Here is a 71,936-nt window from a genome sequence, read left to right as displayed (position 1 = left end):
AGTTTTGGTCGGAGACGATAGCGTTTCTCTCTGCGGGGCCCCGTCACTTCACAAGACATGGGAAACCTCTGTTGGTCTGGAGGAGCTGCAGCAGTTATTTCTGCACAAACGTCCACTGTACATTCACTAGATATTCTCAGAGCTAAACTAACTCTTCTGCAGTGTGGAGTGAGCAGCATGCACGTGAGAGGTGGAGCGAAAGAGTGAGAACGAGCGTGGTGTGTGAGTGAAGGCAAGCAGGCAGAGGAGCAGAGGAGCAGAGTCCAGCGGTCCTGGAGACCAAGGCTACAGTCTCCCCCGCGTCCTCTGACCGCGGCCAACACTGTTTAACAGACGGGCTTCACTAGATACAACCAAGAGGTTTTGGTGCTTCACTGGAGTTTGTGTTGGAGTCTGAGTCTGAACAGCGTAGACACACGCGAGCGCGCATGGTACACCGACCCGCAATGATTTATACATGTAAGAAGTTACAAACAGCCCATTAATGTATACAAATTGATGAAGTCCAAATGTATGTAATGTGCTTCAAACCTGCCTGGCTAAATAAAGGACCCACTATTTCCTGTGCTGGCACTAAACTTTGTCCCTGGATATTAATGGTGAGGTGTGGAATCATCCAATATGGACATGGGGATACAGAAATACACACACATGCATCTGACTATCTCATGTTAAATAAAACCTTCTTTTTCAGTTCTGCTTTCTCTGCTGCAGATGTATTCGTGACAAAGTCGCACACACTCTACTGTGGAAGATGAAATATTGCCGTTTTTGAGATGCCTACTGCAGGAGGTAATAAATGAGTTAAAGATGTTGCTTTCGTTGACAGCGAGCTCTTAATTAAAGCAGTGTGGGATAATGAGAGTTCACCTCCTCTGAAGCATGCACTGCACTAAACTCAGCTGACACAACAGAATATTCACATGCAACCTTAGACCTGGGGGACAAATTGCTCTGGCACCGGCCAGGCAGGGACTGTGCAGGAAGGCGAGCAGCAAATCAATATAGTTTTATAGACCTGAATCATGCCTAAATGTTCCTTCTTAGCTCTGCTACGTTCATCTCTCTGTCTTATGGCTGTTGAGAAGAGGAGAGAGGCGACACTCACACACATCCAGACTACTGTGATGGTTATGATTATGCTTCCATTTAGCTGATGTGAAGTCTTATTTCTGACTGTAAGATCTGGTTTTATAGTTGTTACCGCTCTGCACAGGTTCAGGTTACAAATGTAAAAGGCAAAAAGTGCTTGATGCAAAGTTTGTGCAACAGATTCCAGAAACTCATGACTGCCATCTACGGGTTCAACTGATAATTGAAAAAACAGTAAAGTGAGTATTAAAAGATTAAAAATACACAATAGATAGAAGTGCATTTTATTAAAAAAAGATTGAAAACATGAATGGTGGGTTGAACCAGCAACCCTGTGACAGTGCTGGAAAGTAACTCAGTACATTTAAGTACAATTTTGAGATACTTTCCTTGTCTATTTCAATTTTATGCTACTATACTTCTACCCCACTAAAACTCAGTAGAAGATGTACTTTTTACTGCACTACATTTATTTGACAGCTTTTGTTACAGATTCAGATTATTGATTCATAAATTCTGATGTATTATTATAGATTTTTAAGATACCCAGCAGTATATAAAGTGGTTCAACTTAGCCCCTCCTTTAACAGCTGTAACATTAAAGTGAAGCGTGATGCTCAGTATTAATAATTCTGCATTATTCAGAAATTGGTCATTCTGCATGAGTCCTGTAACTTTTGGTATTTTAAGTCAATTTTGCTGTTAATACGTTCGTACAACTCCAGGACTATTACTGGTAACAGAATGTTTCACACATCAAATCAAATGAACCCTGAATCAACCAAGCATGCAGAATGTATATTTGAAAACACTTGTTTATGATAATAAAATCAGCTTGTGAGGTGAGTTGCAGCCTATTAACCAGCGTGAGCAGTCATGCACCACACACACACGCACACATGGAGGACGGGGGCCCTCAGAAATCCCCGTGGCGCCTCTTGTGTACGCAATGAGCGCTCAACCAGTGCATTCCTGCAGCACGCTGTACTGTAGGTCTGCCCACGCTAACACAGGTTTCAACACAATGACAACAGAATCTAAAGGGACATTCCCGCACTTTCAGCCTCTCGTCGTATCTGCCAGGAGTTTTAAATAGACTCTATTTCAAATGAGACTTTTCAGCCAGGAGGTGTCTTCAGTGTCCCTGAGTGACCGCTCTCTCTGCCTCTGCAAGTAACACACAGCCTGACCTTCCTTTTACCTACACTGACTCAGCATTTGCTGCTTAATGTTAAGTGATTATGCTGCTGGTGACACCCGCTGGGTGTGAGAGGCATTTGTCAAGAATCATTCCAACATCCTCTTAACCACATTTTAAAAGCCTGAAAAGCCTGAGGCCATAAATCCCAACTATCTGGACATGCTGATCAGAGACTAATTGATTCCTTTAATGGGAAAAGGTTCATGATGAGCAATACGTTTTGCCCTATATCTTTACTGTGACGCATAAAGTCCCTTTTAATAGTGTATCCTTAGATCAATACATGGTTTTCATGTTGTAAGGAACACATCTTTGTTATTTTTTTTGCAGTTTTTGCTGTCAAAATTGAGAAAATGTAGCTGTTTTGCTATTTTTCACTTTATAAACTCAGTTTCAGGGATCAAGAGGCAAAGTTAACTGTCAAATAGACTAAAAGGTTTTAAAAATGTTGCTGTCCAGAAACATTCAATGGACTCACCTGAATTCTGTCATGATTGGAAGAATAGGAAATGTAATACGAGCCCATGATCGGAAATAACTGATTTGAAATGTCACCAGAAACCAGTTTTGGCATCCCATCGGAAATAAATAGCAGTATATGATTACAGCCACTAAAACCTGGAGTATTTGGCATATATTACACCTTCGGTTCACCTTACAAGACCCTGTGTTCTGCTTATAATTAGATTTGGTTCATGTCAGGATGAGAGGGTCATTTTGAGCTCAAAAACTCACATGAAGATGTGATACAGGAGGTAAGGTTAATATATGAGGGTCGGGTTTCAGGGACTCAGGCCACAGTGTATGAAATTGATCTGTATTAAGGAAACTGAGGCTATCAATAGGTTTCACATTGTCTGTACTGTGTGGCAGCGTTGAGACAGTCTGTCACTGCTGCATATTCAAATAGGAATTATTTTTAGGGATGACAAGTTATATTATTATTCATGTATAGCTTCTTCAAAAGTGAGAAAAATAAGGATTGCTTTAGTCACAATAGTGGCATGCTTTAGGATGGTTGTAAAAAAAAAAAACATTTATTGCAGGTTTAGAGATCACAATTAGAATTCATGTACACAGTGGATTCTCCAAAATTAGGAAAACAAAGATTTTTTTCCCACTCAAATCCATTCCCTCATCCATTCGGGTCGGTATCTTTACAAAACAGCGTGCGAGACAGTCGAGGAAAGACCAGAAGACACTTGTTTGTTTTGAAAAGTTGACCAAAATCAACTGTGAGATAATGTCTGAACACAGAGACACACTTTCTGCAAAGTCCCCCGCCAACATAAACACATCCTGACCAGACTGCAGTGACCTCTGACCCCGCTGGTGTCTTGGTTTGGTTGATATTACAACACTTATGACTCTCTCACCCTATATAATTACAGACTCTCTCCTGGCCAATAGCTCTTTAATGACATCTCCAATCTCGGAAGAAAAAAGAGCTCTAAACTTCTATTTTGAGATTTACATTCCACCTAATAATATTGAAGGCGGGGGGTGGGGGGGGGGGGGTTGTGAGTAAAGTTTGTCTGACTGGAGCCAGACGCAGGGGCCAGACAGCTTTATTGCATTGTGGGATTACTAGCTGGCTGAAATGAAAGTGTATCGTCACGGCTACCAGCCCCCTGATCCTCACGGCTGCTGAAGGCCCAATGCATGACCTCTAAAGGTAACACAGCCCCGGGGTGATTTTTAGACAAGAAAAAACACGTACCTCAACCAAAATAAGAAATGTGGCATGACATTTGCTCCGCTATCACCGCAGGAGACACCCACACATTCAGCTAATTAGGAAAGAAAAGAGCCCTTACTCTGCAGAATGATGTGAAGTTCAAATCAGGTGAAATTTTGCTTATTTGCAATAAAGCTTCTCTAATAAAACAGTTGTAACAATAAATAATAATAACAAATAACACATGGATTTTTAGGTGTTATCTATTAAACCTTTAATTAACCAGAATATCTCTTGAGACTATTTTAAAAGAGGAACGTGGTCACAACGGCAGCATAGAGAAGTTAAAACACAGTCACACACAGTTAATGAACAACATTCACATCAAATAACACAAAATAAGACCTGAGAGGCATGAGGAACATTACACCTTTAATGTTGTTTAAATGTTTGATATGCAGCAGTGAAGGACATACTCAAAGTCGATAAAAAACAATACCACACTGTGAATATACAACATTATACATTACAAGTAAAACTTCTGCACTGAAAATTGAAAAAGTACATAAGCAAAATGTACTCAATGCAGAAAAATGGCCATTGTAAGTATTATACAATTATATATGGTATTATAGGATGATTATAACTAATGCATTGATGTGCAAGTAGCATTTTACTGTTGTAGTTGGTGGAGGTGGAGCTCATTTTAATCTACTTTATATACTATGGGGTGGTTTGATCTATTATAATGATATTTTGTATCACTTTGTACTTCAGATAAATAAATATAAATGTATTTGACAGCTATAATTACATTTGACCACTGCTGATAGTTTAAAATTAAGATTAAATAGTATGATATGAATCATCATATTCTTTACTATTAGCTCAGTTGGTAGAGCGGGCGCCGATGTAACAAGGCTAACTGTTACACCGCCGAACGGCATGCTGGGTACAGATCGCTCTCCGTCACTCTCTACAATATTAACTGTTACACCGCCGAACGGCATGCTGGGTACAGATCGCTCTCTGTCACTCTCTACAATATTAACTGTTACACCGCCGAACGGCATGCTGGGTACAGATCGCTCTCCGTCACTCTCTACAATAGTAACTGTTACACCGCCGAACGGCATGCTGGGTACAAATCGCTCTCCGTCGCTTGCTACAATATTAACTGTTACACCGCCGAATGGCATGCTGGGTACAGATCGCTCTCCGTCGCTCTCTACAATAGTAACTGTTACACCGCCGAACGGCATGCTGGGTACAGATCGCTCTCCTTCGCTCGCTACAATATTACGCCAAACGGCATGCTGGGTACAGATTGCTCTTCTTCGCTCGCTACAATAGTAACTGTTACACCGCCGAACGGCATGCTGGGTACAGATTGCTCTCTATCGATTTTCTTGTGAGTGTACACAAATGACGCTTATACTCTAGCATTGCTCGGGGATACATCTATGTCACGGCACGTGTATTGCTCAGGAATCAAGGAAACGCAGTGTGAAGTTGTTTGGATGAGCAGTTCTTGAGAACGCTGCACGCAGCAATACCGGAGGCCAAGTAATCAGCCCATTCCCAATAGGCACGTTTTGAACGGGCACTGCTGTGGCTTAAAAGATTAAAAGGTATGTATGAATCTTCCTTCTTATTTTAGAGAGGTCCTTCCAGTTAACACATTCTAAAGTATAAATTACAATGATGAGTTTGAGTCCGTGCAGAAGAAGGGGCGTAGCCAGGACTTTAGATATACTGAGGTCATGAGGTCATGAGCCCAAATCGCTCCAACACAAACATATTTATAACTGAATTGTGTTTGAAGTGGATAATGGTTGCTTTAGGTAGGGGGCGACTGTATAGATAAGTGGATCATCTGCATAGAAATGAATCTTCTAATATTGTTAAAAAAAACAGAAAACTATTATAGTGGTTATTGTGGTACACCTTCTGCAATCTTTAGGACGTAGTTGTCAACATAAACACTTTGTGTGGTGTCTGAAAGATAATGTACAAATACGGCTTGTTTACTATAATTAAATGTGATTCTGATTCCCATATTTTCCACCAGACTGTTAACAAGTGAAGCTGAAGCTGTAAAGACATATCTGAAGCCTGACATCTCAGGGAGAAGTAAAGGTCAAAGATCAGTATGTATATCCTTGTTATCATTCCCACCATCACACTGTCTAACTAATGGTACCAGAGGTCCTCTCCACTGCTGGTCCTTTTCCAAGTAACCGACCCCTGCCCCCTTCATCTGAACAGCAAGCATTAACATGTGATTGGTCAGCGGGGAGTAACCTGGGATCATTACTGTCAATAAACCCGAGTGTGCATGAAGGTTCAATCTGACAGGAGGGAGGAAAGGAGGAAAAAAGTGTAATTCACTGGAAATCCATCTCATCCCGACACCGAGGGGAGAACAGGATGAGGCCTCAGCTGCTTTCATCTAACTATTCAGAAATAAAATTAAATTCAATCAACCTTTATTTTCCCTCCTGCTGGCAGAGACAGTGGAAATGTCCTGTTTTGTCTTCAGTTTTCGGTCTTTCTCTTCTAGCTCTGAAGCCGCAGCAGCCTCCAACTCCTGACCGTCGCTGCGTGAGCGCGGCGCTGGCCAGTGTTAAGTCTCAGTAATTAAGACTTCATGCTGTGCGACTTTAAAAGCTCCTAAATGAGCCTCCCGCAGCCTCCCGCCCCTCCTTGTTCAAACTGATTTATTCGATTTGACATGAGTTGTGCTTCACCTCATCCTCGCCTCTCTCGCAACACACGCCTGTGTTGTGGTGGAACAATGGAGTTCTTCTCCTCCTTTTGTCTCTATTTTCTTTTGTCATCCGTGCTTTTGTATATGATCGTGGCTGTGTTTAATTAAGCCAAAAGTGCCTCTGTTTTAGATGAGGGCATAGACGATTAGGAAGTCAAGTGGTTAATCAGGAAACCCTTATAAGACAAGAGACCAAGTCGAAGACAAATGGATAAATACTGTACTTTTCTCCTTCTTGACTGATCTTTAAGAATGTTTTTCAGTCCATTATACACTTAATGATCTAGTTAGTGTCTTAGTTAAGTTCAGTTTCATTGGTTATGTGACTGTTTCATTACATTTATCCCAAACCACAGATTTATTGAAATATATTGTCAGGTTGTCAGGAACATGTTTAAAAATGCCGTATCCATAGGCTTTGGGACAGAATAAACCTTGATGGGGCCCCAGTGCAAGAATAAGCACTGGGTCCCTATTGATCCCCGTTCCTCCCGTTCTCTGGGCCTTGTGTATGCCTTAGTTAGTGCTTAGTGCGGCACAGCTTTAAGAAGCACAGCTTTATTTAGGAATATGCCTGACAAAACTCCAGCAACACTTGTAGTCTTGGGCTTCATCAGGGTCATTTCATTTTTCATTTATTCAGTTTATTTCTCAGGGACAGTGCATATTCATAAACAGTACTGTCATCATACAACACATTATAAAGAACATTTAAATAAGATGGGTATGGGAGTGCAAAGACATCATACATAAATCATCACACATCTAGTATATGGAAAATATTTCAATTAAATAAAACAATATGAAATACAGTTGCAAAATACATGAAGTGAAACTTTCAAATGCGGCACAAATGCGGCACACAAAAAAGGGAGATGTTTAACAACTTTGCACACCAAGAGGTGTTTTTTCCCTCTCGTGTAGAATATCACAGTAAGTAAGAAAAAGCAAAGTTTTAGGGGGAATATGACATAAAAAATAACAACAACAAAATGGAAACAAAATGATGGCATGCTTCAAGAAAATACAACAAAATGCACAAAATATATAAGTGGAGTCTGTGTTCCTGAAGAAAAACAAGCAGCAGTAACAGACATCATTAACATATCTCAAATAAAACGGGCTACTATAAGTCATGAAATGAACAAGGTTGTACTCATAATGATGTCGGCCTCTATCTGCTTTAGATATGTGAACGCTCTGCCGGCCCCTGCAGTAAATCAGAGCCATAAATCAGATATGTTAAGGCCTCGCTGATGTTGTTGTAACAAAAAAGCACATGTCCTGACTGTAAGCCCGAGCCCTGGTGATACATCATCCAGCCCAACAGCTGAGTGTGACAGGCTCATCTGTCCCAGTCAGGAGAGCTCTCCCCGTTAGATAAAAGACTGAAGAGGGAGGCTGCAGAACAAAGGTAGACAGAGCTAAACAGATGTATAAAACATTATGAAATCCAAACTAGCTGACTGATTCATAATGCGCTGACTTTGCGGGGGCTTAATGTGAGGTGACCTTTTATGGCCACTCATCTGCTCCAAGGACTTGGAACTAATAACAACAGCCTCCGGTGGTGGTCTGCTGGCTGCTGAGCTCTGACACCGAGGCAGGCAGCAGTCACATGACGAGCGCCGTCACGTGCACAAACGCACACAGTTGGTGGTAGCAGAGCGGAGAGCGGACGGCTGGTCCGGCTGTCAGACTGCATCCACACAGCCCAATGTCCAGCTGTTCACAGGAAGCATGCAGGGAGGGGAGTGGTGGGTGTCTGGTCAGCCAGATTAGATGCCGCTTCTTGGGCCTTGTAGTTGTGACTGACAGACACAAGCAGGTGAAGGAGAAGGAGCTTTAACACTAAAAATAACAGAGAACAGCAGACAGACGGACAGAAGTCCCTGAAAGTGATAGATGGTGGAATTCTTATGTCAATATGAAGTCTTTCTTAGCAGCGTGGCTCCGGGGATGCCAGTGCCGGTCGGTCGGTTGGCAGGTCCACCACTTTGGTACAGACTGAAATATCTACTGGATGGATTACCATGAAATTTTGTACATACAGTCATTTTCCCCAGAGGATGAATCCTAATGACTTTGGTGATCACCTAACTCCTCCTCTAGCGCCTCCATGAGGTTGACACCTGTGGTTCAGCGTGAAATATCCTGACAACAATTGGATGGATTGCAAGGAAATTTGCTGCAGATATTCAAGGTCCTTGGTACTGACCACTTTGGTACCGACCACTTTGGTACTGATGACTTTGGTACTGACCACTTTGGTACTGATGACTTTGGTACTGACCACTTTGGTACTGATGGCTTTGGTACTGACCACTTTGGTACTGACGACTTTGGTACTGATGACTTTGGTACTGATGACTTTGGCACTGACCACTTTGGTACTGATGACTTTGATACTGACCACTTTGGTACTGACTTTTCCTCAAGCGCCACCAAGGGTGATTCTAGGATCAGACCTTTCGGAGGGCTCAGCCCCTAACAAGAACGTGACCTGTACAGTCAAAGACGTAGGTTTTTGTTTCAACATTGGGGACGCATCTTGAGCGGGGGGTCTGGGGGTTGTTCCCCAGAAATTTTGAGTGTCAAACACTTCATTTCCTGCATTCTGGTGAATTTGTATGCACCAATTTCTGCAATTTCTGCATCAAGGTATGGCGGAAATGTCTATGTCTTGAGGTCAAAGGTCAAGGGACCCCTTTGAAAATCGCCATGCCAGTTTTCCATCGCTGCTCAAGTGGAGCTAAATTTCCTCTCAGCACCCCTAAAAAAAATCGATCAAACCCTCTGAGACCGCCAGCTGGATCGTCAGCGATCCTGAACATTACTGTCTAAAGGATTCCTTAGGTTTTCTAGTTTCATACCAATACCAATGTCTTCACTAGTTTTAAGATTGAGCCCGCTAAAGCCTCTTATAGACAGTAATGTTCGCTGACGATCCCGCGAGTTGGATTAGAGTTAAATTACTTTTTTGATCTCCTGACTTGTCTTCTAGCACCACCAGCAGGTTGACGTGTTTGTTTCAGATTGAAATGTCTAAGCAACTATTGGATGGATTATCAAACTATTGGATGGATTATCAAACTATTGGATGGATTGTCATGAAATGTGGTACAGGTGTTCATGGTTCCCAGAGGATGAATTATGATAACTTTCATCTATTGACTTCTCCTCTCGTGCCATCAGGTCAAATTTTAAATTTGTCCAATTATGACTAAATATCTGCACTAATGACATTCCCATAGCATACGTTAGCATGCTTACTTGCATTCCACCAGTTTAGCAGCAGCATGTTCACTTTGTCAATATGAGCATGTTAGCATGCTGACGATAGCAATCAACTTAAACCACTGCTGTGCCTAAGTGCAGCCTCTCTGAGCGGCTGGCATGGCTGGAGGCTCTTAGTCATGTTAATTGCAGAATGTAAACTTCCTCCCGGCTCTGCACATATTTCTCCAGCATGTATAGTGTTGCAGGTCCAGTCCAGTCCTAGCTGTATTTCAGCCTGCTCCATTCAATTGTGTGTTGTTGTTTCCTTTTATATACCCTACGGACATTTCCCATGGAACATTGCATTGTTTTGCAGGGATTAAAATTCACTGAAGATTATATCTGCTCCAGCACTGCAGAACAATGCTGGGGGATGTGGGGGTCTCCCTGTCACGGCCCAGTAAGATGGCTGCCCACCCATTCTGATCAGAGCCGGGGGCATGCCATGAGCCCAATTAGAGGCTGATCCATAAGAGAAACTCAGAGCCTTGTATGTTAAACCGTGGAACTGTTTGCCCCTTGCACTCCGACATGTGCAACGTGTTTTTGTCTTTAAAGGTGTGTGTTACAGCAGTGGGCGGCAGAGATGGTCAGTCTGCCAAAAGGAAGAATGATCCGATGGATATTTTCTTCCCGTCCTCACTACCCTATCTGTATGTTTATACCTTATTTATTAGACCCCAGAGAAAAACACTCTATCATCCCAGTTTAATTTCATATTGTGCAATAATGCTGCTCTCAGTGCTTTTCTTTAAACTGTCTCTGGGAAACTTTCTGAGTCAGCAGAGAGAAACGCAGGCTCACGGCGCTTCAGAGCAGGGAGCTTCTCCACGGCGGCAGAGCGAGCTGGGAACACAGAATGTGATCTGTGAATGGCCCTCAGTGCAATCTGGAGTAACAATGTGGCTCATCGATGAAAACCTTCATTGTCTTTACTCTCGGTCTCAGAGGAGTCGCCGCACAAAGAGGGTTTTGTCACGGTGCCCGGCCTCTCGTCATTCATTCTGCTGCTTAAAGGTGATGCTCGGAGGAGGGTTTATAAACAGATAACAGCTATTTCTCTCCTTTGGCTGTTGCTGTGAGATTTTTTATCAGAAATATTTGATAATTCTTTCTGCCTGTGAAAGAAAAAACACAGTAGCATTAATAATTAAGACTGCTTGCATAGGACTGTCATATCTGTGATACACTGCATGATTTAAATGTTGTACAGCACAATGAAAAGCCTCCACTGGCAGAGTGAAACAGAAGTCTGCAAACAGAGCAGAGGCCACAGGCTTTCTCCAGCCTGACTCTACATGTGTTTTTTACAGACCTTGAAAGAGGAATGGTGGGTTTATTTGTCTTTGTTTGCATTGTTTGGACTTTTATGTGTGTTAAGTGAATGACTATGGCTGTTTAAAACACTCCATTTATTTATTCACTTGCTCATTTGTTAAGGATGGTCTTTGTTTGGAAAAAAACAAACAAATATAGCAAATGAAGTATTGAAAAGCAAAGAAAGAAAAACAAAGTTTGGCCTGAGACTGCTCTGCTTTATACCACAATCTCAAAATAAAGTGCTGACAAAACAATGTCAATGATAGGTCATGTTAGTAGCTGTCTGATGGTGTAACACAACGTTCCTCAGCAGAAACAGTTTGACCAGTTTTCATCATGAAATTGTAGAACGTTATTTTCTTGCCACTGTTTGTTTTTTTGGCCACATAGGGGCAGCAGATAGCTGTAAACACAACATTGACATATTATCACCTATTGAGTTGATATGGCGAACTTGTTATGCCAAAAGTTTCCCATTTACACATCCTGCCAATTTGGATTATTGATTATCTTTAATTCTGAATCGTGTGTCTGTTTCTGGTGAATGTAAGTCCAATATTCACTCTACTTTGAGCTTTGTCTTTGGTTTCCATCAGTTCCTGAGAGAAATATGTGGCTCTTTAGCTGCTCAATGCTTCACTATGGTCACCAGTTAGTCACCAACGTGTTCTGCTGTTTAGTGCTGGGCAGGTAATGCACACTTGGTTTTTAAAGCTTTTTTGCTGGAAAACAATGCTGATGAGGAGTTAACCAGACAGGTCGCAGGCCATAAAACCAAAACAATGAGCTGAAAGACACTATAAAGGTAACGTAAAGCTGAGGGGAACTACAGAGTCGGTGTGGGTTTGTCACTATGGGCGACTCCTTTCACATAATCGGTAGTCATTTGATCCATTGTTAAAGCTAGGGTTGGTAATATTGAGAAACTAGCAAGAGTACGTTAGCTTTAACAAGTCATCCACCCAAAACACACAGCCCAGTGTCGACAACTCTTTTCCCATGAAAGTAGCTAGCAGCACTAGCTCCAAAATCGTTCTTGCTAAATCTAAGGAGAAAGTGTTAGCCCGTCCCTTCAGGCCTCCCTCCAAAGCCCCCCCCCCAACATGATCATAATCAATGTAAACAACCAACATGGTTATTGTTAGCTGTCAAGCTAGCAGCTTGTGGAAGACTCCGGTGACGCGCAATGAGTGCACGGGCGGAGTGCACGCAGGTCGACAGGCATATAGCCCATCCAGCCATTTCATTGTAGTGATTGGACAGGTTTATTATTACAGTCCTGCGACAGCCACAGATACAAGATTCTTTTCTCTTGTTTTGTCAGAGCATTTGACTTTTTGGTTGCTATCAGGATGTAAAGGGATTTTCAACAAATATAACAAAAAAAATGTTTTTGAAGAAGATTACCAAACCTATCTTTAATGTAACAGCTTTAAGTCCTGCAATGTGAATTCCATGGCAAGGGGGCAAACTCCATCTGCAAGGAAAGATTGTGTGTGTTTGTCGAAAGCTCAAAAACGAAATGGACTCTGCGGCGAGAACAGACAATCCAATACACTTCCAATGAAATGAATCAAATAAAAATCAAATCAAAACTCTGCTTCTCACTGTTCTCTCCTATAAAGGGACATCACCGACTGCTTGAAAGATTGAAAGGGTTTTATTTTTTCCCCGGCCACAGGTGGCTGCTGCCCTGGAGCCTCACACACTTCACACCGAGCAGAGGGCCAGCGAGACCGCAGGCCATGTGACAACATTTTTGTAGTAACTGCTCCGCACTCTCCCACCCTCTGCAGCATTTCATTATTTCCAAACCCATGAGCTCAAACAATTTGTCTGTTCAGCTCAGTCAGCTGTGGCCTTTGAAGTGAGCTCCCCGGTGCTGCGTTCGTGTTCATTAGCTAACAATCAGTGTTTTTGGAGAGGAGGAGGAGGAGGAGGAGGAGGAGGACGGTGGGAGGTAGGTAGTGGCTACCTCTCTTTCCTTCAGTGTGAATTAATAAATCATGAAAGGTAACAAAAGAAAACAACACTGGCAGGAACATTTTTACAAGAATAGTTTGTAAAGGTTAAAGTTTGATGCAGAAACCTGTCTTGACTTTAACATCGTTGGGTGGGGTCTCAAAGAATGCTGAAAGGACCCGCTGCTGTTTTACGAGGTAACAAAACTAAACACATTTGCTGACGGATTCATTAAGTGTGAAAAAATGCCCCTCGCAGCTATCTGCCAAAAACTTAAGAAAGGAAAAAAGAGCGGTAACCAGAGCCCACCAACATGGCGTTATTTACCCACACTGCCTGCACAAACATGCAGATGGTAGCAGTGATGGATTAGGCCGGGGTTATCCCAGTCAGGCAACACCAGGATAATAGAGGGAGTGCTTTTGGGCCGGGCGACGTGGACGCCCAAGTGATGAAAGTGAAGTCCAAGAAGGGAGATTTCTGTCCAACATGCCACAGAGGATTAAGTATCTGGTTTCTCCTCCTGCTCTTAATCTGGACCAGAGGGGGCGACTGTCACTTTGCTAAACAACACACATTGATAGCGTTCGTGTCACCTCCAAAGCCAGGTTAACACTGGGGATTAAACACGGCCACTTAGAGTGGGAGGGCTTGGATTAGGGATGCCATTGTAAATTCCTTTGTAAATGTCTTGAGGGCATAATTTCAGTGTGATAAATTCATAATATTCAAGGAGACACATCGGACTCTCTGAGGACTGATGGGTGACAGGAGGGAGCTGTGGGTGGTCAGCAGCCGTCCGGTCGATGCAGGTGTGACTTGCTTCACTCTGTGAACCGGTGATGAAGAGGGTGCTGAGTTAGACAGGATGGAGAGCTGTGTGAGATGGGTCAGTTAGTTACTATCACAGGTGTGGACAGTGGAGGAGGCTGAAGGTGACAGAGACTGATGGCCACTGGCCTAAAACACTGAAACATTGTACAACTTGCACAACTTTGGGGGAGAAAAAGCCCCATCGATCTATCCATCTATCTATCTCACACTTCCCATCTGCATGATAACTGACAAATCGTTTATCATTAATCAAAATAGTTGCTAGATATGAGCTTGAAGGTTCCTTCTCGGCCCCGTAAGTAGTAGTTTGACAAAAAACTCCACGGGTGGCCTGGTTAATAAAAAACTAAGAGAAAACACAAACATCCAAACCAGAGTGGGAAAGCCTCACACTCAGAACTCCAATTCATTTATTTCATAATAAATAAATATCTTAATTAAATATAATTAAGATCAATGTTTCAGCAAACTGCCTTCTTCAGGATAAAATACAGCAGTCACTGGTATTTATACCAACTGGGACAAATCAGGGCAATCAACTTCAGAGGCCAATCTAAGGGAGACCTGAGACCAAACACAACTAGCACAAACCAGGACAAACTAATGTCAAAATAGAAGAAGAATCCACAATACAAATGCAAAGAAGAGACACTGATCAATATCAGTTGGTTATCCCCAGTTCAACTCCGACCACAGACCTTTGCTACATGTCATACCCCCCTAGCTCCTGTGTTTCCTGTCTGTATTTCTGCTATCCTAAAAAGGCAAAATGCCAAAATTCCACTCACGAGATATGGCTGAAAGCTTTGGAAGAAATCTAGCAAATGGAAGTTGAGTTAAGATGTTTTTGTCAAACAACTGATGGATTATTACACTAATGGTTTCATCCCTTGTGTAGCTGCCGTTATTATCCTGACTTTAAAATCTTTTTTTGACAGAACAATCTGAGCTCCGGGTCCATTAGTGGCCGTTCATATGATCTTCCTCAGTGTGCCCAGTTCTCATGGGAATTGCTGATGTTACCTTTTTGTTTTCTAGCACGTTTGAAGGACTTCTCGTCCACGTTGCTGCTTAAAAGTGGCGACTGAAAGTTCATTCTTGATCTTTGACCCAGCAGATGACAAAACAGTTGAGTCCATTTAGTAGCTGTCCATTGAGATACAGACGTAGGCAAAGTTGTTGGTAACGTTCCGTTAAAGAGAGAAAAACCCACAATGGTCACTGAAATAACTTGAAACTGACAAAAGTAATAATAAATAAAAAATTCACTGAAAATTAACTAATGAAAATCAGATATTGTTTTTGAATTATGGTTCAGCAGAATCATTTAAAAAACAAACTAATGAAACTGGCCTAGACAAAAATGATGGTAACATTAACTTAATATTTTGTTGCACAACCTTTTGAGGCAATCACTGCAATCAAGTGATTTCTGTAACTCTCAATGAGACTTCTGCACCTGTTGACAGGTATGTTGGCCCACTCCTCGTGAGCAAACTGCTCCAGCTGTCTCAGGTTTGAAGGGTGCCTTCTCCAGACTGCATGTTTCAGCTCCTTCCACAGATGTTCAATAGGATTTAGATCAGGGCTCATAGAAGGCCACTTCAGAATAGTCCAATGTTTTGTTCTTAGCCATTCTTGGGTGTTTTTAGCTGTGTTTTGGGTCATTATCCTGTTTGAGGACCCATGACCTGCAACTGAGACCAAGCTTTCTGACACTGGGCAGCACATTTCGCTCCAGAATGCCTTGATAGTCTTGAGATTTCATTGCACCCTGCACAGATTCAAGACACCCTGTGCCAGATGCAACAAAGCAGCCCCATAACATAACCGAGCCTCCTCCATGTTTCACATTAGGTACAGTGTTCTTTTCTTTGGATGCTTCATCTCTTTGTCTGTGAACATAGAGCTGATGTGACTTGCCAAAAAGCTCCAGTTTTGTCTCATCTGTCTAAAGGACATTCTCCCAGAAGCTTTGTGGCTTGTCAATATGCATTTTGGAAAATTCCAGTCTCGCTTTTTTATGATTTGGTGTCCTCCTGGGTCGTCTTCCATTAAGTCCACTTTGGCTCAAACAGTGACGGATGGTGCGATCTGACACTGATGTACCTTGACCTTGGAGTTCACCTCTAATCTCTTTGGAAGTTGTTCTGGGCTCTTTGGTTACCATTCGTATTATCCGTCTCTTCAATATGTCATCAATTTTCCCCTTGCAGCCACGTCCAGGGAGGTAGGCTACAGTCCCATGAACCTTAAACTTCTGAATAATATGTGCAGCTGTAGTCACAGGAACATCAAGCTGCTTGGAGATGGTCTTATAGCCTTTACCTTTAACATGAAGGTCTATAATGTTCTTTCTAATCTCCTGAGACAACTCTCTCCTTAGCTTTCTGTGGTCCATGTTCAGTGTGGTACACACCATGATGCCAAACAGCACAGTGACTACTTTTCACCCTTTAAATAGGCAGACTGACTGATTACAAGTTTGAAGATACCTGTGATGCTAATTACAGGACACACCTTAGTTTAATATGTCCCTATGGTCACATTATTTTACATCTTTTCTAGGGGTACCATCATTTTTGTCCTGGCCAGTTTCATTAGTTTGTTTTTTAAAATGATTCTGTTGAACCACAATTCAAAAACAATATCTGATTTTCATTAGTTCATTTTCAGTAAATTTTTATTTATTATTACTTTTGTCAGTTTCAAGTTATTTCAGTGACCATTGTGGGTTTTTCTCTCTTTAACGGAACGTTACCAACAACTTTGCCTACGTCTGTATACTCTGACATTTAAGCACCTACAAATCCATCACTGGGAAAAGTCCATCTGCTGAAAAAGATTGTAGGATATGATCGAAAGCTCCAGAACTGCTACAGCATTAAAGGGACCTTGTAGTGAGACTGTTTTGTCAACTACTGTTTCCAAGGTCAAGAATGACATTTCAGTCTCAATAACATTAAATACTTTGCAATTATTGCAAAATGATGTAATGTGGTAACAGGAAACGTAAAAGAGGAACATGACTCACCAACAGACTGACAGTGAGCAAGATATTCTCTTAAAACTACGACCTAAAAAAGAAGTGAAACTAAAAATAATGACATTCATCAAATAGGTATTTCTTGCAGAGGTTCTGTACTATTTTGTTAATTGCTTTTGTAATTTAGTGCTCCCCTGTATCTATCTGTAAAGCTCTCACTGGATGGGCAATCTAAGTATTATACAGCATTAACACAGTATTCATCAATAAACACTTCATAAAGGAAAATACAAATCTCCTCTCTGAAAGCAGAATCCCAGGACACATTTGAGTGCAACAATGATGGCCTTTTATTGCAAACAAAGGAACAAAATACAATCTATCGCTCTCTCATCTGTGATTCCTGTGAGACATCAATCATTCAAACAACAACATACTAAAGAATTGGTCAGAAACTCTGGAGAACAAATATAAAATGCAGTGAAAACAGACTTGCCCTCTACGTTATCATGAGCTCCTCGAACGCACGTAAGATAAACTAATACTCTGAGAAGTACAGACCTCATACAAAAAATACAATTTTTTTTTTCAATAATAATAAAAAAAACAGCCAGCATATTTACAGGACAATAATATCTTCTATGAATCTGGCTTTCCTAAATTCCCAGTGAAACTTGCTCTAGTTGTCTGAGTAACTAACGTGTTACATGTGTCCTTTCCAAGTGTATAAGGCATGACAATCATCCTTATGTCTATTCTGATGTTTTGATAACAGCAAATCTTAAATATCAAGACGGAAGACATATTAACGGACCAGGCAGTCCTCCTCTTTAATGATATTAATATCCTTTATATTAATGCTTGTCATTTTTCAAAGTTTCTGTGCATTGCTCAGCCCGTCTAAGGCACCAACTATTCAGTAGGGGAGTCCAGAACAAACTGTACACGAGCATATAAATCAAACCGCTAATCCTACGCTAACCTATTAGCATTATGTACATGTAGATAAACATTGGTGATGAGAAATAATGAACGTAGTAGGTAGCGAATAACTTAATTTACATGCAACCAGTTGGTGAGCGATCCAAAAGGAGAAAGAACTTTACAAAAACATTCATGACTTCAGCTCACTCTGCTTTAGTCAGACAGTCTTCAGAGAGGAACACAGACTGAAGGATCATGTTTAGAGCAGAGACAGCAGTTTGTGTGGAGCGCCTTTACCAAATGAGAAACAAGTTGACAGCTATGAATCAGCAATATGTATAAGAATGTGTGCATGCAGACACGGATGTGCTATATATGAGCACTTTAGTGGCCAAGTGCGATGAGAGATAAAAAAAAAGAAAAGTTAATTAAAAAGCTGAAGGTCTGAGGCGAGGGCTGCTCTCTGAATGTGGGCTGCAGGGGCAGATGTGCAGCGGATGGGTGCGTGTGTGCGACGATGAGAGTGAGAGCGAGATTAAAGTAGTTTATTCTCAGACATCTGAACCTTTCCACCAAAGCCCTGGCATGGGAACACGTGGGTGGAGAAGGGTTCAAATCAAAAAAAGAGCACCCACAATCTATAAAACCCCAATAAGAAAGGAGACCTCAAAATATACCTCCCCCCCCCGACCTGACTGTAATACACATATATGGTTCCTTCTTCTAAAACGGAGATCTTTCCAAAAAGGGTTCTGTTTTCCCTTTCATGTGAGGCCACTTTGATCCGAGTATCATTCCTGAGGACACAGCAAAGCACTAAGTGGAAAAGTGGAAGGTCAAATCAAGCTATGAGATCATTCATGATGTCAACTCTTTTGTTTCAACTGAACGTCACTGGGTTTGTTGTTTGTAGGAAAAGAAAAAAAGAATCTATATCCCTTTGGGAGGCATTACACAGACAGCTCCAACCTAGATGGTTCTTAAAGCAACTTTTTTCAGTCGTGGATTCAATTTCTAGTTTCCATGATCGCTGTATATCCTCAGAGGAGCTGCCGAGGAGCCAAACCCCAACATTATAGCCTGTTCTGTGATCAGTAGTGATGTCAGCCGCACACAATGTTTCCAACTCTGCTGTGAGGTATTCGCGCGATCCTACTTCAAACACATCCAAACTAAAGCTGAAGGATCAGTTTATGCTTAGGTTGTGCTCCTTTTTCTGCACTCTGCTTTGCTTATTCACCGTTAGGAACGGCCGCGGAGCGTCGAGTGGGAGCAGTGAAACTGTTGGTGGTTTATGGAGCCACATAACGTCAGATGATGACAGCTGTGATAGTCACATCTGGTATTTATAACTCATTGCTTTGATCCCACGTTTAAAATAAAAACTATAATGACCAATTGGTGTTTGTGTGCAGACAGAAATCAGAGGATATAGAGGAGGGAGAATGGGAAAGACAGCGATGCAGCCTGTTATCATGGCTAAGTGGAGAGGGCCGAAGCCTGGGAGGCTTCCTTTGAACTTCACTGACAACTGTAATAACGGAGTTGTGCTTTTTCACTGCTAGAAAGTGACTGGATTAACACATTTCAACAATAATAATAAGGTATTTGGTTAAAGTTAGAATTCTTAAGCTTTTCATGAAATTAAACTCAATTTTAGCACCATTTATGTTGCAGTAATTCTCTCTATATGGTTTTAGAGGGATTCAGAGGAAACAATGCATGCATGTAATCCAGCGCAGGGCGGCTTTTATTGTGAAGCACCCACAGGAAATGGAAAGTATTTGTCACTGCAGCTAGCGTTTACCAGGATCGTTCATCAAAAAGGCGCCTACAAAACAAGACAAGTGTAAATTTCTACTTTTTTTTTGTCAGCGGACCATTTTTCTTAATTTTGTACAAGATTCCCCAGATGCTCCTCTTGTGAAGTAGCTGCTCAAAGAGTGTTTGCTGCAGTATTAAACCACAGGTGTCGCCTAATCAACCAGGACTGAAATCTTAAATACTACAACTTAAGAACAGAGACATCTGTAAAATAAATTAGCTGAACTGAAGCTTCCACAGGGAGTGACCTCTCTCTCTGTCAGGTGACAGGCTCGCCATTTCATGAATAATTTACAGAAGATACCGTGACTTCACAAAAGCCACTGAAGAACTTAACGCGAGGTTTAAAAGGGTTATTCTTTGTAATATACTAGCGTCAGTCAGTTTGCTTCTCCCTCAGAACAATGCCTGTGTAATTCTCCCTTTTAATCATGTGACTAACAAACATTCCCTTTAACTTGATGATACCGTTTGCTTTTAAAAAACTCATGCAATATAATTTGCTTTAAATACTGGTTGAAGCCATGATAAACATTTCAACAGTATGAAAACGCTGTAAGCAATCAAAAGACCACTTTGAAAATGCCACAGAAGTTGTGAGGTTTTAGGGAAGCAGAGCTCAGTCTGTCGGGGATATAAATACTTCACTAACAAGGGTCTGAACACCCGACCTGTGACCTGTGACCTGTGACCTGCGCTAAAGACAGGTGCAAACACAAACAAGCAGAATACAAAACCTCATTCACAACAGTTGAAACTTCACTGTATGCCAAAGCCTCTTAAGATAATATCACCGAGGCGTTCCAGCTTATTTGTAGCTCCTTGAAATGCTACAGAAGTGTAATACAATCCACATACACGTCCTTAAGGTCAGTGGTTACAATCAAGGCAGAGCATTATTGTTCAAAGAGCTCATTGTGAGACTAGGCTGAGAAACTGGATTCATCCTTTTACTGAAATGACACCTTTAACGATATTTATATCTGTCACTGTTCAATCATTCTCAGTCAGTCGTTGAATTTGTCTGTTTGTTCCTTCGCTCCTCTCCTCAAACATACCACTCCCTGCGTGAGATCACAGATCCGTCCATGTGGGACACATAGTCGCTGTCTGTACCATTGTCGTAGCAGTCCTCCGGGAGGTAGGGGGAGCCGTTGTTCCCTATGGGGCTGTGCACAGGAGGCCCGCAGGGGTGCATGTTTTGGGTGTTGTAGTGATCTGGGTAGTAGTTTCCCTCCTTGAGGCCCCTGTGGGCTTCCCCCCTGTCAGCCCAGTCATCCCTATCCTTGTGGTCAGGGGTGTAGTCGGGGTAAATGATGTCTCCACCCAGTTTGGGTTTCAGCTCCTGGCTGCCTTTGCTCGTCTTGTCCCCGTAGACCTCCTGCAGCTCATGCGGCTGCAGCACGTCCAGCTGAGACTCCTTCTGCATGTCGGAGGGTCCCAGGTACTGTTTGGTGTAGTAGTCTCCTCTGAAGGTCCTGCGCTGTCGCATGAAGCAGGCCCCGCCAAGGATCAGCAAGAGAAGGAGGAATAAAACTCCACCTACAGCCCCGCCGACTATAGTACCCAGGCTGCTGTCGGTTAAGGAGGCCAGGGTCGGGGAGGTGAACTGGGCTCTCCGCTGGTCCACAGCGGTGCCGGTTCCGGAGGTGCCGTGGAGCAGGGATGCGGTGGTGCTGGGGGCGGCCGTGGTGGGGGGAGGATCTGCAGAGCGAACATGTGATGAAAAGATTTAAACAGAGAGGAAGGACAGCAGATGGTGTGAGGAGTCATAAAAATAAAGTGGAAAAAGGCCTCGACTTTATGTTCTGTAACGACTGGCAAAGCAAGTGTGAATGTTTTTTAGATTAATTTATAGCAACACGGTGCAGTGTTGGAACAGAGACATGCCTCTCCTGAGACGAAAGAATCTGCTGAAAGCTGTGCTGTAGAGCAAAAAGGAGGAAATGAGAGGGGCAGAAAGAGGTTAAGTGCTAAATGTCATTGTGTGTGTGTGTGTGTGTGTGTGTGTGTGTGTGTGTGTGTGCATGAGAGAAAGACAGAGAGGGATAGGAGGACAGAGGACATGCACTCATGAGCATCTGAGTGAGCGTGATTGGCCCTGCTGTGGGGAAGTCATGTGAGAAGATGAAACGCTGTGTGATCGATGTGAGGTTCCTGCATCTGATTTGTCCTCCGGTGGCCGGCGTTTGTGATAGCAGCCAGAGTCGGAGAGGGAAGGGCTGTGTGGAGCTCAAGGTCAGGATAAGTGTCTCCATTTTGACCTCCAGCCTCTGGGGCTAAGAGCAGCCTGATACCACTCGTTGATCTCTGCACAGGCACATCAAAGGCCCGACTACAAAGCAATGCAACTCGCACTAATAGAGGTCTGCATCTCCAGGAGGTTTTTAGGTACCAGTTATCAAAACCGGATTCCCTGTAGAGCTGTAATGATTTCCACAATTTGTGTAACTGAGTAAGAGTCTAATTACCTGCAATTATATACTGTGTGTGAGCATGAAGGGAGGGGGTAAAGTAAAAGCATGACAGAGGATAATGGAGACGGATCAAGGTCAGCGAACTGATAAACTGTCTCCTTCGTCAGTCGCTATCAATCCCACCCTGTAGCGCCACATTTTAAACTCACGGAGGGTTACGAGCATCTGCAACCATGTAGCTGATCATCTGAGAGACAAGCAGCCAAAAACCACAAGGCTGCACAGACAACTGGGAATGTGAACCAGTCACACCGAACAGCCTCGGAGGGGGAGGGCATAGAACTGAGCTCGACCTGGCTATCTCCACAGGGGATGGAAGTGAGAGGCCGCATGCCCGAGTCTTAATATTTGACAAGAGAAGCAAGATAATTGCTCAGTGCGAGCCCGTCCTGGACAGGATGTCAGCTGTGCTTTCGTTTGGAGCAGGACTCCAAAGCAGGCCTGTACACAGATGGAGCCTGACAGCCCCTTTTTGGGGCTTCTCCAGCTCCTTCCTCTCGACAGTGAGAAACCAAAAGGATGGTGTGTGTTAGCGGAGGACGCGTCCAAAAGCAGAAGTTGCTTTGTTTGGAAAAGGATTAAACGGAGCAGAGGAGAAATGAAAACAAAGCGAGATGCAGAGTTCTCAGGATCCACGCCCCGACTTTACAATAATGAAGTAGCAAACCGTGGAGAGACAGGAAGCAGACGGGAGTACTTTGGTACCCTGTGAGTTTTCTGATTTATGTCAATGAATCAACAGCAGTTTTTAGTAATCCAAATGCAGGGAAACCCCTTCCGTTGATGAGGGGAAGTCCCCTCTCTCAGTTTTAATGGGTGAAATCACATTTCATTCAGAACAGCTTTAAGAGTACAATATACTGCTGAATAACAAATCCTATGGAGTACACACACATACTTCTGTGTACTTCAAAACTGTGAACACAATTCATTATGCCCCGCTGTGAAACCTGACCTTAAACCAAACAAAGAGAAGGGCTACATGGGTATGTACTTTGCTGAACCAGCAGGGGTAAACACCCTCTTCCTTATCTGACAAATCTAATGTTGCCAAAACCACAACACTGGAAACATTTGGGACTGATACTCTTTATCTGCACTCCGTGCTCCTCTGTTGCCAGGAATGTGTGAAAGTGGATCTGGGCAGGGACATTTATATGGAGGCTTAGCTCGGCTAGAAGTGTTGAACTGAGGGCTGATCGCACTGAGAGGCTAATCTGACATCAGAGAGGCACGATGAATGTCAACTGCTATTTTAACCTCAGGTGTTAAAGGAAATTTCTTTAAATAAGCAGATAGTTAAAAACCCATCCAATAGCACTTCAAGAAACTGAGTGAAAATTCCAAACGTACCTTGCACCCAGAGGTTTACATCTTGACTGCGGAGAGCGACGTCGTTTATCACTTCACAGCGGTACACTCCAGAGTCATTGCGCTCCAACGGACGAGTGAATGCAAAGCTATTGTTTGATATGTCAACACCGTCGGGCATCAATCCATCCAACCTGTGCAGAAATGAAACATTACAGAAATCTCACAGTGTTCACTACATCATATGCAGAAAGTCAAAGAAGTGCATTATGTTATTACTGCATGTTTCAAAGTAGAATTGAAAAAACTCTGCATGACTTGCAGTGATGTCACGGTTCTGCTGCTTGTGTACCATTCGTAGGCCTGTTGCAAATATTATATGATCACATGACTGCCATAATTTGAGCTGACTGCACTTCTACCAGTTGAGGGCAAGCTTTCGACATGAACATAAGAAAAAAAGAAAGAAAGAAAAAAGAAAATAAAGAGCTTGTCTGTCTAGACTTTACTGGTTCTGTCAGTTCAAATGAGATCATATTTCTTGTTTTCAAAGCAAGATGATGACAAAGAGCTGCCAATAGGCCAGTGTTGCTCTGATGCATGAACCATTTGGAATCTTTTATTTATAGCAGGGAGTCTTCCCGATGGGTGCAGCGGCGCATTCGACAGCTCCAGTGTCCAGGCTCCAGGCGTCATGCAGGAGGTAATTTATAGACAGAAGCTTCTTCGCTTCGCTGCTTAATTTAAGTTTGTTTAAACCGAGTTTAGTTCTACGCTACTGGAACAAACAGCAGGTGATCTTAGACTGACATTAGTTACTCAACAAACATGTTCCTTTTGCCTGTTTGTCACTAAACTGTTACAACAAACATACACAAATGTAGAACTCATGATCACTAAACACCAGTGGGAAACTCCGGCAAGTTTCATTATATCTCAGTTAAGTGTGTGAGTGAGATTTGATCTGAACACATGATAAGCTATCAACTTGTCCTGGCTAAAACGTGCAAACAATTTACGCCTGGCTTTTGTTATTTACATTCTGTAATGGCTTTTTCACTGGTCCAGATCATGTAGTGATTTAACATTAGCTGCTGACAACCTGAAGATAAATAACAAACCTTTTTCCCAAGTTTATGAGTTGACGAGGACGTCTGCTCTCCAATACTACTGCACAGGATATAGTTATGTAAACAGTCGTGTCCTCTGATTTCTGAACGGAGAAGAAACTTTGGCAGAATGTGTGTCAGCCTGTTTTGACATCGTGAAAGGTGGACTTTCAGGGGAAGAAAACAACACCAAGCGGTACCTGAGACCGTTGGAGGGACGCAGACCCTGAATGAGGTTGTAGCATCATCCCAGTGACCCGGTGTGTAGCTAAAGTGCAAGGGGCAGTTTTCCTAATCCTGCATAATCCGACCCTTAGAGGAACACTCAGCTACTGAGAGTTCGAGAAAAAATGTGTCCATGTATTTCTGATGAGAAGTTTAAATCTGCACAAAGTTTTCAACAGGGGGCCAATTTTTGTGGATACTGACCTGATCCATGAGAAGTGACGGGCAGGTGGGTTGGCTTTGGCTCCACAGGTGAACTTCACATTCTCTTGACCCACATACCAATTTTTGTCAACTCCCATTATCGATACCATCGGAGCAACTGTAAAACAAAATAAAGCAAAAGGTCATAATGTTTTTTTTATATATACTGTATATATATAATATTATATACATATTTTTTTATTCCTTTACCTCGTACAGCAGTAAGTTTTTGCTGACCAAAATGTATTTTATTTGATTTGTATTACAACGGGTACGAGACTAGGACTCAATAATCAGTCACTGTGATCCCAGCAGCCTGATGACAAATGAGCTTTCGCAGAAGGAACAATGCATGCATTATAAGCACAGTAGTGAGCGATGACAAAAACAAAGGCTGTGCGGGACTGTAGCAGGGTACAGGATCTGCTGGTGAACAAGAGCCAAGAGAACAAACAAATGACCCTGGGTTGGTGGAAAGTTAGAAAATGACAGACTCACTCAGACAGTAGATGTACTGCAGCTAATAATAAACTCTACTGCCTCACCATGACAAAGAAAAACAAAGCAGGAGGATGCCTAAATGAAGCCCGGCACATGCCACTGTAATAAAACATGGCAAACACGGACTTAGGCATCCAATATTTCAGTTTTGATTTCTCTGGAGCAAAAATGAGGAACTCATTACAGCAACCAGGAAGATGCCTCGGCTCATCATGTCCACTGACCCTTTTCACGCAGCTCCACGTTGAAATTGTGCTTCTTTTGCACTTAAAATCCCTTGCCTCTGCATTTGACATGATTTATTGAGCTGGAAAGCCTCTTTCTTCCTGTATTAACCTTGGTTTCTCTGCGCCTCCATCCGCTGCCCCCAGCAGCCCCCTGCTACTTGTGTTGCTGCTGAGGCCTGATCAATATTTCATAAAATACCTTCATTAGCCGGCACTCACACAGTCCAAACACAGTCTAACCCTTAGTGCTGCTCGCCAAGGAAGTATGCATCAATGATTATAACATTAAAATGACTCTTAAATTGCCCCTTTATTGGAAAAGAGGGAAAGGTAGTGATCAGGCTATTCATAAATCAAGCTATTAGCACGGGTTAATATCGATAAGATACACTGTACCTGTTAGGGCTGCACAATTAGAGCTATAATAATCATTACCTGGCTAGATATAATGACCATGATTATTCATCTGGGTGATTTCAGGAACAACTTATATTACTGATGATAATAACAACTCAAATTTCAATAAACTGCATAATCTTACACACTTAAAGCAACAGTAGTCAGTATATTTTTGGCATCATTGGGCAAAAATCCCATAATAACCTTTCAGCATATTGTAATTCAAGTGTTCTGAGAGAAAACTAGACTTCTACTCCTCCTCATGGCTCTGTTTTCAGACTTTAGAACATCTAGCCCGTGATGCGAGACTTTGACCAATCACAGGTCATTTCAGAGAGAGAGAGCGTTCTTATTGGCTGTGCTCCGGTCATGTGACCAGAACTTGGCGTTCCTTCAACAGATTTCACAATGGCGTCGGCGTCACAAACGTTCTCATTTTACAGTTAAACAGTACACTACAAGATGATTCTGAGAACATCTGAGGAGAGAAATAGACATTAACGTTACATAATATTGATTCATATTTGATCAGCGCTGCCTAGTTTCACCGTTTGGTCAGAGTTCAGAGTGATTGACAGCTGCTCAGAGACGGCAGCTGGACAGCAGACCTCAGATCAGCTCTTACTGCTTGTTTTCCTCCAGTCTGTGAAATCTTGCAGATGCCGTTAGGAGCACCGGAGGACACAGAGGAACATGATTTTTTTCAGGTTACCTGTCTCATGCACTACTGTCAGGATATAGCGACCGTTTTATAAAAATAACTTTTTTTAAATCATATTTGCTCCGATCTGGCCTACTGATGCTTTAATTGAGCCGCCATAGTGCTTAACCCAATTGAAGGTGGCAAGCAACATGATGAGAAGCAATTTTATGCAATTTGTAAAAGATGGTGATAGGATGATGCCACAAATCCAGTCAGGCTAAAATTTGGTTTCATTTGTGTCTCTTTGAATATTTTGAGGTGGAACTCAGGACGCTGAATACGGGACTGACTCAACGTAAACTACAGTTAGGAAGCTACATCAGGCTCTGGCTACACAGGCCTTACTGAGTAGTTGTAGTAGGATCAAGTCATTGTTGGTCTTGGTCTTTCTATGAGATTTGTTGACAATAAGAAAAATATAAAATACCACCAGACTTATTCTGTTGGATTTGAGAAAAGACAACAGGAGGTTTTATAGTTTAGCACTTACACTGAACATTTAGTACGTAGGGTATGCGGAACTCTGTCTGCAGGGCCGGGTGGCGCACCACACAGGTGAGCGTCTTCCCCTGGGCGTAGCTCTGCGGTTGCCACATGTAGCGCACGTGCACGGTGGTGGTGCCATTGGGCTCATCCTGACTTTGCTTCTCGCTTCGACCGTACAGCTCCGTCTCCCAGAAAACCTCAGCAGCAGGACGGCCGCGCTCCGCTATGCAGGTGGCCACCAGTGACTCATTCCCACCATCCAGCAGAGCTGTGGGGCCGGCGGACACATAGACCTTTGGCTCCACTGTGTTAAAGAGAGAGAAGAGGAGAGAGAAAGGGGGGGGGCGGGGCGGGAGAGGAAATGACAGAATGGAGAAAAGATTACAAAATGAATATTGATCTTTCTGTGTATGTATATGAATAAATAATGTCCATCATATAGTATATGGACAGAAGGAAGTGGCCTTAGTATACTCAACTGCCAGAGAGGGCAGATTGACTTCTTCCATTTCACATATATGCATTAAATATTGATGAACCCATGCTATTCAATCATATGGAGGCATTTCAGTGGAGACTGAGCTGTCTTTATTGTTGTTTTCCAAACATATAGTGGGTCATCTATCAGTCCTACTGTATGGTTCTAGCAGAGCCTGAAGTATGCACATGCACAAAACCATTAATATTGCAAAGTCAGAGGTTACTGACAGTCGACACTGTGGTGTGTTTGTATTTGACTATGTTGTACTGGAAGATGAGGAGCTAAGTTACGGTACACTTCTCAGCGCTTTAGAGCCGGGGTAATGTTATACCGGCTTCCTGACAATAACTGCAGGTTTCGACGGAACAAGGATTTTCTCAACAGAGGCAAAACAGATCCATGCAAGAGGGACGTGACCAGAATAACCAAACGCTCTACCTGTTGTGCAAAGCAGGAAAACACTTTATCTTATGCTGCACTGGCCTAAAAAACACACAGGGCCCTGTTTAATAATCACAAACTGTCAGAAATGACACTTGGGGAAGTTCAGCAAGACAAAAGAGGAAAACGGACAAGCGAAATAGAAAAACTGGTCTGCTGAGGGAGGGGGGGGACACAATGGAGGTGTAGTGAAGTAAACTGGCTACACAGGTTACACTTCAAAGTACAATTGGTAGAATTTCCCTCTTTTGTTAATTCCTTCTTCATTGTCTTGCAGTGAACCACCTCCTCCCTCTCTGTCCCTCTTAAAAGAACAGCTGTTCCACTTTTAAAAGACACATGGGGGGCACACGCCAGCCTAATCCACAAGACAAGGCCATCACCTTTAAGACATCTGCCACCCCACTCCTCCCCAGTCTAGCTGGAGGTCCAACAACAAATTCAAATAACTCCCGGCACCCCTTTTTCCAAAAATAACCTGGCGTCTCGTGTACCCAGTGCAGGGGCGGGGACGCTGCTCTCAATCCTCCACCTCACAGTCTTCACTCCCTCCTCTCTGCCCCTCCTCACAGTCCTCCCACTAGAAACAGTAGCTGCTCTATGTTAAGAGGCGAGCTGGCCGAAGCTTCACAATAACTAAATCAGAGAGACGTGTTAATTTGGAGTTGCTGTCAGGAAGGGAGGGGAACGCTTTGGATGAGTGGAAATGCTTTAGGGGAAAGGGTAACGATTTCCCTTCAGCAAAGTGGCTGCATTGGCCCTTTCCCGCCCACATACGCACTGATCGCACACCGAACACTGACGTCACAGTGGGAACCCCTAGAAGAAGGGGATTTAACTGGATGTTCAATGGTCATGCATCACGTCTGGACATTTTTACAGTAAGATTTAGCATTGAAAACCTATAGATTGGCATTGTCACTGTGGTATGATGATCTATGGCAGTTCTGAAATAAACAGACATCATTTTTGTTTTAGATTTTGGATGCTGTGATGCAAAAAGTTGGTGCTTAAAAGAAAGAAAAAGCCAGTGAAGTAAAACCATAACTAACTGTGTAAATGAAGGCAAACACGGCAAGCAGGTAAGATCAATGAAATGATCTGCCAGTGAGCCCTTAGCTAAGGCTGGCCTCATTAGCTGATAAATAAAAGAACAAGAAAAGATAAAATATAGGACATATAGCAACATTCAAGCAAAATATAGCTTTATGACACATACTTCTCAGAAGCTGTGGGGGGGCGGGGGAAGTTCAGCATTATTTGAATCCACTGAAAGGAGAAATGAAACTTTTCTGACGACAGAAAAGCCTCAGAGTTTGGCTTTGGTGAGTAAGCAACTTCAACCATCTCTCTATAGGGCTGATTGCTCAATTTTATGACTCAGCAAAAAAAGAAGCAGTATTATTGGCCACATGTAACTGCACAACTAAATGTGACACCTTGTCGCATCCTTTAACTGGAAAAAAAGTATAAAGTACGTGGAGTCATTACATGCTCAACAACAGGAGTCATCTATTTAATCAAATGTAGCGGCGCTAAGGCTTATGTTGGAATGACAACAAGAGCATTACAAGTCCGTATGGCGGAGCACCGGTCAGCTCAGCTTTCAGCTACTGTGGGATTGAACAAGTGCTCTTGTCTAGACGTGGAGGTGATCTAAAGGAAGCTCTTCTTAAACCAGAAGCCTTTTGGATAACAGAGCTCCAAACTTTTGGGACCCACTTTGGGCTCAATGATGAATTCAATTTGAGTGTATGTCTGTGAAATATAGAACTTCTACTTAATTGTAATGATGATGATGGCTTGGCATTTTGATGTGGTTGTTTGAATTGCTGTTAGTGAATTGACCAAGCAGTGTTTTTAATGTGTAACTTTATATACTTATGATCATGTGCAATGTGATCATTTATGGTAAGATTATTAGTATGTTTGATGTTCTTTGTTTGACATGTATTTTTCTTCTCTTCTCTTCCTGTTTTTTTCATGATGCAAAGAATATGTGATGATGTCACTTCCTCAACCAATAGGGATGGCAGACACTTCCAATCATCCAATCACATTGATTTGGTGTTTAAAAGAACACACACCACCATTTGATCTTCTTCATGTCCTGATGGAGGTCCTTGTTGACCGAAACGTTGACTAATAAAGCAGAGAAAAGTGTGTGCGGGAGCAAGTCTCTTTTTTGAAAAAGCACGTGACTGAACAGACAACTTTAAACAAAAAACAATGCAGTTCATGGTTGGAGGATAAAGTTCAAATGCCTATCAATTAGGGCTGTCAAATTTAACCCGATAACGCATTAACACATAATTAGTTTTAACGCCACTTACTTCTATAACACATTAACACAACTTGAGATTTGTAAATTGTAGTTGGATTTAAGTGAAGATACTGGTATCATATGAAACTAGAAAAACTAAGAAAGAAACGAGGAAGAACTGTCATAGCCATTTTCAAAGGGGTCCCTTGACCTCTGACCTCCAGATCAGTGAATTTAAATGGGTTCTATGGGTACCCACGAGTCTCCCCTTTACAGACATGCCCACTTTATGATAATCACATGCAGTTTGGGGCAAGTCATAGTCAAGTCAGCACACTGACACACTGACAGCTGTTGTTGCCTGTTGGGCTGCAGTTTGACATGTTATGATTTGAGCATATTGTTTTATGCTAAATGCAGTACCTGTGAGGGTTTCTGGACAATATCTGTCATTGTTTTGTGTTGTTCATTGATTTACAATAATAAATATATACATACATTTGCCCACTCCCATGTTGATAAGAGTATTAAATACTTGACAAATCTCCCTTTAAAGGGACTGTTTGTAACTTCTTACACGTATAAATAACCGTTCGCATATGCGCGCTCGCATATGCGCGCTCGCGTGTTGCTACGCTGTTCAGACTCAGACTCCAACACAAACTACAGTGGAGCACCAAAACCTCTTGGTTGTATCTAGTGAAGCCCGTCTGTTAAACAGTGTTGGCCGCGGTCGGAGGACGCGGGGGAGACCGTAGCTTTGGTCTCCAGGACCGGAGTCTCTGCTGTACTCTGCTCCTCTGCTCCTCTACCTGCTCTCCTTCACTCAGCTCGCTCCACCTCACGTGCATGCGCGCACACTTCACACTGCAGAAGAGTTAGTTTAGCTCTGAGAATATCTAGTGAATGTTCAGTGGACGTTTGTGCAGAAATAACTGCTGCAGCTCCTCCAGACCAACAGAGGTTTCCCGTGTCTTGTGAAGTGACGGGGCTCCGCAGAGAGAAACGTTATCGTCTCCGACCAAAACTCCGGCGTCTCCCCCGTTCCCTCCGGCCGCGGTCGGGAGGCTGAGGCGGGAAAAGCCAACACTAGGATCAGCATTGATTCATGGAGAGACCTTGGTCTGGTCAGCTAACATTACTGCCAAGCAGCTGAACTATAGAGTGATATTGTGCTTTTAGCTGACGTGTGTCTCCTCACTGTTTTGAGCGATGCTCATTCATGTAGAGCGAGCACAAGCGTGAGCCCGACGCTGACTTTCGTTGACTTAACGGCCACAGGTGTCGCTGTTAACAAGCATTTCTGATTCTTATAAACAGTCCCTTTAAGGTACAATTTGAACAGATAAAAATGTGCGATTAATCATGATTAACTACAGACAATCATGCGATTAACTGCGATAAATATTAATTATATTAAATATTCTAATCGATTGACAGCCCCACTATCAATAAAATCTGCCTCGCCAACTTAGTATGTGTAGCCTACATCTTTTGTATTTAAAAAACTCAATTGTTGTTCATTAGATTTCCAATTCACCTGTCAGCACTTTCAAACAAAGGGTCATTCTAATTCATTCACTTAATGTGTCACATTTTCCTCCTCTGGTTCCTTCCTATTGCTTACTGGTGGGGACTTTTGGCTCACGTACTGTAGCACACTTCCTGTTGAACTGTTCCTTAAATGCTTGGGCCTTTTCTATGAGAAGCTGTAGACAGAAGGATGAAAAGGAAAGCGAGAAAGCATTGAGCCAAAACAAATAGCGTGTTGAGTGTCTCATGATTAAGTACAAGACAAGGTTTGTATCAAGTGTGTAACTTCTGAATTGAAGTCAATGTCCACTGCACCTGTTAATCATTATGATGTGTGTCGTGACTTAGGTCTATTATTCATGGGTTTGAGCCTTTTAATCACTTCACTTTAGTTCATTTGAAAAGAATGAAAATGAAGTCAAGTGCTCCGTCCTAAACCTCACAGTATAAACATGAATCACAACTTGGCACTTCAAGTTGAATAGTTCAAACTGAAGCAAACACAATGCACACCATAACAACCAATATTCTGTCAATTAGAACAATATGTTCAACCGTATATTGTCCATATGCTTACGTGTTTCCTTTCTCAAAACACTTGAGAAAAAGGTATAAGTCAACCCAAAACAAGGCAGAGTTAAAGAAGTTAATGTTGGGAACTTGAATCTGCTGGGTTTAGGTCTTGTAACTGTGATGTCTGAGTGTGCCCTTTAGGAAAAAGTACCCTATGCCCACATGACATGCATCTAATTGCCAAGAACATATAACACCATAATCACACCCTAATTACATCTGAATTGGAAAGAAGGCCTTAGCATGTATTTGTGTATGGGTGTGCATGTATGTGTTTGTGCTAAAAAAAAAAAAAAGCAACGTGCCTGAGAAGCTCAGAGAGCAAGGTGGAGTTGAACTCTGTGAGGTCCCAGACACTGTGGCTGTCACAGCAGCACTTAATGTACCACTCATTAGTCATCAGAGTCTCCTTCAGTCTCTGGAGGGAGACATGAAACTACTGCCTACAGTGCAATCTCCTACTCTCAGCGCTGCCTGAGTGCAATCCAACCACCAATTTAGGGCTTGAAACATACGCTGCTGACCACAGAGAAAGTTCAACGTTCATGCCCCTCAGAGAGGGGCTTACTGGATGTGCCTAGACAGCCGGCGTAGATTATACATAACACCAGTGCACAGACAGTAGAGTGTTTGTACGCAATACTTTGAGAAAAAAAAGGAAAATGAGAAAGAGAATCCCCATTTATAATGTATCACATTCATTATAAGTAGCAATAAATACATGAATATTGGTACAGTGTGTGTTTGATGCAGTGTTGTAGATTTATTATTGATTATTTTGGTATGTATTATAAACTGTGTGTTTTTGTTGGGCTTATCAAGGAAAAGCAACTACAGAAATGATGGAGTTGCCAAATATGCAGATACCCAAAGTATAGTATCTTTTATTATACATTTCTTACATGGATTGCCAAGTTTGTCATCTACTTCTTCAACGCCTGTGAGATCTTCACAAATGCCAATTACTCAGCCTGAGGTATGATTTCATAATTAGTGACAGAGGGTAAAGAGGGCAGAACTAACAATATGCACTACATGGAGGGATATAGCTGCACATTGTAGTGTTAAGACCATTGCCACATATGAAGCATATGAATTTTTCATGCAGCGCGGTTAAATGCAAGTGAATGTCACGAGAGTCGCGCAGCATCACACCCTGCAATTAACTTGTTGTTGCATGCAACTAGTTGCATCAAGTTGGGACTGTTTGAACTCTCTGCACTTTGTTGACATGGTTGCTACTTGAGGAGAGAGTCTGTATATTCCATACAAGTATTAATACTTTGTGATTTGTATGTAAGTGGCCTTGTGGCGGACCTTATGGAGAAATTAATTTAAACCTGACGTAGCAGTTTTTCCACCGTGAGTGACACTGTGGTGAGTGAGCTGAGAGGGACCACACCACAGCAGCTTCTAAACAGCTGCAGATCCCTTTAGGGATTTACATTTACATGGCCTGTGTCCAGGCAGTCATTTCAAAAGCTAGGTAGCTTCAGGGAGTAGTTTGTTCCTTCAGGGCAAACACTTAGTAGTCACCTAAGCTTTGCTTAATCACAACCAACAGTTTCCTGCTTTGAAAAGTGAGATTAAAGAACAGCATTAGGAAGCACTCAATACAATGACAAAAGGAAGTGACAGAGCTATACTTTACCTAATACATTAACATAGGTTGATGCTTGTGTATTGCCCAGAGGAAAGGTTACCACTTTGCAGGTGTAGGACCCGATATCTGCAAATCCAGCTCCTTCAATGGTAATGGTAGCGTCTCGTACGGAGGGGGAAACAAACGAGACGCGCTTGACGTAGTCTGGAGAGATGGAGGTTCCAAACTCGGGGTTGAACACTGCCAAGGTAATGGTGCCTGAAGGAAGACGACGTTCCCAGGAGCTCTGTGTGAGGTTGGAGCCCACCTCTATTCTGCAGCCCAGTGTGATGTTCTTCCCCAGCACGGCATTCACTTTCTCAGGAACAACCACCTGGTTACCGCTCACACCTGCTGAGAGAACAGGATAGAGATGGGATTGTGATAAACAACAGCAACACATCATTGTTGCAGCTTTAATTAAATAGTAGAAATGCATTTCCCATGACACTGTCACTTCATTGGATTCAGAGATTGCAGTTTTTGTTCTCCGGTGTGTAGCGGTGAATCCAAATCTAGATCCAATTTGTCAAACAGTAAGTTTCTCCTCGTCCACTGTGACAGCAATAAGAGAGATTAGAATTCAAAGTAGCTGGGACGTGCCAGCAGGGAGGCTCAGATTAAAATGACATTCTTGATTAGCTTTCTACAAGATGCAGTACACTATATCATGCATTCATTCCCGTCACTCATCACCAACATAACCTTCCCATAGTCACACTAACAGCCATTCTTTGGTTCAGATATGTTTTCCTGCGGGTAAAAAAAAGGAGCAGACTTCATCTGGGTTACTCTGAGTGCTTTGCTTTCCCTCTTAATAAGCAACACACTTTCACCGCAGGACACTCAGACTGTCCCTTTGCTAATTGTCAGAGCACCTTTTAAGCAGGAAAGAAAAAAAATCAGTAGAGGAGATGAAACAAAACAAGCAATTTTATGGATGTATGCCCTCTTTTTACGAGGCCCTTAATTTGACTTGAAGCCAACCACAGTTTTTTTTAATTAGAGTTATTTTAAAGTAAAGTAATGCAACATGTAAACTTGGTTTTGAACATTAATGGCCATATGAATGCTGTAATTCCTGAATGCAAGTCAAGACAAGATGAGCATTTGTTAATACCGGAGTGGTCACAGCAACAAAAACAAAATCACACTTTGAACTTTAAGAAATGAAGAAAGTGAAGAGTGTGATTCAGTGTTCATGACGTGCTGTACGGACAGTCATCTGCATGTCACAGTTGATAGACGTCCATCTGGGTTTGCAACAGAAAACAAAAACAACCAACTCAGTGGGAATGAATGCAGTATCTTGCAAACCTAACCTGAAATAAATCCTAAATTACAGGTTATGGCTACAGCCCTGAATCGGAAAAACCTCCATCCCAGGCTCAGTGTTTTTTATGAGTAGAATCACACATACGAGTCATGGGGCCTCTGCAGGAAGCGATATAAGAACAAATTTAAATTTCCTCTTATTTTTGTTTGTATCCAAAATGTGTTCTTATTTTATTAGTACCAACTGATTTCTGGGATTCACCAATGTTTTCTTATTTTTGCACTTCTCTTAGGTAAAAGTAAGTTTTACAAGTGGTCGAGAGCACTCTTACAGAAACAAGAAAAACAACATCACAGTCCACAAACTGTTTGTCCAATGCAAGGAAACATAAGATTTAAACTTGAGGGACATAAAAAAACGCATGAATATCATATAATCAAATTTAGATTATTACGTTTTAGGGTAGTTATTGTTATTGGATAATTCAATTTGTGGGCTAAATACATACTATTGGTCCAATTCTCCTGTAACGCCAGTACTGACCCTCTGGAAATCATGTTTCCTTTGTTTAAGTTTATTAAACAGTACCTCCATTTCACTACTACTGAACTTCTTCTTCTAACAGACCTTTTTTGGTGGCAACTCTCCAATTCTTGGGCATGTGCCAGAGTATTTGCACACGGCACAACACCTGCCCTCAGTGTCTGAAATGAACTTTTTGACTCACCGGCCAAGGGGACTGGTAGATTAAAAAACCCACCGGCCAAGCATATTGTTTTAACGGCCAAAATAATAAATTGCCTTTTTGTGTCACATATACATTTGTGTCAGTACATTTCATTGAGATAACAAGGTATTATGTTGAATACAAACATAGAAAAGAGGCCAGAGCAATATTTGAAGCAAAATAATTGAAATCTATTGATCAATGGTTAATCAGTTCAAACCTGATAATTGGCTTGGGCGGTATCAATTTTTTCATACCTTCCAGACATTTCAACATTTACTACACGGTATATTAAGGTACAGTGGAGGAAATAAGTATTTGATCCCTTGCCGATTTTGTAAGTTTGCCCACTTACAAAGAAAAGAACGGTCTATAATTTTAATGGTAGGTTTATTTTAACAGTGAGAGACAGAATATAAAAAAAAATCCAGAAAATCACATCATATAAAAGTTATAAATTGATTTGTATTTTATTGTGGGAAATAAGTATTTGATCCCATAGCAACCAGCAAGAATTCTGGCCCCCACAGACCGGTTAGATTAGTCCTCTCGCTTTAAGAAAGTACTCCGAATCTCAACTCGTGACCTGTATAAAAGACAACTGTCTCAACTCATTACCTGTATAAAAGACACCTATCCACAATCAGATTCCAACCTCTCCACCATGGACAAGACTAAAGGGCTGTCTAAGGACGTCAGGGACAAGATTGTAGACATGCACAAGACTGGAATGGGCTACAAGACCATCAGCAAGCAGCTTGGTGAGAAGGAGACAACTGTTGGTGCCATTATTCAGAAATGGAAGAAACACAAAATGACCATCAATCGCCCTCGGTCTGGGGCTCCACGCAAGATCTCGTCTCGTGGGGTATCGATGATCATGAGAAAGGTGAGGGATCAGCCCAGAAATACACGGGAGGAACTTCTTAATGATCTCAAGACAGCTGGGACCACAATCACCAAGAAAACCATTGGTAACACACTACGCCGTAATGGATTAAAATCCTGCAGCGCCCACAATGTACCCCTGCTCAAGAAGGAACATGTACAGGCCCGTCTGTTTGCCAATGAACACCTGAATGATTCAGAGAAGGCTTGGGAGAAGGTGATGTGGTCAGATGAGACCAAAATCAAGCTCTTTGGCATCAACTCGACTCGCCGTGTTTGGAGGAAGAGAAATGCTGACTATAACCCCAGGAACACCATCCCCACCGTCAAGCATGGAGGTGGAAACATTATGTTTTGGAGGTGTTTCTCTGCTAAGGGGACAGGACGACTTCACCGCATCGAAGGGAGGATGGATGGTGCCATGTACCGTGAAATGTTGGACGACAACCTCCTTCCCTCAGCCAGGACACTGAAAATGGGACGTGGATGGGTCTTCCAGCACGATAATGACCCAAAACATACGGCCCAGGCAACAAAGGAGTGGCTCAAGAAGAAGCACATTAAGGTCATGGAGTGGCGTGGCCATTCTCCGGACCTTAATTCCATAGAAAATCTGTTGAGGAAGCTGAAGCTTCGAGTTGCCAAGCGACAGCCTCGAAACCTTAAGGATTTGGAGATGATCTGCAAAGAGGAGTGGAGCAAAATCCATCCTGAGATGTTCACAAACCTGGTGACTAACTGCAAGAAACGTCTGACCTCTGTGCTTGCCAACAACGTTTCTCCACCAAGTACTGAGTCATGTTTTGCTAGGGGATCAAATACTTATTTCCCACAATCAAATGCAAATCAATTTATAACTTTTATATGATGTGATTTTCTGGATTTTTTTTTAATATTCTGTCTCTCACTGTTAAAATAAACCTACCATTAAAATTATAGACCGTTCTTTTCTTTGTAAGTGGGCAAACTTACAAAATCGGCAAGGGATCAAATACTTATTTCCTCCACTGTATATGTGTAAAAAAGCTGGGCAAAACTCGAAGGAGCAGTTTGTCACTAAAATGAGAATAGCTGGTTCACCTTAAAGGTCAGTCCACCTTAAGTGAGCCTGGGCCGTTGTTGTGGCTAGCTTCGGGGCTAACCCTTCACTTCAATCAGCAGGTGGCGAGCAAGACACTGGAACTTGGCATGGGTCTGAGGAGTTGTAACATTTATTCACTGTAAACACACTGGACTGCTTCAATCTCAGCTAGAACATTACTACTAACTTCATACACTCTCTCTCTCTCAACCGCACATTCGCTGACGTTAAGCACACAGTGGGTGTGTGTGGATGGCAAACTCCGACACAGAGAGCACAGGACAGAAGCAGCGCACCCGGAAACTACACCAAAACGCAGTAGTGTAACCAAGCATAGTTTTTTATTACATGACTATTTTGGTACACACATTGACCCTCCAGTGTGGCAGATAGCCTTCAGAGAAATGGAAAATCTTCCCGCGTTTGGCGCTTGTTCATTTGGGACCCTGCTGGCCCTTATATAGTGTTTCGGGGTGTTACTGTACCTATGATAATAATAAACAGTCAGCCACACGCCTCCAATTTATGATCAAGTGGGATTCATCATTCAGCACACCTGAGTAAGAGCACATTTGGATGGTTAAGAACGTTTGGTGCATCTGGAGTTGACTTTTATTATTATTAAATTACTGTACAAGAAAATAGAGAGAGTTAAGACATTTAAGACTGTTGCTGCATGAGGCCCAGTGATACTAATGTTTAAGCATACATGTTTCTAAGAGGCTATACAAACTCAAAAATGAATTGTGGAGTAGATCCACAATAGACCTTTTAAAAATGTTTGTTTTACAGATAAAATATAAAAAGTTGATATCATTCAAAATATTCAACTAGTACCCCTCAGTTTTCTCCACACAGTTGCAGTCTGAGTAAGCTATATTCGGGAACCATAAATTTCCACTTTGTACGTAGTCTCGGATGTGTATGGAGTAAAGCTTATAAAAGTGGTCCACTGGCTGGTATTTTGAGTCTTTGGCATACATTTGAGTGGTAAGCCGCAGCAATGCTATCTTGGTTTGTGAGGAATATAGCCAAAGGAGGCTGAGGCTCCCCGTGCTCCATTACGTCCCCTGTAATTTCAGTGATTACACACACACACACACACACACACACACACACACACACACAGTTTCTCTCTTCCAAATGTGTGTCCCTCCCCATGTGTGTAAGAGTCAGGCATTTTGTTTGAATGGCTGCTAAGTCCTAAATGTATGTTGCATTGTGTTGTGAAGGGCCATGCTGTGCTAGAAGACTTGGGCTTTCCTGTTTGTTGTTTTCTCTGCTGACCCACATGTTCTAAATATTTCCATTGGGTTTCTTGCCTTACTGTGTAAACTAATCTGGCACAGTTCGGCACTGTATTTAGGCTCTTAACCTATTAAACTAAAGTATTTAACTCTTCCTTATTTGTCATTCACTTGGAGAGACACTTTGGATTATTATTCCATTTCTCCAAGATCATTTAGGGATCCATTCACATCTTTCTCCCACCTTTGAATTATGACCTGGTCTAAAAGAAAGCCCAGAGTGCTATAATGTGCTTAGCAGTGCACGTGTTAACCTGTGTTTGCATTGCGTCTCCCGGAGTCCTCTGGGTGCACTGGTGTGGGGAGGAATCAGGGTCAGAGCCATGTGGGTTTTGCATTCTGCACCCCACTGTCATCTGAGCTGACACAACAGCTGTTTGTTGTCACCTTACTAGTGCAGCCCGGCTGTTTTGCTTGGAAATATATAATAAACATATACCGTATATGATAAAAACTTGACAGTGAGATAAATATTTTCAAATATATATGTTTAACTGGTACAAGAATATAGCGATCATGCTGATAAAAGTCGTCCTGCAGCACTGGTTGTCTGAGTGGTAAACCAACATGCTTGGCATGCGTGACATTGTGTTGATGCATGCAGACACGTGTCTCGGACCAGGCTTCTCCATAACATGCTCTACATACTGCAGCTACCTGACACGACACTCCAACTGCTACCGAACATAGTTTGTCTATCTCGGTGTGTCAGCTTTCAGGCCTGTCAAAGCATACGGAGAAACTAGACTCCATCCATGCTATGTTCTGTTTGTTTTACAGTAAGCATTAGGGAGTAAGTAGGAAAGGAGGGAGAGAAAGGGGGGAAGTGCTTAAAGAGGACTCCACCCTTACCATTATGGGAGGGGAGACAGATGGCCTCTGCATGGGATACCTACAGCCAGGAGGAGAGTGGGGAAACTTGGCACTGCTAGCTGAGACTATGAAGAACACAGCCAGAGCTCGTAGAACTAGAGCTCCATGAAATATCATCTAAAATACTGCAGGCAAATGAAATGTAAGCAGTGCGTTAAACAAAGCTGTCATATGGTTTCATCAAGGAAATAGGTGTACTGCTGCAGAGTGGAGCCACAGCTCAGGACTGTCACTAGTTTCATTACTGCTTATCCATCTTATCCAGTAAATAAATAAGGTTCCGAATTTTAATAGGATAAACACTAAAACTATATTTTCGTGGCCATCTCTATGCTTTGTCACTGACCCATTTCATTAACTCAAAGTGTGACACCCTGCACCGGAGAACAGGAAGAACCACCCCGGCCTGCAAAACCTAGTATGACTGAAGAGAAATAGGCTGCACTTTTGCCCCCTTTTTCCTTGAGAAACCAAAGGAAAGAATGAACTCATGGGAAGGATATGCCTGCACTTTGAAGAAATGCTTCATATTTGTTTCTTTCCCTCCTGACATCACTAATTGCGACAAGCTGCTCGAAAGACGCAATGCTAAATCAAAACCTTCCTCTTTGCCTGGCAACCGGCTCAAACATTCCACGTCGGCCACTTGATGAGCCAAGATCTCCACCTACCCAGACCTGACCTAGCTTCAGCCCTGACCTCCCCAAAGGAGGAGGCTGTCTCATGGCTAGAGTTCCTCACAATGAAGCCTGCAGTGCATGTCAGAACCGTGTGAGACACGAGGGATCCAAGGCCAGAAACATTCAAATGCAGAAACAAAATAGACAATATATCATGTTCATGTAGACAAACTCTGTGCATATGATCATGTCAAACAGCACTCATGAGGGACTGATCTGAAGACCTCACAGAAGAAGAATGCAGACACAAGATCTGTGCAGTAGGGAGTGTGGTTTAGGACTAAAGCAACAGGAAACTCTGAGTGCTCAGCATTCAGAAATGAATACAGTGAGGCGAGGAGGAGGACACAAAGCAAGAAATAGGGCAGTTATCTGGAGGAAGTACAGGAGTGAGATGGACGGACGCAAAGACTTGAACAACAGTGTGAACTATGTGAGGACATAAAAATGTAACTAAGCTGGGTCAATCATTTTCACAAGCTGATATTAGTACATGACAGTTTGACAGTGGTTCAGACCACCAAAAACCAGAAAGTGTGCTCCGGCCGCTGGGCGGTGCTTGGTTTTGGCTTGATTCTTTTCAACATGGCAACCGGGTCACAAACTTTCTCATTTTACAGCTGAACAGTACACTACAAGATGATTGGGAAAACATCTGAGGAGAGAAATAGGCATTACAGTAACAGAATCTTGATTAATTTTTGATCAGCGTTGCCTAGTTTGACTGTTTGATTGGAGTTTGTGAGTTTCGCAAACAGTGATTGACAGCTGCCCAGAGATTGCTCGGCTCTGATTGGTTGCTTTCATTCGGGCCGTGGATGTATAAAGAGCACTGGATACAGCGTTCGAGGCAGGGCTCCATTCATTCCTATGACAGTTGCTCAGAAAGCAAAAAAAGCTTGACTTCCGAGTATAAAATGACCCGGATCATCCGGTGATCTACTGCATCCATTGGGCCCATAGACAAGGCGCAGTAGCGTTTCCGTTAACCCCGCCTCCCAGCCCTCAAGCCCAGCCTCGGACTGGGTCTCATTCACATGAATGGAGGTAGGGAAATAACTCTGGATCAGCTATTAGTGAATTTTACAACTTTAAAAACTTCATTTTTTAAATAAGGGCTATTAGAGTGTTCCTACTGGGAAGTTGATTTACTCAAAAAAAATTCCCCAGACATCTCTTTCCCAATGTAAGTCTATGGGAAAAAGTATTGTTGGGCCCAACGGCATACCGTGACAGACACGGAAGTTTTAGGACCACCGTTTGGCCACAATGTAAAATTTGCATCAAAAGCCCGGCGCACTTCCTGGGAGCTTGGTTCGGGCCCGGTGAAATCTTGCAAATTCCATTATGAGCACTAGGAGAAGGCAGACGAACATGATTTTTTTCACGGATTATCTGTCTCATGCACCACTGTCAGGATATAGTGGCAGTAAGAAAAAAGGTAGACTTAACTAGCTAATGTTAAGTTTGATCGATTTTACAGTTTAGATAAACATTTGCAATGTATTTTCTTTTTTTAAGTTCATGGCCAACTAATTATTCTTAATATTAATAATACATTGTGAAATAATGTTCCAGCTAACGTTAGCTAGGTACCGTTATCGTTACCGTTAGCAAACTCACCGAATCATAATTACGGTAACATTAATTCAATAACCATTGGTAAAATAATCCCCAGTTTGGGTCACAATGACTGTTTGCCTTCGTTTTATCTGAAGTTCGAGTTCAAGGTTCGTTTAGAAAGAAGCTGCTCCCACCTAAGTTCTGCTAACCTCGTATAATCATCCCTGTTCAACTACCTTTTAGCAATGTTACTGTGTTGTCAGATCTCAGCAGTTACTTTGAGGAGAAGAATGTTCATTTCGACGTATAAATGTCAGCAATGAAGATACAAACTCAAATTGCTGTTTTTTGGGAAAGAGGGTAAAATGTTTATATGCCCCTTATTAAAAAAAGAAGTTGAACTCCAGAACTGGTGGAAGGTGGGTTTGGCTACCTCTATCATTCTCCTCTCCAAGGTGTTAGCAAGCAACCAGGGATGCACCAGACCTAGCCTAGTCCTCACCCTCTTCCCTGCTTCGGTAATTTCCAAGTGTGAGTAGGAGGTGAACACAGGCTGAAGGGCAGTGTTTCATTACTGTTTAATGAGTGCAGTAATTCATACTGATTCCAAGCACTAAAGTCCCTTAGTCTAGTATAGGCCAACGGCAACATTAGCTGACTATTAAACTTCCATCTGATTCTCAAAGTCACATTTAATAAATGTTCATTGACATGCATTTGAAAACTGCATTGGCAAACTCTGCCAACCTCACACAAAACAATCTATGAATATTGATTGATATATGACTATTAGCTATAGTCATAAAACAATTATCCAATAATGTCTCAATGGGCTAATGCCCACAACAGCAACTGTTCCCAACCCAATCCAAGCTCTCTGACTGGACAGGAAAAAGTAAAAAAAACATTTTAACCATTCCTTGTGCGCAGCAGCTGTAGGTAGGACATTTGTGGAAAATTAACAAAATATGTAACAGTTGGGAATTTGCGATAGCGCTTGGCAAATTTCATAAATAAGTGCTAATAAATAAATAATTCTCTGAGAGTCGTATGTGCCTTTAAACACTGGCAACTCCAAGAAGTCAATAGGCAGAATGGAGCCATTTGTTTGCTATTGTTACCCTCTAAAGAGGTGACCCGGAGAAAAAAGGATAATGCCTATATGCCTAACACAGGCCCCCAGATTTTTGCTTTATTTTTGTGAGGCTGATAACTCTGTCTCAATCAGTTAGAGGCAGGATAGGCCAACTAGTGCATTGCCTGTTTTATAGCATGTCTTTATCGTAAGAAATATTTGTACAGAGTGAAGAAAACATTAGTCCCAACACCAGCTCTAATCTACCACCTTCCTTCCTAGCATTGTATCCTGTGAGGGTGTGAGGCTTTTTCAGTGGGCTAATTCATGATGGAGACAAACACAGGCTGACGGGCCTTTAAAAAGGGGCGGGTGGGCCTCTTTCACATGTCATTGTCCTCTTCAAAACCCTTTTCTCATTGCTCCCCCATAGCAATGTGGACTTGTGCCCTTCTCATCCAGGTCACATTTGATTAAAGATCCATGCTTATAAGAAAAAGATCAATAGTGTTGACATACAAAGTGTCAGGATAGGTTACAACCTCTCATCAGAGTCAACTACAGCTATGCTGTAGAACTTGTGAAGGACAATGTCTGCCACTGTGTATCAAGGCAACACTAACACTCCTACAGCATCCTGCCTTATTGTGTGGGATCTGTTATTGTTTGTTGTGGGGGTTTGAGGTATTTCAGTATGTGAACACAGTGCTATGGACCCACAGACGGACTGCTATGTGATTTTTTCTATGCAAGTAGAAAATGTATGACAAAATGTACAATTTTGGAATAGACAATTGGAAAAGTCACAGATGGTCCCAGAAAGCAAGGAAGGACATTTTTCAAGCTGCTGTGTGAATAAGTAACTTCATTTTGGAGGTTTTTTTAAGAGAGAAACTATAATGAGAGCCTTTCTCAATTAGAGCTTAAGTGTATGACATCCCTGACACGTTAATGCTAAAAGAGACTGCACTGCAGTCACCATCACACCACAGTAGTGTTGAAAATTGCACTGTGGTAGAAATGTTGTTTGTGTCAGGGTCTGCTAGCTCATCAAGTACATCCTTACTGCTGCTGTCCTCTTTTAGATAGCTGAGTGTTCTCAAAAAACCTTTATCTTGTCTCAGAAGCTGACAGCCATGAATGAATGTTTAGACATCTACTTCATAAAACAATTAGCCAGACATCACACATAGACAACTGAAGCCTTTATACTTAAGAACAAGTGCTGTTTTATGGTTGGCCTAGTATCTGTTTAATTGATTTCAGTAAATTATTCACAGCATCCACGAAAATCTACCAGCAAGCCAAACAAAGACAGCATAGACAGGCTACCAAGGGTAATTCAAGGTCCAACCCTCCACATTAGCCTCTGTGATAATTACAGATAACTTGTATGTTGGCCTCATATATTCAAAACTGGCATTTCCTCAACTTTAAATCACTGCAGTTACTGTACATCCGAGGGCTCCCATCCCCACTGCAGAGACACCAGCGATGTGTCCCACACAACTGTGCTCCCAAACAACTGGGTGAAAAGAAGAGAAACATAATTTTCCTCACAGCAGTCTCCTTAACAGTAATCACATGCATATAGCCAGCTTAGATTTAAGATATTATCAATCTAGAATAAACTGTATTTAATATATATAATATATTATCAATCTGCATTGTTTTTAGACACATTGTTTACAAGTCACACTGTCCTTTGAAAACAATCGTATAAAACCAAGCTCAATTTATATTCATTAGGATAGAAATAGATGAGGGCAGGCCCTTGTTGGGTGGAGCTTTGCTGAGAAGAGAGAATGGGTTCTGTACTAATCACAGACTCCACTGCCCTTCACTGGCTCTAAATGGGCTACTGTACTTTCATTAGGCCGATCCAACATAATGGAAACATAGTTTCCCACATGCCACAGAGACCCCAGAGGGAATTAGTCTGTTTTTCTTTAAAATGATTCCCATCATTGTCCAATTTTAGATTTCTTATATGACGCCTGTTTCTGCCAACAACCTTTTTATTTAGGGATCTACATAATGTCAATGATTGTCACATGTAGGCTGCACACACTGGGCTAGTATTAATGTACGGAGATTTGTAATATGTATTGGTGTAACAGAGATAGAGCTCAAAAGAACAATAGTAGGCGGTGAACAACACTGCTATCCAGTAAGACTAAAAGCAAACAACCTTAACTTAACAAGACTCGGTCAAAACCAAGTATATGGCTGGACCGTATATGGTCAGTATGTGAATTTTGTGGCTAAATTGCTACACAAATAGTCAGTGGTCGTGTCTATTATGTTAAATCCAGTAAGTCTTTCTTAATATACTGCAGTGGCCAGTGTGGTTGTCGATAAGGTGGGTGAAGTACTGGGTAGAGATGGGTAGGTTACAGAGGAGGAAGTGGGTAAACTCTCCAATATATTCCAATGGCTTTTTGGCTGATACGTGAATATACTGTAAACCGCCAGAAAAAGAAGTGGGTATACTCCATATTCCTGCGTACACCCTCCACTACACCACTGGAAGTAGCAAATGACGACATTGTAAAGCTATGCATAAAAAAAGTCAAGAAATGTTTAAAGCATGTGTATCAAAAGTCATCATGTAAGTGATGTGTAACAATATATACATACTTCACTAAAGTTAATCAGAGATTCTCCCGCTGTCATCACTGACGTTGTTGCTGCCGTGTTTATTCCAGGATGGAGTGTTAATGGAGCAGCTACAATGTTAGCATAGTCTGGCACTGATCGATCCAAACTCCATTCAGAAAACAAGCATTTTAAAAGTTGTTTGCTTGTCGTCTTGCGGACAGACCTGACAAAGCAAGAATTCTGACTTTTTACTAATCAGAATCATTATGTAGTTATTTCGGCATCCTTTTGATCCGTTTACAACAACGTCGCTGCCGTATTTATGCCTAGATGGCGTTATGTTGAGTGTTAATGGAGTAGCTACAATGTTAGCATAGCCTGGCATTGATCGATATGAACTCTGTTCAGAAAACAAGCATTTTAAAAGTTGTTTGCGTGTCGTCTAACGGACAGACCCGACAAAGCATGAATTCTGTCTTTTTACAAATCAGCATCATTATGTAGTTGTTGTTGGCATCATTTTGATCCGTTTATTGCAATTAAATCCCAGCACAGTCTGTTTATTTTGGGTTCATACCGAAGTAGCAACGTGTGGCTTGCTAGATACAGTCAGTGCAATGGCACTATATGTAATACAGCTCGCCGCCGGGTGATATGAACCCAGACACGACGGCGTTTGGTTTTCCCACATATCCGTGACTTCCACAACATGTACAAAGCAGTAACAGTGATTATTTCTTCCATGGCTGATGAAGGAAATGGAGGAAAGAGAGGTGAAAATTTGCTTCGCACTTGGTGTGAATGCACGGTAACACAATACGAAGCACAACATAACGTAACTTAAACGAACATGAACAACAGCACATGTACAACAACAGCACTATGTAATGATACATTGAATCACTGACACGCTTCCTAGAAAACATAAACACAGAACTGTTCTCCGCCTTTTCATTTAGAAAGAGCAACGACCAATGAGGAAACTCCAACAGTCGGCCGACCAATCCTGTAACTTCATCACTCAGTCAGTCAGTCAGTCAGTCACTCAGTGACAGACTTTTGTGTTTATAGGGCTGGCCCTCTGCGGTCCAGCCAAACATGTGCTATTAAACATGTATATTTACAGCCCTTCTTGTTGATACAGAAAACAAGTGGTCACGCTTTGTTTTGAGGGCTAGATCTGCCCAGCCTGCATCTCATTTTATTTATGTCCTTTAATGGGGCCTTGAAATTGGAATTATTTTCTATGTTTAATAGATAATTTTATCTGCCCATTCATTGAATTGCCACAGGAAAAGAGGGAGCACAGCAAATCAGTATTTGTTATAAGGCCCATTGCTTATTCCTTTCTCATTTTACAGCTTAACAGTACACTATGAGATGTTTCTGAAAACATTTTACGCAAGAAATAGGCATTACAGTAACAGAATATTGATTCATATTTGATCAGCGCTTCCTGGTTTGACGGTTTGATTGGAGTTTGCGAGTGATTGACAGCTGCCTTTGTTGAACAGCCAATAGGAACGCTCTCTCTCTGAAATTACCTGTGATTGGTCAAAGTCTCCCATCACGGGCTAGATGTTCTAAAGCCTGAAAACAGAGCCATGAGGAGGAGCAGAAGTCTAGTTTTCTCTCAGAACACTTGAATTACAATATGCTGAAAGGTTATTATGGAATTTTTGCCCAATGATGCCAAAAACATTCTGCCTACTGCTGTTTTCATGTGTTGCTCAAATAGCAAATTTACATGGATCTTACACCATATCAGTTGTCACATATTTTGTTGTACGATGAAGGTATTTTTTTAACTAGTTTGTGTTCAGTAATTTGTTTTACTCAATGGGGTTTTCTATTTGTTTTTATTTTGGGAGTGATGTGGCTCCCTCCATCAATATAGTCTCTGGAAATGGGAAAATGTACAGTAGCCTCTAGAAATACATTGATAGAGTACGCTGCTTTGGACTTTCTTGAGCAATCAGCATCACTGTACGTCAGCAATCACCACATCACAACAAGAGAGGAAGTAAAACAGTCCAACAAAAATCTGCCTTTGTACTGTGTGTACCCGATGGTCAATAAAAACAGTAAGTAGTTTGGTCAGTGTGGCATTTCAGCAGCATTATCCTGGTCAGACGCAGTTCATTTTCCCGGCACACCCACTTTTCCCGACACATACTTTCACCCTCTTTCTGCAACAGATTAAAAAGCTTCCCTTGATTTACACTTACCACCCACTTTGAACAGTGAGAACAAGGAGATTTAGGTGCCTAGGTCAGTTGGGATAAAAATCCCTGCTGACTACAACACATCTATAGTGACCTCATAGAAAAACACAAATACATGTACAGTATTTGACAACATGCCAATGCAAAACACTTAGCCAACTGCTCTGACTAGGATGACATTATATTCCCTTACATCCTGTACAACTTCGTTTAGACTTCAATCGAAGGGGAACATTGTCAACACCCATCTTTCCAATGTAGTACACACCTCCCTCCCACACTGTTAAGTCCCTAGAGAATCAAAAAAAGCCAGTAAGACAACATCCAAGTGTATTTTTTCTGGGACTCAGGTTACATGTCTGGTTTGACAGTGTTCCCATAATACAAAGCTCAGTTGGATGTAAAAGACAAATATTATTAGTACATAAAGGAAATATTACCCCCATTTAATGTCGCTCTAACAGCTCTGGGTTGTAGAGTAAGTAAACCTTTAAACTGTGATGCCTTTCTCTTTAAAATGCAATTCAATCCATGCAATATGATATTCTAACACTGTTTTTAAGTCCTAAATAGAACTGGCCACTTGTTTTGTTATGATCCTTTTCGCAATCCAAGTAGAGGCAAATATAGCAACCACATTGAACTATCGTGTTTGTCAGCAGTGAGCAGTAAACTATGATGCTACACTTGTGTGACAGAGCTGCATAGCTGTTGAAAAAGACAATATAGATTCTACCTTCCTTCATCAATACTAAACAGAAGAAAACCTGCAGTCTATTTGGTATCATTAAGCTTTACAGTCTATTTGGAAATGAAGAGAGCAACAGCAACTAAAGCAGAAGCATGTAAACTATAGGAGGTAATGTGGACATGGGGGGTGTAGCAGGGATGGCAGAGGAATATAAAATCATTTGGCTGAATACCAGCAGGGATACAGTTGTGCAAAATCCTGTTCAAGCCATTACTGCAATATATCTACATCAAGGATGGCTGCTCAGTAAGCCAAATCAGGGAACTCTGAGTCAGGGGACATGTCTTTCTTTCCCTCAGTTTCGGTGTCTGATGCTATCTCACACACAATGAGGGCAGAGGGTGGGTGCTGAAACCTAGAGAGTTCTGATAAAATAGTAAAAACTCTAGGTGAAATCCCACAGTGTCATATCCAATTAGGGGTGGGCGATACATCGAATATAGTTGCTTGTCGACCGCGCGGTGTATAAAATGACTATATCGCGAACATCGACTACAAACTGTCATGTAATGTTTTTAAGCCACCGCGCCGGCATGAACGTCCAGCTAACAGAACCAAAGCTGTGAGCCTGAAGAAGTGGACCAGACTCCTTTGGCCACAGGCTACACCTCCCGATTGGTGAGTCTTTCTACACTAGTGGGAAAATAATATTTTTTATTATCAGCAATGTTATAACAGCTTACTGGTAAACATAACAATAAGTTACTTTCCACTTATTACATGCCACTAAAAACTGTGTGTTATGTATTTATCAAAATATATAAAGCATGTATTGCCAGATAACTATTTGGTTAAAGTGAATACTGTTTTGTTAAATTTAACTTGTGATTTCTCCCTTTTTACATGCAAGATTAAAATAGTTCTAACAGAAACCACTAATGAATATAAAGAAGAAGGTTATAATACAGACATGTGCAGCAGGGACTACAAGAATCATCATATTGGTGTGATTGTATGCATTAAAGGGTTAAATCAAGCATTCATGAAGTGCTTAGTGGATATTTGAAAATATCATGATATATATCGTATATCACGATATTGCCTAAAAATATTGCAATATTATTTTTAGGCCATATCGCTTAGCCCCATATCCAATTAATTTTGTCTGCTTCAAATGATGTGTGTTCCCGACTGAAATGCAGGAAAGTTAAAACTGTACCGTACTACAAGAAACAGTTCTGGGCCGTCACTTATCAGCAACTCCATTATTGTAAATAATGCATGCAGTGAACATTTCCTGCTCACTTGTGGTTTTGGACCTGTGATTCTGGGATAGCAAGTCCAATACTTTCTGTGTTTCCACAGCAGATACAGATGTTGAAGACTAGATTTACTTTGTAGGTAGGGAATTAAAACATTTGGTTGTCTGACTGACTTTGCTGAAATTGTTCAGATATCTTGAACCAAATGCCTATTTTCATTCTTATAACTTATCACAGCTTTAGACACTAGATAAACAAGGTGCTTGAGACCTAAGAATAGGGATGCACCGATCCAACTTTTTCAGTCCCGATACTGATAGCGATACCTGGGCTTTGGGTTTCGGCCAATACAGAGTACCGATCCAATACCAGTCTTTAATTAATAAGCTGTATGTCTCACTGTGTGGAAGTGACTGGGATTATTCTTTTATGTGTAAGGCAACATCAGGCTTGACTTAAACATTGCTTTCCTAACTTTTTAAAACAAAATGTAACAAATAAATACATAGATATAAGATATAAATTTACTGAATTGTTATTTATTATTTAAATAATAAATTGTACACCAGCTACTTGGTAAAGAAAATCTTCAAAATTAACAGGAATTACAATTCAAGTGTAAATCATTTTAATGCAGCAGCAAATTGGTCAAAACTTAAAGAGGAATTAAAATTCCAGTCTATAATGTAAACTTCAACTGCAGACATCATTGTGAAGGTAAATAAACAGGCTTTCCAACGATGTAAAATACAATGCCAATTAACATTGTAAAAACAGAGAAATAATCCACCAAACACAAATTTCCAAACTTTTTTTTCCGAGTTTCTATAGGCTAGTATGTAAACATAGAACTGAATTGAATATATTGGCCCCATTGTCACCGATATCCGATCCAGCTATTTAAGTCAGTATCGGCCCGATATCCGATTCGGTGCATCCCTACCTAAGAACTAGGATGTAGGTAAGTGTAATACTGAGGGATCCGAGCTGCAGATGTGCCGAAAACATTAGCGGAAAAACAAGATTCCTTCCATTAACTACAGTATGTATGTCACCATTCCTTGTGTACAAGCAAATAAGACAACACAGATGAGCCTTGCTACAGTCAGCAGTACCTCCCAGTATTTGACTGGTGGGTGTTAATCATCTCCCACTTGGGTGGTAGGGGGTGTGTCAGTGTATACAACTGACTGTGTGCTCATCCCAAACATCATAACCACCTGACAGCTGAATGAGTAAAACAAATATGAGTGAGTGGTGGAAAGCAGCCACACCTGTTTCCCATAACCCCGGCGCTTCCCTCCTGGGGGATTCAACTGCTGACTGTGCACATCCTGCATGTATACCTCTTTAATATGGACTGTGAAGCCACAGTGTATCCAAGTGACCCTAACCTCGGGGAAAAACCCTGACTCCTGAAAACAGCAGGCAAAAAACGGTTTAAAAAGGTTTCCCTGTGTTCATTCACAGTAGGTAATTAACCATGGAAATATCTGGAAGCCATTTTTACCACATAGTTTCCTCTGACTCAGTGATTCAAACAGTCAATTCCTGTCTATCGAAGATTTATTCAGCAGACAAGACATACTAGCTAACACACAGTAAAAATAGCATCACTAATAATACCATTTACTATATATTTTTTGCATGTTTCCCCTCTTCCTCCCAATTTTGAATGGCTAATTACCCATGCACTGTGGTCCTAATGACCGGTAACTCCTAATGTTGGCATGGGGAGGAAGTACACAAAATAATGAATGCCAACAGAAGCACTGTGATTGGCTCACAAAACCAGACGGTTGGGTTAAAGGTTGAGACTGGCTTGAGTCTATATTTGTTTCATTATCATTAAATCCCACAGAAAAAAACAAATTCAACAAAGTGTTAGTCTGCTTCTCAATGCTTTTCAACTTTCATACCTTGTCTGTGGCACCCAGCCCCAAGCCCCAAGCCCATTCATCCCTAGAGCAGATGCAAATCTTTAAAAGCTGGCTCACAAATATTAAGTTTAATTGAAAGAAATATATATATTTCCTTAAACAGTTGGACACTAGTTTTTAGCAAACACTACTCAAACAGGACTAAATGTGTAGTGCATTTGCTGGTGACTATAAAGTTAGTATTTATGCAGCATTAGGTGTTTTCGGACCGGAGGAACTTTTTCATAGTTCTCCTCAGAACTTAGATCTTTTTATTGTGTCCACACCGCAAGAACTAGGAACGATCGTAGTTCTTAGAACGCCGTTTTGAGGGACTTTTTTAGCTCCTATATCATTGTAGGTACTCTCCCATCACAAGAGGAACAGTGAGTGACCTGAGTGACGAAAGTGTACGGTGACTGGTCGAACACAGCCAACGCAGCACCGGCAACTGACATTTTTAAAAGCCCATTAGCTGTGTAAACAACAGACAACAGCTCGTAACTAAATAAATGAATAAAACACGGACAAATGGACTGACAGTGAAGTCCCAAAGTTAACTCGTTTATGAGTACACACCCACTGAGCCAAAGCATGAGTGAGAGCCGATGTTCAGCGAGCTAACCCAGTAGCACAAAGGCTAACCCAGTAACGTTAGCACAAAGGCTAACCCAGTAGCACAAAGGCTAACCCAGTAATGTTAGCACAAAGGCTAACCCAATAGCACAAAGGCTAACCCAGTAACGTTAGCACAAAGACTAACTCAGTAGCACAAAGGCTAACTCAGTAGCACAACAGCTAACCCAGTAGCCCAAAGCACACCCACTGAGCCAAAAAATGATAACCGTTACGAACTGAAATCGCAAATGGTACTTTCGTGAGAGCTATTTGGCTTGAGTTTATATGATTGTGGCATGTAACAGAGTTGCTCATTTATTCGTATATTACTCAAAATAGCTAAGACAGTTTGTGAAACGTAGCGAACTAGCCAATCGCCGATCTCCCAGTTGGAGATATGTGCGTGCGGCACAGGCCGGATTACGTCACTTCAGCGTTCCTATTGGCGGTCGAATGCAAACAAAAAAAGCACTTGAATATATGTAGTTCTCAGGGAGCTCCCCAGTGGGCAGTTCTTCTCAGAGTCCCTATCTATTTGTCTTTTCATGGGACTTGTTGACAATAAGGAAAATATGCAGTATGGCCAGCTTTATCCCTCTATAGGTATAAGATTTAAAGTGCCTGGGTACAGTAAAATCCTTAGCCAGAGATGTCTGCAAAACTGCTGACTCCTCAAACTGCAAAGAGGGTCAATTAGAACTATTTGTATTCTAATCTTTTCGAACCATAAGGGCTTAATATTTGTAAAACCTTAATTTCACTAATGTACATACGCAAACAAACGCAAACAAGGAAGAATGAAGTTTCTTGTCTTGTTTCTCATTTCGTGTTGAGTGAGTACCTTTCATTGGAATGAATGGGAATCCGTGCCATCTTCAGAGCCCCTCTATATAGTATAATATACAGTATCTTTAGTTAGGGTAATTCAGGTTAGAACAGAATAGTGCAGGCAGTCCTAAGTGGACTTGTGAAAGCAGTGTGCTGAAAGTAATCAACAACTGACTGCAGTGACACATTGGTGTCTTTTCATTCAGCCTGGTTACAGACAAGTGCAGGGACAAGCTAAAACTGGGGGTTACAGCTCTGAATTTACTGATGGACCACCAGGGAGCAGCTTGCCATACAAAGCGTCTGACAGTCAGTCACATCTGTCGGGGAAAAGGAAGCAAAGGGTGGAGTCAACAGAAGCTGGCGACCACAGCCTGCTCCCTGAACCCCCCACACACACTGCCTCCATGTCCCACAATAAAGCAGCACACTCATCTGCTGATGGCCTTCCTTCAAAAAGAAAACACTGCATGCATTTAATGTGATTAGGCGTTTTCAGTCTGCTGCTTCACAGCTGAGATTTAAGATCAAATGAGAGGATCCGATGAATACCACAGCTGCGGCCCACAGATGTGAATCCAAATGCTAAAACTTACTTTAAAGCCCTTTCTTGTGTATAGCTCCAATAGAAAATAACTAGTGTGGATAATTAACACCAGACAGCAGTGAAATGTTGGCATCTGTTTAGTCAGTCCACCACAAGCTGGTCCACTTTACTAAGTCATGCTTAAACTTAAACCAGGCATTGTTTGAAGAAGACTGACTGGAAAAATGGTAAAAGTATGAAATGAATCGAGTAAAATGTATTGTGACAGAAGTTCTCTTAGTGTGATAAAACGTAATTTCCCAGAGAAACCAGGAAGACTTCACATCTATACCACAAATCTAATGATCAGACGGACAATGACATTAAGTTATCCAAACAAAAGGTCCCAAAAACATGTCTTGACCTGATCGGCCCTTTTCCATGTGTTGACAAAGCTGTAGCTATTTGATCTATATTTTCAATGATAAAACTATTTTCTTCGCTACATCTGTCAATTAATAACCACTGAAGCACATTAACCTGTATGAGGAACAAATCTGCTCAGTTAGTGCACTGCTTTTTCAAATCTATTTCTGTTTTGAGTCTGTAATTTAGGTGGCTCCATTACAACATTATTTATTTAGATTATGAATCATGCCGCCCCAAGAGAAGAAACCACAAAACTACGGTCTTCAATTACAGACCTCACCGCCTGTAGCCACGCCTTGCATGAATCCCCTCCTCACAGCCCCGTCTACACTAGAGGGAATCTGAAAATGACACAGTTAAGGGAGGTTTTTGACACAAAGTCCCCCTGCACACTTGTGCTCTGCTAACACATAACACTAGGCCTGGGCCACATGGGCTCCAACCATATGTTACTGAGAGTCAAAAACCTGCACATGGTTCTCTTCCAAACACGACACCAAAACTAACCTTCGCCAGCTAGTTAGTCATCTGTGTTAATAATCAGCTTGTTTGGCTGTCGAGGTGACTAGCTGAACTGACAACCTGCACACACATGGCAACAAACAGCCCGTTTGGAGGCTAATCAGCTTAGTTTGCAACAGTGCGTTGTTTATCAGTTCCCTGTGTTGATTTATGAACCAGTGTTTTGTTGGAACAGACAAAAAAAGTTTGGTATGAAGAGGACTCTGTAAGGTGTGTGTTGCAAGTGTGTGCGTGCGTTTACGCATGACAGGACACTGGTGGCAGCCGTAGAGACACAAATACTGGAGCTTGACCGACGAATCTGCCAGGCCAATATACCTATCAGCCACTATTATCTTATCGCAGACATCGGTATCGGTAGAACAGAAATGCCAAAGATATGTTTGAGGTCATTCAGAAACAGTGTCCTTACATAGTTTGTCCACTAATGAGCACTAAGAAGTTTATTTTTAAAAGTAAATATACTGCTGAGTACATGCATTGGTCACAGTTCATTAGACTATTTTTGTACTTTTAGTGATGCTTATCAAAAATGTTTGGTTATATTATGTGTTTATGTAAAAACATGAATATTTGCCAATGTGTCATTATTAGGGCTGTCAAAGTTAAATATATTATAATAACAAGTTAACACAAATTTGTTTTAATGCCATTCATTTCTTTAACACATTAACCCAACTTGTAGCTGGCTCAGTTTTAAAGCTAGAGAATCATGACTCTAGAAACCTTAAGGAATCCATTGGTGCCAACCATGTCATATTGTCGAGAAGGAGGTTAAATAACGCTCCAAACGTGCGCTAAAATTTGGCATGGCAAATTTTGGCATTTTCAAAAGGTTCCCTTGACCTCTGACCTCCAGATGTGTGAATGTAAAGAGGTTCTATGGGTACCCACGAGTCTCCTCTTTACAGACATGCCCACTTTATGATAATCACATGCAGTTTGGGGCATGTCATAGTCAAGTCAGCACACTGACACACTGACAGCTGTTGTTGCCTGTTGGGCTGCAGTTTGCCATGTTATGATTGGAGCATATTGTTTTATGCTAAATGCAGTACCTGTGAGGGTTTCTGGATCAATATCTGTCATTGTTTTGTGTTGTTAATTGATTTCCAATAATAAATCGATACAAACATTTGCATAAAGCAGCATATTAGCCCACTCCCATGTTGATGAGAGGATAAATACTTGTGATTAAATATTTTAATCAATTGCCCTGGTCATTATCAAATATCTTGTCAAATATGGATATAAGTATCAGCCTCAAAAACCCAGTACACTAAAAGAGAGCTGCAAAGATGAATCAGTCCATCTTGCCAACTTTTTGGCAATTTTAATAATCAGATAATTGTTGAGTATTTCTTCTTTTTTTTTAATGCCAAATTATGTAATTCTCTTGGTTCTAGCTTCTCAAATGTGAATACTTTCTGGTTTCCTTAAGAGATTATCTTTTAATTAAGAAAATACCATGCCAGTTAAAGGTATTATCCGATGCCAGTTGGCTGTCATACTTGGGAGTATGTCACTTATTACAGTTAGCAAGGCAGGAAAGGTTTTATGTCCTTTTTAGAAACTGCTACCATGGCATATCTGAGAGGCTTTTATTGCCCTTGCATTCAGGAAAAAAAACAAATGGTGCATTCCTGGGCAGTATTTACTTAAGTCTCCATCAGTCTTTGTCCCTTCTGTTGTCCTAGCAGGCCTGTCATCTGTTGTGGTCCCAGCCCAGGACTGGGACACAGCAGAGCTCTCCAGCTGCACTACTCGGGCCAGTATAGAGACTGGAAGGTGCTCTGGCTGGCATGCAGCCCTACTGCAGGTCAATACTTCCAGAGACTCTGCGACTGCAGTGCCTCCCTTGAAATATGTCTTCATTTCCCCTGCCACCCCTGTCTCAAGGTCTGCGCTGCCTCTCCTGGATCACATCACATTCATCCCCCATCTGGATCATCTGGATCCAGCAAACACTCGGCAAACTTTTCACAATGGAGCTCCTCTTTGCTCACCGTGAGAGACACCCACAATACATCCTCCGTTCCGCTTCTATGTTTGTACAACACGAATAAATGCTGCTCCTCAATCCATTTCTATATGAGGGGGACATCGCCCCCCCCCCACTCTCTGAGGAATGGAAGCTTGGCTAAGTCCTGATGAGACCCGCTGGAAGGAACGTTAGCTAGTCCGGATCATTACCACCAAATCTGTGCTGCGCTCAAACTTGTCTCCTGTCCCGAGTGGACTGATCTGATCTGGGATGTAACTCCAGCGTTAAGTGAGTTAGCTGGAATGTAACTAGCAGTTGCTCTCTGGGCTGGAAGTTAACGGGAACTATTTCAGTAACGTTAACCAAGTTCTATTCAAATGTGAAACACAAGCGAGGTTCAGCTAACGACGCTAACGGTGACCTGGCGCCAGCAGCTAACTCACTCTCCTACCGACGGAACTAACCGTCCGCTATGTGAACTATAGCCTTCCATCCACAGATCCACAGATCCACAGGCAGGAGCCGCTAGCTCTATACAGCTAGCAGGCTCTGACCATTAGACTACCGTTAGACTACCGTTAGACCAGGGTTAGCCGGGTGGATCCCGGTAGAGACTCACTGTAACTTCTCTCACTGGCCTCAGCAGTAACCCGGGCTAAACGACAACCTCAGCAGTAACCCGGGCTAAATGACAGAGAACGCGTGAACTCACAGGTAAGTCCGTAAAAGGTGAGAAGTGACGTTAAAAGTCGCAGTCCGCTAGTCCTCCTGAGCGCTGATCTGTTCTCCATGGTGATTCCTGTCTGTTTGAGCACTCTGGCTCGCTCTGGTCCGCTCTGGTCCGCTCGCTCTGGCTCGCTCTGATCCGCTCTGGTCCGCTCGCTCTGGCTCGCTCTGGTCCGTCCTCCTCCTCGCTCCTCGCTCCTCGCTCTCTCTGGCTGGCTCGCGCTCCCGGGGAGCTGCTCTCCATAGCGACCGCTGCGCGTGGGCTGTACCACTACTGCAGGACAACAAACAGACACTCACACACACACACACGCACGCACGCACGCACACGCATACGGTTCCAGTCTAACTGGAACCATCTGAGATGGGATGATGAGGATGAGTATGAGGATGAGTATGAGGATGAATATGAGGATGAATATGGGGATGAGTATGGGGATGAGTATGGGGATGAGTATGAGGATGAGTATGGGGATGAGTATGAGGATTAGTATGAGGATGAGTATGGGGATGAGTATGAGGATTAGTATGAGTATGAGGATGAGTATGGGGATGAGTATAAGGATTAGTATGAGTATGAGGATGAGTATGGGGATGAGTATGAGGATTAGTATGGGGATGAGTATGAGGATTAGTATGGGGATGAGTATGAGGATTAGTATGAGGATGAGGATGAGTATGGGGATGAGTATGAGGATGAGGATGAGGATGAGTATGGGGATGAGTATGAGTATGAGGATGAGGATGAGTATGAGGATGAGTATGAGGATGAGTATGGGGATGGAATTGGTTGGTTGGATTTGTTTCTGTTGGTCGGTGTCAACAAACACATGAGATCTCCACTGATTCAATATAATGAAGAAACATCAAGAGAAAAGTGGGTGAATAGACACACGTTACAACAAGTCTAACTGGTAGTATACTATGGTCGTAGACTGGATCAGGGCTAGTAAGAGGCGATGTATTAGCAGTGCAAGGTGCTGAAATGAGCCATTGTGCATAATGAGTAGGCTACTTTTACTTTTGACACTTTAAAGGTGCTAAATACAAGATTGGGAGCATTTCTGTTGCCTCTGCACAGCTCTCAACATGGTGACAGAAGAGTGCCGGTGGCTCGCGGCTAACGCTGCTAACAGTGAAAACAACGGCAACAGTGCTGACAGAGCTAACGGTGTTTACCTCGAGCCCCCAGGAAGAGTGCCGGTCGTTGATCCCGACTTTCGTAGCGGCCAAACAGCGGTACTGCAAATTCCGTGTCCGTCACGTGATGAGAAGACTTTTTCCCATAGACTTACATTGGGAAAGAGACGTCTGTAACTCACCGGATCATTTTTTTTTAGGTAAACAAACTTCCCAGTACGAACACTCTAATAGTCCTTATTTAAATCATTAAGTTTTTAAAGTTGTAAAATGCACTAATAGCTGAATCCAGAGTTATTTCCCTTCCTCCGTTCATGTGAGTGAGACCCAGACCGAGGCTGGAGCGCAAGCCGTGATGACGGCGTCACGTTGGGACCCCGTGACCGAGTCATGTGACCGAGCGGACGCTACTGCACATGTTCCATGTGCCCAAGATCCAGGTACTTTTCCAGACGGAAGTGGAGCTATTTAGGCTTCATGCTCCACTGAAACACTTTCATAGGAATGAACGAGGCCCCGCCTCCAACACTGGATCCAGTTCTCTTTATACATCCATGGTTTACCTGGGGGGGAACCGCAGGGTGAGTACTACGCTTCTGCAAAGGACACGGTCAGTCGGGATGGCGGTTATCAGCCGTAACCGTCGTATGTGAGCAGTGCAGAGCGACGGGCCACGAGCTAGCTAGTGGGGCACGCTCACATGCACAAACATGCACTAAAAGTCATGCGCAGCCAGCCCAGCTACGTAAACAAAGTGAGGAGAAGCTCAGATTACAACACACAGAGGGAAAGCGACTTCATTTTCTGCTCACGTAGACATTGCATTCATATGTAAGTAAGTAGCATTTGACTCTGTGGCTGGTCCAGGTGAGGTTAATCTGAACTATTTTACGCAGTAAGAGAATCTTTAAAAATGCTTAATCGAGTTCTGTATGTAACATTTGAATCCTCAAAGTAACTACACACTATAGTCATAGTAAAACATACAATTGTAGTGGAATAGAAGTATAAAGTTGCATTGACATGGACATGTAAAGTACACATAAATGTACTTCCACCACTAGTAGTCGTGTTCTATCAGTGGTAGTAGTAAACATAACATAGCAACAACACTGGCCACTAGACAGTCATTCATGAGACTGCCTCAAAACATTAGAGAGGACTTTAGTTGTTGTTGGATAGGACCCAGGCCGGATTACCAGCTGGGCAAAGTGAGCAGCTGCCCTGAGGCCCCAAACCCTCAGGGGGCCCGAAGGCTCCAGGTTCCTCACGTGGCAATTCGTTTTAGGTAATTTGATTAATTGTACATTTGTTTAGTAATACGGTTTGCAACACTAAAGCACAACATAAACTGCCACGAAAAGGGTCCTAAATTGACACTGGCTTTGTTACATGATTTTGGGGCCCTTCCAAGTAAAGAGGCTCTGAATTCAAACCTATCCTTACGGCCTTTATAATGTCAGTTTACATTGCACTTACATTATGCGTATTCCTTTAAATAAATGTACTTAATCAAGTTAATCTGGGGGTTAATTTGACCCTGGATAAAACATAAGTGGATCACTTCTTAATATTTCATTGGCATTATAAAATAGTGATCTTAATGCGTATTTTCTTTAAAAAGAATGAAATAAAAGTGTAATTTAGTTTGGATCAGAGGGGAATCCCCTTGTTCAGACTCGAGCACACTTGTGAATTCATGCACACTAAATTGCAATGAAACCATAAATTGTCCAAATAACTGTTTTACTTTTGAAGCATGACTATCTTGTTCACAGCAGCGACTGAACAGGTAAAGGTTCATTGTCTTCATCAAGGAGATACTGAATCTTTATCTGTTTTTGGCACATCTCATCTTTGTTATGGAGATCAGATCTGCAACTGCTTACACTATAGCCTCTCCAACATCAGGACCAGCCTATTTATGGATCAAGTTTTCATAGGCAGGTTTTGAATTGTTAACTGATATAAATGTTGTTTTCACTTCACACATTTCTAAGGGCTCCTCTAGCAGATTCAATCAATCAGTCAACATATGGATAATACAGGTTTACATAGCCTGAGCTTCTTTTTCTACCACAAAGGCCACAACTATATTCAATACATGTTCATTCTACAAATATACACATTTTGGAGCCTTTTAAGATTGTCACCTGTTCTACAGTGTATTTAGCACATTTACTGTTTGAAGAATTTGAGAGTCAAAGAAAATAAGCAGCCGCAAAGGAGAAATACTAAAATGTTTGTACCATAACCAGGCCTAATTCTACAGAAATAGTTCAAATTGTTGTTGTTAAAATGAGTAAACTGACAACATGATGATGATAATCAGTGATTGCTGAGGCACGTAGACAATGTATAACCACTGTGGGAAAAACCAGGAAGTGAATGTGAAAGTGAATAACACCCCCAGGAGATCAGCTACTGAAGGACAAAGCAGTCACATGCAACGAAAGCGCTTCACTGATTCCTGTTTCTGAAAAAGTGCGCACACCAACTGTCCTAAAACAAAGTGGTAATGAAGCACTCTCATCCATTGCATTGTTCTTTTCTTTGAGATAATTACAGCTTTTACACATTCAGGAATCTGGCGTTGTGTGCAGCACGGTGTTATTATCATGCACTGCAGCTTGAACTGATAAACATGCTCCCTCAGCAGTTTTAGGCGGACATCATATTTATTCACTGAAGATAAGCAGAAATGCTCGTCTCGATGTGATTCCCTCATGTTGAGCTTCCCGTTTCACTCTGCTGTGACGTCTTCATAGCCTGCATTAGAGTCCTCATCAGGGGACACAAACTCTCCGGGGAGCCTCCATCTCCTGCAAAATGTAAGCTGCTCCCTCTCCCAGCGCTACAGCTCAGCATCACTGTGATTAAAGCATGACCCATGATATGTCACCACACTATACCCCCTGCCTTTATACCTTCCGGTGGTTTATTTATATCCTCAAAGGGCTATAAATCCCCAGGTGAAAGTGCTGCCCTTTTCACCAATCAATCTCCCCTCCCGGGCCACTTTGCATTGGAACAATAAAGTCAGAGCAGTGAGGAGGCTGTTTATGAGATGATAAATCACAGCAGATTTTCTTCCACAAAACATTGAATGTGTTAATGATATCACCAATTTGGGTGAAATAGTTTCAGTGAGGGTTATTTCACACCATTGGCTTAACTTGTGCTGCAGAAACGCTCAAACCCCCCCTCAGTAGCATTAAATAGTTTATGAGCATTTATGGCCCATGACCTTTGTAATTGTGGTTACCTCATTTTATGTTGCAAAAATACTTTTCAGTAAGATCTATTACATTTTCTTGCAGGCAAGCGAGGCTGCACTGGCACCACCCCCCCTGTGACCAGTGGGTGCACATCCACACAGACTGTCTGGGACATTTGGTTTTACAGTCTGTGAAAACAGCCTTTGTTAAACACAACATTCCTCACTAGTCACATTGGTGAGCCGGTCCTTGCACACCTCAAAAACTCGCCTCCCTCCCCCCCTTTCTGTAGCCACTCTCATGGTCCCATCCCCTGCCAAGGCTTGACCATCTAGAGCAGGGAGACACACATGTGTTTGCAGCTCCACATACTGTAGGTCTCCCCCATAATGAGCTGCCTCTGAAATGACCCTCTACCGTGCACGCTAACCTTTGGAAGGCGTACGGGAAGACAATCAAGAAAGCATACCTGTTACAGAGCATATTCACATTACTGAAGGATAAGGCCTCTGCAGTGAGTAGATTTAGTACTAGACTTGAAAGTTAGGCGTATATTCTTTAAGTGTAGTTTAACTCTCCCCAGTATTTGCACATGCACATAAGTGGAAACTCAAGGAAGGAGACGGACTGTTTAGGGTTCATACACAATCATTCTGTACTGTATGTGCACATGCTGGTTTGGAGACAAAATGCCGCATTCAAACGTAGGGACATACACCAAGGTATGCAGTATACTCACATGAAGGTTTCTTTAACAATCTGGATTTTAATCACAAACACAATCACCAAATAAAATAGCTCATATCCATTGTAATAAAAAAGTAACAACGATGTGAAATACTGACTCCAATAAATATATTTCAGCTGACTAGGAATGAAGCTGCAGATGCAGTGCATCCAACTGTAGCAATAAAAAAAGTGTTGCAATGGATTTAGATCGCCATCTGCTGGAATTAAAGGAGGGGTTCACAATTTTTCAAGACCGTTTTGTTTCACTGTACATATGGGCAGCTGAACTTTTTGAAAGCATGAAGATTGTGAAGTCCTGTATACATGCAAATGAGGTCACTTCTTTACAAGTGTGACCCCCTGCCCACACCTTCAGCCTAAATGTGGAACATTGTGTAATGTGTGCTGGAAGCTAAACTATCCACTTGTGAAGTTATTCTCCTGTTTTCCATTTTAAAAAATCTCATAAAAACATTCAACCATTTATTTTTTTGACCACAGGTAGACTGGTTTGTTTCCTGTTCTGTGACAGTGTGGAAAGAGGTGATGCTGTAGATGAAGTGATGACAGGTGGGGGTAGTTGAGAAACGGCCTAAAAGCTCTACAGGAGAGGCAGGACATGGGTAATTTGCAGAGGAGGGGGAGTTGTTGAGTGAAAAAGAGAGACACAAATAACAAGTAAAGCAGCACTACCTTAAAGATGTTCTCAAAGGTGGGAGTCAGTTGGCAATTTGTAAATTGAAATTTGTGTGGTTGGAATATTCATGCGTTATTTCAGAGTAACGTGTACAAAATGCGGTGCCACAAGCTGATTGGTCGAATTTCACAAAGACAGTATCAGTCAGCCAACTGTGTGTAGTCTCTGGGTTTTACGGTGTTTACGAAGTGGCTTCTGGTCACTTTAGCAAACAGAATATTTCGCAAGATGACCACAGGGGACATTCTGTTTACATAGAGACACCTCATGTGTAACATCCGTATCACACCAACAGTTAAGTCAGAACAACAACTCTCATTCTTTGGCAACCATATGAAGTGGACACATTGTTTATCCTCCATTTTCAGTGCTGGTTAAATGTGTTGTCACTTCAGTAGACTAAATATTCATCTAGTAAACACATGAAATGAAATGGTACATTGCTACATTAAATAGTTTTTATGCTGTGTCTTGCCTTTATTACAATGCATTTGGACAAAATATAACACAAAAATCAGATGCTGGTCGAGTCACAATACAATTAAGAATTAATCGGAAACATAATCTATGCTGCAGAAGCAGCTGATTAATTATTCAAATAAATAGTCTTGAATGGCCAAACACTTAAAAGAAAGTACTGAATTATGGAGATGTCCTCATTTTGTGCGATTCACTTTTTCAGCATTGCAGATTATGTGCAGATGTAAACAGATACATTAGAGCACAATCTCCATGACAAGTCACAGCCAAACATGTTAAAGACTCAAAAAGAGAGAAGACATTGTAAGGATGATACAAATGTATTGTTTACTCTGAAAGCAAATAAACAGTTTTTATGCTTTCTTCTGTTTTGTGATACCTCTGAGTGTTTGTTTTATTGTTTTAGTCTTCTCTTAGATAAGCCTCAGGCACCTCTTCCTCATCACTGTTACTATGTAAGGAGGCAACATATTGTGCCATCCTTTCAACCTCAATTACTTTGGACTCGGCCAACTTCTTATCAGTATCCATCGACAGTTTCTGTGCCTCCTCCACCTGCGACAGGGCCACCTGAAGGTTCGTCCTCACTGTGATGGACGCATGTTCAGCTCCTGGACACACACACACACACACACACACACGGATGCAAACACACTCTGTTAAATTGTTGAAAAAAGTTCAAAGGTTGTCATAACACCAGCTTAAGTTCAGACATTAGGTGTGGTCATTAAGAAGGCCCTCCTGTCCATCATCTCCATTTTGTTTTACACAAAGCCCTACTGAGTGACAGTAAATGATCCATACACTGTCCCAAGTGTGACACTGACAGCGGCTGAATAGGAACAGGCACGGACAGCAACGTACAAAGCTTTGAGAAGATGGTTCACAGCTTAACACTTTTATTCATCGTTACAAGTGCCCTGAGAAAACCTGCCTCGACACTTCAACCCTTCGCTCACACGGCCAGGCACACTCAGACATTGTCTTTTACACACCTGAGGTGTATGCTGCTTCAGCTGCCGTTTCACACAGCTTGACTGCGTTGACCCAGGTTGACTCAAAACGCTTGCATTCATCCTGTCTGTCACTAACCTGTCAGGACAGAGAGAATTATAAAGTCAGACTCAAACAAATCTACAGCTGTTTGTTTTGTAGGGTTTGCAAGTCTGCTGTCATATTTATGGTGCAGCAATCAATAAATGAACAGAAGAACTGAATGCTCTGCTCAGGTTTGTTTTGAAGTACTTTTCACCGAAGACAACAACACAAACTAACCTCTGAACGCTGGCCAATGATCACCTGCCAGATGGTACTCTCTTCTGCTGCAGTCAGTTTTCCCAGTGATTCCAAATACCGCTTTTGGAGGGCAATTAGTGTGTGCACAGCCTGTTAGGAAACACAGCCGAGGACATACACAGTTTACATATCAATCAAATTATGGAGGGACAGTAGCAAAGGAGGATTTTCTGGAGAATGGATACTTCTCAAACTATTAGAAATGATAAATTCAGACAAAAATAGGCCTGTACAGGAATGTAGATTATCTCTACCACGAGCCAGGACAGCGTTTCTGGACAGAATATATTGTGAAGAATATATATACATGTATATATGTATATATATATATATGTACAGAATATACAGTATATTGTGATGCTTTGACTGCCACAAATGAAATGCCATTCACCTCTGAGTAGCAGCAGAAGTCACAAAGATGTCTTTGCATGTCTTTCACTAAGTGGGAAAGGGGTATGTTTTTGTGTGCTTTGGATGAACCTTTCAAGATTTATAGCCACACTTATCAAAATCCACTCCAGTTTGTATACTGATCTTTAGACATCGCTATTAGCTTGTCACTACACACTACATCATGCTGCATCTGGATGGACAACTATACCTGCTTTATGCTCTACTTTAATCCCTGGTCTATTTCAAGATAGACTACGGCAAATAGAAAACAACAACTTCATCCTCAGCTCACTCATCCGACTCCTGAAGCCTGGACTATGAAGCAGGATTTGTGGTTATCGAGGTAACTTCAGGGTTAACCCTTCAGGGTTTTCCGTCCTACGATGGTGGTTCACTTCTTACCGGGGGAGATCGCCATGGTAACTGATGCTGAACACCTAACCTGCTCCGGAGCAGGTTATAATACAGATATGAGATCAACTCATATAAAAGCACCGTCTATTGACCAATCACAGCTTGGTGCCCGGAGCGTATGATAATATTACACAAAGACGAAGAAGTTACAGTCCGGACTAAAAACAACACAGTTTAAACTGACAACTGCAGGAAGGCCAGCTGGCTGGATGCTGGGGGTGTTTACTGTTTTGAATTATGTTTTTCTATATATATTTTTTTATTCGCTCCAAAGTCCGTTTCACACCGCCGGAGACGGGACGCAGCTGAAAGAAGGCTGAACTAGTCACGCACGCCACATCGTTACCAAATGGCATAATAACGTGTAATCTATTCATACATTCTATTTTGAAAGCTATTGATATATCACTGCCCCATCTAGATAACTAGATCTGACTTTTGAGTGTTCCGTTAAATTAATAAGTCTGTTAATTTACGCATTTACACATCAGGAGTTTTTTCTTGTGCCAGCTGTCCTTCATGCATCTGGCTGCTTCACTGTGTTACTGTTAGCCTGATGATGTGTTCAGCTTCTTCCTATCTGTCTAATATTATAATTTGCTCTTCATTTGTAAAATGTGCAGCCCTGCTGACAGTAGACAGTCAGTAGTTTGCTATTGGTCATAAGCTGCAAACATCACTCATAGACAGATTGAGAAACCCTGGGTTGACTTACCGAGTTGATAACCACCGTCGTAAGACTGCTTAGGGTTATTAGGGTTAGTTAAGCCAGATAAGGAGAAGATACCATGGGTATGTTGAACTCGCTTCATAGTACAGGCCTCTGCTCTATACATAATATTCATATTTACATCTATAACAAAACATTCCTTACATCCTTCATTATTTCTGCTTGGTGCAGCTCATTGTTATATTGTAAACTTCAGCACAATGTGTGGCATACTGACAGAATTATTGGCTGCCAATAAAGAAAATGGGTATGTTTCTTTACTTTGACGTTGGGCTATATAATTACTATTGTCTTGACTTGTATACATACTATACTTGCAAATAATCTTTCTGCAATCCTAGGATATAAGAAAAATGTTTACCATAAGATCCAAACTTACCTTTGAGTACTCTGTGATGGCATCTATGAGAGCCAAAGTGGTCTGAGAGAGAAAGGTGCTCGAGCTGTCTGTAACCAGAGAGGCTGCTCGTCTGATCAGAGAGTCATGAGAGAGGTTCTCCACCTGCAACAGAGACAAACATACAAGATACAGTCTATACTAGTTCTCTACTGTAGATGGCTGCTGTATTTGATCTGTGATGAGGTGACGGACTCACCTGTCTGAAAGGTGTAGCGCAGAGCCCTCCGCCCACACTTAAACATCCTGTGGACACAATAGTGCTCCATCTGCCCGCTTTATGAACTGCAGCTTTTCTGCTGCTGAACAGGACACAAGCTGAACTCCTGAACAAAACAAGAAGAAGCAGTTTCACTTTGAAACAGAGCTGTATCTGTCATGTACAGTATGTCTTTCTCTTGTAGTGTCTCCGGGCTCGTCGCTCGATCTGAAGATCAGTGCTGACAGAATGGATGGGGAATCAGAAGTGGAGCTAGTTGATCATTGCGGTCATGTATTCTTCTTTACTGAGTCACTAGTGGAGGAGAAAACACGCCGATGCTCATTTAAGGTAATAAAGAACTGCTCAGAGTGTATTCTGCCAACTTCCAGTTGTTGTTGCCAGCCCCGGTATGAAGTCAAACATTCTCATTCTGCTGCTTTAAAGTCAACAACGACATTTCCCCTTTAAGAGACGGTTAGTGTAGTATAGCGTGTATACATTCAATAACAGCGTGTATCTGTAGAACGTGATCCAACCACAGAACACACACAGCCTACCTGAGAAGACGGAAGACACTTGTTATCCTCCTCAGCGCGGCCATGTTGGTCCGCTTCAATCAAACGTCCGTCGTCACTGAGCAAAGGTTCCCCCGCTGAGAAGGAGTCACACACGGAACGCTGTCGCCCTCTGGTGGTCAAAACAGCAACATGAACTGGTGCTCAGCCATGTTTGTCTGCTCAACAACAAGCTGCCAAAGTCCCTGGTAAAGTCCCGCTAATCATTCCATAGAGCAACATTCATTGGTGTGTTCAATGGCTAACAAAGAACATGGCAATAGTTACACCTATCATTTTTGTTTTCCTCTCAGTGTGTAGTTGTCAAGAAGAAGTATTCAGATCTGAAGCATTGTTAAAGATTCTCAAACCTCACCTGGACCAGCTACACAGTCACATGGTACTTACTTACACAGGAATGCATCATAATTCCTATTCTACTAGGCCTACTATAATATGAAATAGTATTATTTTGATATATATATATATTTTGCTAATAATACAGTCTTTACATAAGTCATATTTGCAATGCAGAATTGAAACTACACTGGTGGGAGAGATACTCCGATCTTAAAAAGTAGCAATACTACAGTGTAGAAATACTCTGTCACAACTAAAAGTCCTGCATTCAAAATCTTACTTAAGTAAAAGTACAATGGCCCATTTCAGAATAATATATATTATATCATTATTATGATCATTATTATAATTATAACAATGAATGCATTAATGTTTACACCGCTTTAATGTTGTAGCTGGTAAAGGTGGAGCTAACTTTAATTACTGTATATACTGCTGGGTAGCTTGTGAATTAATCAATGAAGTCATCTTATCCTAACCTATAATAATACATCAAAATGTATTTGTTGATAATATTCTATATATTATTCTGAATCTGTAAAGTAACTAGTAACTTAAGTTATCAAATAAATGTAGTGGAGTAAAAAGTAAAATATTTGCCTCTTAATTGTAGTGGCAGAAAATCTAAATACTGAAGTAAAGTACAAGTACCTCAAAATTGTACTTAAGTACAGTAAATGTCCTCAGTTACGTTCGACCACTGGTAGGTGTGTTGTTCTAATTTAAGAAAAATGAAACCAATAAAAAAAAAATGAGGGTACATTCCAACATTAGTAATTAGTGGTCTGCAGGTTTGGTATATGTAGTCAGCTGAAATGTCCTCACAAGCCTTTACATTCCGGGCATGTCATGATGAAACAGCAGCACTGTGCAAATATACAGGCCCTTAGATGGCCTTTGTAGTCCCCCTTTGACCACAGGCTGGAGAGACAGGAATGTGTTGAATATGACCACAAAAATAATAAAACAAATGAGTAAACTGAAGGGAAATCATTCAGATTGAAAAAAGGATTTACTGCTGATGTGATGGATTAAAGAAGGGAATTATGTTTGGTGCTGTTTGCAACCTGTGAATTACATCATATGAGGTATTCTAGTTTAAAAGTGCTAAATGTGAATTGAGAGCATATCTATTGCCTCTCAACAGCTCGCAACATGTCGACGGCTGAGCAGCTAACGGTGCTAACGGCGCTAACAGTGCAAACAGCAGCAACAGTGCTGACAGAGCTAACAGTGTTAACCTGATGGGGCAACCGGAGGGGGGGCACTGTCTGCGACGACACCATCAGTCGGGACGGCGTTATCAGCTGTAACCGTCGTATGTGCGCAGTGCAAAGCGACGGCCGTGAGCTAGTCAGTAAAAGGTGCACTCACATGCACTAAAAGGCACATGCAGCTGACCTGGCAATGTTAAAAAAAAAGCACAGAAGCTCGGATTACAACACACACAGAGGGAGAGTGGTAGACATTGCTCCTCTTTATCTTTGAATAGCAAATAGTTGTTTGCTGTTAAATGAATGCTCTGCATGTCAAATAGAGAACCTTTAAAGTGAAAGGTGAGATGCAAATAAATCATGATTCAAGATCAATTTATCCTCATTGATTATTTGTGATACTTTATATAACTCAGTGTGGTCTGTCATACCTACTGCACCTGTTCATTACCATACAACAACAGTACTTCATTCAAGATATCTGGTTGTACTGCGTGAGAAATGGCTAAAAACATCATAATCTGGCCTTTAATTATTACTACTTCTCTACAGCAACAACAGCATCATGATTGTACTCTAGAAAGTATTGATTGTCGTGTTATGTTTGCACAGTATGTAGGGTTAAATTATATTTTTTGTCAATAAAGTCTGTAAGGTCAATGGGTCATCCATTTATTTCATTATACAGGTGAAGTTACATAGAACTTATATCACAGGTCAAATAAAGATATGTGTGATGTATTAAAGATTCTCAAAAATATTAAAATATTTGGTCACTGTGTAGCTGTTCATGTGTTTGTAACTGACTTTACCTCACTATAACACCTTTGGTTACCATATTTAAAAAACAAAAAAACAAAACGAAAGAAAAGAGGAACATATTTTAACATTCAGACAACATTAAATCCAAACATTTTGTTTAAAGTTTTGTTAACAAACTGTTAACAAACAAAAAGAGGATTACAGGTGTATTCATTAGCAGAGCCAACATCAACAGAACAGTCCTTAAATAATTAATGACACCATTAATCATCACTTTTAATTGGCTGCACTGGAGTTTGTTATTACACACAGGAATACAGATAACTGGCTAATTATCATCATCATTACGTTGAAGAAAACATTTTCTGATGATGAAAAACAAGCCAAGACTATCAGTGGAATACCGTCTCATTAAGTCTCAAAGCTAACTATGAGAAGCTGGTGTACAGGCCACACACACACACACACACACACACACACTGTCAGCACCGCTGTGCAGCAAAGTCAAAGTTATACAAAAAAAATAAAAATACTCGGTTCAGCATTTACAATACATCTATTTTTTCCTGATGTGTGTGTGCGTGTGACTGAGTATATGCTCATGCCAGCACACACATATCAGTATGCAATGTGTCACAGAGGAGGAATGTAACTAAGAACATTTACTTAAGTGCTGTATTTAAGTACAGCTTTGACATACTTTTATTTTACTTGAGTATTTCCATTTGATGTTATTTTCTACTTCCAATAAATATTGCACTTTTCCCTGAACTACATTTATCTGACACATGATTTGTGTATGTTATGATGACATTTAACATTAAAATCAACATTGAAATGCTCTTATATGTATTTGTTAGTGATATAAACAGAATAACATAATATTCCATAACACTTTGAAAGTAGCCAAACTGCATAATGAGTACTTTTATTTTTGATACTACATTTTGCTGATAATACGTCTGTACTTTTACTGAAGTAACATTTTAAACTTTTACTTACGTATTTTTAGACCATGGTATTTCTACTTTTACTTCAGTAAAGGATCTGAGTACATCTTCCACCACTGATGTGTCACACATACAGACACTCCTAATAGAAGTG

At 41.7% G+C, this 71,936-nt stretch overlaps 2 protein-coding genes across 3 annotated transcripts; both read right to left on the bottom strand.

The window, feature by feature from the left end:
* Positions 1-17,448: 17,448 nt before the first annotated feature.
* nectin3a (nectin cell adhesion molecule 3a) lies at positions 17,449-58,533 on the bottom strand. 2 transcript variants are annotated; one of them, XM_037774483.1, is made up of 6 exons: positions 58,233-58,533; positions 34,455-34,799; positions 27,517-27,816; positions 25,197-25,314; positions 23,701-23,852; positions 17,449-21,574 (listed from the first exon to the last, which is right to left on the bottom strand). In XM_037774483.1, exons 1-6 carry the CDS (start codon positions 58,309-58,311, stop codon positions 20,919-20,921), a joined length of 1,650 nt encoding a protein of 549 aa, XP_037630411.1. In that variant the 5' UTR covers positions 58,312-58,533; the 3' UTR covers positions 17,449-20,918. The 2 variants fall into 2 exon arrangements, with proteins under 2 accessions (XP_037630411.1, XP_037630410.1); XM_037774482.1 differs by having other exon boundaries at positions 34,455-34,796; positions 58,233-58,404.
* A 5,275-nt stretch (positions 58,534-63,808) lies between these two features.
* Positions 63,809-68,643, bottom strand: LOC119490938 (diablo homolog, mitochondrial-like). The gene is made up of 6 exons (XM_037774493.1): positions 68,500-68,643; positions 67,940-68,066; positions 67,723-67,845; positions 65,786-65,896; positions 65,506-65,602; positions 63,809-65,121 (listed from the first exon to the last, which is right to left on the bottom strand). The coding sequence occupies exons 1-6, from the start codon at positions 68,541-68,543 to the stop codon at positions 64,913-64,915; spliced, it is 711 nt and encodes a 236-aa protein (XP_037630421.1). The 5' UTR covers positions 68,544-68,643; the 3' UTR covers positions 63,809-64,912.
* Between the last annotated feature and the right edge of the window lie 3,293 nt (positions 68,644-71,936).

Source organism: Sebastes umbrosus, chromosome 7 (assembly GCF_015220745.1).
Source record: "Sebastes umbrosus isolate fSebUmb1 chromosome 7, fSebUmb1.pri, whole genome shotgun sequence".
NCBI lineage: Eukaryota > Metazoa > Chordata > Actinopteri > Perciformes > Sebastidae > Sebastes > Sebastes umbrosus.
The sequence above is the reverse complement of the archived record's forward strand: the minus strand, read 5'-3'. Positions and strand labels throughout refer to the sequence as shown.

Bases quoted from the DNA above. Each gene is read 5' to 3' on its own strand.
- nectin3a (XM_037774483.1), bottom strand. From the start codon at position 58,311: ATGGAGAACAGATCAGCGCTCAGGAGGACTAGCGGACTGCGACTTTTA. The intron at 27,817-34,454 runs GTAAAGTATAGC...TCTTTAACACAG, and splicing joins AACCTATGTTAATGTATTAG to TGGAGCCAAAGGTCTATGTG. The intron at 23,853-25,196 runs GTCAGTATCCAC...ATTTCTGCACAG, and splicing joins CGTCACTTCTCATGGATCAG to GTTGGATGGATTGATGCCCG.
- LOC119490938 (XM_037774493.1), bottom strand. From the start codon at position 68,543: ATGGCCGCGCTGAGGAGGATAACAAGTGTCTTCCGTCTTCTCAG. The intron at 67,846-67,939 runs GTGAGTCCGTCA...TCTCTGTTGCAG, and splicing joins GCGCTACACCTTTCAGACAG to GTGGAGAACCTCTCTCATGA. The intron at 65,897-67,722 runs GTAAGTTTGGAT...GTTTCCTAACAG, and splicing joins CCATCACAGAGTACTCAAAG to GCTGTGCACACACTAATTGC.